This window comes from Lolium rigidum, chromosome 5 (genome assembly GCF_022539505.1).
Source record: "Lolium rigidum isolate FL_2022 chromosome 5, APGP_CSIRO_Lrig_0.1, whole genome shotgun sequence".
Taxonomy (NCBI): Eukaryota; Viridiplantae; Streptophyta; class Magnoliopsida; order Poales; family Poaceae; genus Lolium; species Lolium rigidum.
In genome coordinates this window covers 194,994,487-195,066,575 of record NC_061512.1, presented here as the reverse complement: position 1 = coordinate 195,066,575, position 72,089 = coordinate 194,994,487, and the positions used below count along the sequence as shown (strand labels likewise).

The window sequence follows — 72,089 nt, the reverse complement described above, 5'->3', positions numbered from 1 at the left end:
ATAGTCCAAGGATGAACTACTCACGCATCAGTCCGGAGGCGGGCATGGTGATGTAGAGCCCTCCGGTGATGATTCCCCTCTCCGGCAGGGTGCCGGAGGTGATCTTCAGAATCCCCCGAGATGGGATTGACGGCGGCGGCATCTCAGTAACTTTTCTCGTATCGTGGCTCTCGGTACTAGGGTTTTCGCGACGGAAGGAATAAATAGGCGAAGGGGCAGAGTCGGGGGGCGCCCGAGGGGCCCACCCCATATGGCGGCGCGGCCAGGGGTGGGGCCACGCCACCCTATGGTGTGGCCGCCTCGCGTCCCCTCTTCGTCTCCTCTTCGGTGTTCTGGAAGGCTCCGTGGAAAATAAGACCGTGGGCTTTTGTTTCGTCCAATTCCGAGAATATTTCCTTTCTGAAACCAAAAACAGCAGAAAACAGGAACTGGCGCTTCGGCATCTTGTTAATAGGTTAGTACCGGAAAATGCATCAAAATGATGTAAAGTGTATATAAAACATATGAGTATTGTCATAAAACTAGCATGGAAGATAAGAAATTATAGATACGTTTGAGACGTATCACCAGCCAACCAAGTGGGAGGGTGGAGTCCATGGTGGACTCCACCTCCTTGGCCGGCCAAGCAAAGGGGGAAAGGGAGAGTCCCTGTCCCTCTAGGTTTCGTCCATATGGAAGTTTTGAATTGGGGTCTTATTCGAACTTTTGGGCAAAGCCTTTAAAGAATGCTATGACATAAGTTATAATTATCCTTATGAAACTTGTCATAGTTATGATTGGATTGCCAAAAACAATTCTCTTAGTATGCAACTTGTTTACCATGTTCAAATTCTTGATAATGATCCTGCTCCAATTACTATTAATGAGAAGAATTCTTCTTATGTCAAAATTAATGATACTTTTATGCATATGAACCATGATAAGAATGTTTTAAGTGATGGTTATATTGTTGAGTTTATTCATGATGCTACTGAAAGTTATTATGAGAGAGGGAAACATGGTTATATGCATCTTAATAATATTAAGTTTCCCCTCTTTACGTTGAGAATCTTGAAGTTACACTTGTTTTGTCTTCCTATGCTATTCACTTTGTTCTTTATTGACTTGTTTATTTACAAGATTCCTTTTCATAGGAAGTGGGTTAGGCTTAAATTTGTTTCATACTTGCTTTTTGATGCTCTCTTTTTGCTTCAACTCTCATCCTTATGTGAGCATCATTAAAATTACCGAGCCCATCTTAAATGGCTATAAAGAAAGCACTTCTTGGGAGATAACCCATGTTTTTATTTTGCTACTATTTTGTTGTGTCTTGGAAGTTGTTACTACTGTAGCAACCTCTCCTTATCTTTACTTTATTGCATTGTTGTGCCAAGTAAAGTCTTTGATAGTAGGGTTGATACTAGATTTGGATTACTGCGCAGAAACAGATTTCTTACTGTCACGAAATTGAGCAGCCCTGTCTGTAGGTAACTCATAAAAATCTGCCAATTTACGTGCGTGATCCTCAGATATGTACGCAACCTTCATTCAATTTGAGCTTTTTCATCTGAGCAAGTTAAGTGCTCCTGAAAAATTCGTCTTTACGGACTGTTCTGTTTTAACAGATTCTGCCTTTTATTTCACATTGCCTCTTTTGCTATGTTGAATGGATTTCTTTGTTCCATTAACTTCCAGTAGCTTTGTGCAATGTCCAGAAGTGTTAAGAATGATTATGTCACCTCTGAACACTGTTCAAAAACTAGGCCGATTCAGCGATTACTAGGCCGATTAATCGCTAATAGGGGCCTGACCGTGTCGATTACCATTAATCTCTTGTATTAATCCTTTAGCCCGATTAATCATACCAAAAGTCCGATTACTAGGTATATTCCCGATTAACTACTGCACTTGGTAAAAAAAAGTTATAAACTTTTCAATGCATATAGCTAGTATAGGCGCTACCCCTATCCAATAAAGTAGGTTTTGCAAAGCTCCCGCTTGATTGCAGCCTCCAACAGCTCGAATTTCGATGTCGCCAACTAGTTCCTTGCCCAGACCAGTTACTCTTAGTTGCCTAGATACAGGAGCTCGACCACCTTGAGTAGCTCGTGCAGGAGCTCAAGGGTGCCTTCGATAGGTTAGGTGGTTGAGGTGTAAGAGGGGTCGTACCCTAGCTAGGTAGGTCGTGGGAGAAGATAAACTTCAGAGGTGAGAGGATAAGAAATGGAAGGAAGAAACGCGGCTTCGACTAGTTGATCATGATTCACTCGTGACCTTGAAGATTAGGTCACGGAGGAGAAACATACATGTTTTTTGGGGGTTTTAGGCTCTAGAGAAGTAGAGCCAGACATATAGAGCCTCATATACTATTATTTTTCCTATATAAACTATTTTTTATGTGCTAATTTGTGTAGGTTACACCGATTAATTGCCGACCGATTAAATCAGTTAATCGTCCGAATTTCGATTAATCGCTACTCCCAAGCCGACCGAGCAGTTAACGATTACCGATTTCCTTAACATTGCCTCTGAATATGTGAATTTTTGATTATGCACTAACCCTCTAATGAGTTTGTTTCGAGTTTGGTGTGGAGGAAGTTTTCAAGGGTCAAGAGAGGAGGATGATATTCTATGATCAAGAAGAGTGAAAAGTCTAAGCTTGGGGATGCCCCCGTGGTTCATCCCTGCATATTTCAAGAAGACTCAAGCATCTAAGCTTGGGGATGCCCAAGGCATCCCCTTCTTCATCGACAACTTATCAGGTCACCTCTAGTGAAACTATATTTTTATTCCGTCACATCTTATGTACTTTACTTGGAGCGTCTGTGTGATTTTATTTTCGTTTTGTTATTTTCATTCTCTGAATAAATTCATGCTTATGTGGGAGAGAGACACGCTCCGCTTTTTCATGTGAACACTAGTGTTCTTCGCTTTTACTTTCAATGTTCATGGCGCAGTTGAAAACCGCTTCGTTAATTGATATTTGGTTGGAAACAGAAAATGCTTCATGTGGTAAATGGTATATGGTCTTGAATAATTTGATACTTGGCAATTGTTTTGAGCTCTCATAGATCATGTTTAAGCTCTTGCATCATGTAGTTTAAACCTATTAATGAAGAACTACCGTAGAGGTTGTTGAAATTTGGTTTGCATGATTGGTCTCTCTAAGTCTAGATATTTTCTGGTGAAGTGTTTGAACAACAAGGAAGACAGTGTAGAGTCTTATAATGCTTGCAATATGTTCTTATGTAAGTTTTGCTGTACCGGTTCATACTTGTGTTTGCTTCAAACAACCTTGCTAGCCAAAGCCTTGTACTGAGAGGAAAAACTTCTCGTGCATCCAAAACCTTGAGCCAAAACCTATGTCATTTGTGTCCACCATACCTACCTACTATGTGGTATTTCTCTGCCATTCCAAAGTAAATTACTTGAGTGCTACCTTTAAAATTTCATTCCTTGTCTTTGCAATATATAGCTCATGGGAAAATAGCCTTAAAAACTATTGTGGTATTGAATATGTTGCTATGTATCTTATTTCTTATAAGTTGCTTGTTGAGCGGTAACCATGTTTCTGGGACGCCATCAACTTTTACACCTTTGTTGAATATCATGTGAGTTGCTATGCATGTTCGTCTTGTCTGAAGTAAGGGCGATTTATCATGATCAAATGGTTTGAGTATGCATATTGTTAGAGAAGAACATTGGGCCGCTAACTAAAGCCATGAATCATGGTGGAAGTTTCAGTTTGGACATTAATCCTCAATCTCTTATGAGAATATTATCCGTTGTTGAATGCTTATGCATTAAAGAGGAGTCCATTATCTGTTTTCTATGTTGTCCCGGTATGGATGTCCTTAGTTGAGATCTATCAAAAACGAGAAATCAAATGCGATCTATCTCCTTGGACCTTCGTACAGGCGGCATAGAGGTACCCCTTTGTGACACTTGGTTGAAACATATGTTATGCAATGATAATCCATGTAAATCCAAGCTAATTAGGACAAGGTGCGAGCACTATTGGTATTCTATGCATGAGGCTTGCAACTTATAGGATGTCTTATACATAACACATATGAATTATTACTACCGTTGACAAAATTGTTTCTATGTTTTCAAAATAAAAGCTCTAGCACAAAAATAGTAATCCATGCTTCCCTCTGCGAAGGGCCATTCTTTTACTTTATGTTGAGTTAGTTTACCTACTTCTTTCTATCTTAGGAGCAAACACTTGTGTCAACTGTGTGCATTGATTCCTACATACTTGCTTATTTGCATTCATCATATTACTTCGTGTTGACAATTATCCATGAGATATATCCATGAGATAAACATGTTGAAGTTGAAAGCAACTGCTGAAACTTATATCTTCCTTTGTGTTGCTTGAAATTGTGGAAAGATGCAAATGCAAGGAAAAGACGAATAACTTCAAGGCGAGCTACCGGCACAAAGGTATCCTCAAAATCCATACCTTCTACTTGGCCAAACCCTTGCGCCACTAACCTTCCTTTGTTCCTTACGACAGTGTCATTCTCATCTTGCTTGTTCTTGAATACCCATTTGGTCCCAATGACATTGATGCGATGATCCTTGGGTCTCTCAACTAGAGACCATACTTCATTGCGGGTGAAACATTCCATTTCTTCTTGCATGGGAATTACCCAATCCGGATCAACCAAGGCTTCATGTACCTTGAGTGGCTCAAAATTGGACACAAAAGCATGGTGTTGACAATAAGTGATAAGTAATGCATGATGTCTACGAGTTACCACTCCTCTTGAGATGCTACCAATGACTTGACCTACTTTCATGTCACTTAGCCTTGAAGCAGCCTTGATCTTCCGAATGGTTCCTTCATGATCAATAAATTCATCTTTAGCTAACTCTTGATCATGAGGGACAACTTTAGCTTGACCATGAGATGAGGGTGATTCTTGATCAGCATCATGGTCTTGCTCAAGGGAATGAGGGTTTTCTTCTTGTTCTTCGGAATGCGGTTCATCTTGAGTGGAAGATGAATATTATTGGGCTGCACTTGATGGTTCAGTTTGAGAGGAGCAAGGCTCCACTTGGGCCGAGCTTGAGACTTCTATTCCATCATCTTGACCATTATTATGGACCTCCGTAGGCCGGATGTGTCCAATGCCCATAAGCTTGATGGCATTAGAAGGATCATCATCACTTGCAGCACATGGAACAACTTGCTCCACTTGGGAGCCATTATCCTCCAAGAACACCACATCACAAGATACTTCAATAGTCCCACTGGACTTGTTGTAGTATCTATAGGTGTGGGTGTTCTCCGCATATCCAACACATGTTCCCTCTATAGTTCTAGTCTCAAATTTACCTAGCTTCACTTTATTGTTTTTAACAAGACATTTGCATCCAAAGACACGAATGTACAAGACATTAGGCTTGTTACCTGTGAGAAGATCGTATGGAGTTTTATTATGCAGGGGACGGAGAAAATGCATTAAGGATTTGAAAACCTTGAAAACCAAGATATGTTTGGTTTTGAAAATACTTTGAAACTAAAGGTATTTGGAAACCAACATTTTGGAAAAATAATTTTAAAAATCTTCAAAAAGTTTCAATTCCTTGTGAAATTTCAATCCAGTTCAAACAATCAAGCATTAAATTTATTTTTATTTTACACTACTCTAGTGATGTTATTAAAGTAGTCTATTCCTCCTTCATGATGTAAAGGTGACAGTGTGTGCATCATGTAGTTCTTGGCGTAGGTTATGATTGTAATCTCTTGTAGATTATGGAGTTAACTATTACTATGATAGTATTGATGTGATCTATTCCCCCTTTCATAGCTTAAAGGTGACAGTGTGTATGCTATGTTAGTACTCGGTCTAAATTGCAATGATCTATTATGCTCTAAAGGTTACTTAAATATGAATGCCGAATGTTGTGGAGCTTGTTAACTCCGGCTTGAGGGAGATCTTGTAGCCCTACACAATGAATGGTGTTTGTTATCCAACAAGAGAGTGTATGTAGCACAAGTGAGGAGAAGTTATTTATTTGTTATGTGATCAATGTTGAGAGTGTCCACTAGTGAAAGTATGATCCCTAGGCCTTGTTTCCAAATACTGCAAACATCGCTTGTTTACTCGTTTTATCGCATCTTTACTTCCTGCAATATTACCACCATCTATACCACCTGTGTTTTACTATCTCTTCGCCGAACTAGTGCACCTATACATCCGACAAGTGTATTAGGTGTGTTGGGGACACAAGAGACTTCTTGTATCGTAATTGCAGGGTTGCTTGAGAGGGATATCTTTGTCCTCTACCTCCCTGAGTTCGATAAACTTTGGGTGATTCACTTAAGGGAAACTTGCTGCTGTTCTACAAACCTCTGCTCTTGGAGGCCCAACACTGTCAACAGGAATAGAAGCGTGCGTAGACATCAGCAGGCATGGTGATGTAGAGCCCTCCGGTGATGATTCCCCTCTCCGGTAGGGTGCCGGAGGCGATCTCCTGAATCCCCCGAGATGGGATTGGCGGCGGCGGCGTCTCTGGAAGTATTTCCGTATCGTGGCTCTCGGTAATAGGGTTTTCGCGACGGAGAGTTTAAGTAGGCGGAAGGGCAGGGTCGGTGGAGGCACGAGGGCCCCACACCATAGGGCGGTGCGGGCCCCACCCAGGCCGCGCGGCCCTGTGGTCTGGGCGCCTCGTCGCCCCACCTTGTATGCTCTTCGGTCTTCTGGAAGCTCCGTGGAAAAATAAGACCCTGGGCGTTGATTTCGTCCAATTCCGAGAATATTTTCTTTGTAGGATTTCTGAGACCAAAAACAGCAGAAAACAAAGAATCGGCGCTTCGGCATCTCGTTAATAGGTTAGTGCCAGAAAATGCATATAAATGATGTAAAGTGTGTATAAAACATGTGAGTATTGTCATAAAACTAGCATGGAACATAAAAAATTATGGATACGTTTGAGACGTATCAGCCCCCTGGCCGGCGCCCCTAGCCACCCCCTCTCTCCCAAACCCTAGCCTCTCTCCTCCTCCATCTTCTCCCACAGCGCTTAGGCGAAGCTCTGCCGGAGATCTCCACCACCACCGACACCACGCCGTCGTGCTGTCGGGATTCCGAGGAGGATCTTCTACTTCTGCTGCCCGCTGGAACAGGGAGAAGGACGTCGTCATCAACACCGAACGTGTGACCGAGTACGGAGGTGCTGCCCGACTGTGGCACCGTCAAGATCTTCTACGCGCTTTCGAAAGCGGCAAGTGATCGACTACAGCAACAACGAGATCTAATCTCGTAGGCTTTGCAAATCTTCGAGGGTTAGTCTCATGATCTTCTCGTTGCTACCATCTTCTAGATTGGATCTTGGCTTGTTATTCGTTCTTGCGGTAGGAAATTTTTTGTTTTCTATGCTACGAATCCCTTCAGAAGGCCCTACACAACTTTCGACAGCGTCCACTCCACCATCCCTTAAACACCGTGTGACCAAGGAAAAACCCAAAGACGAACTTGGTGGGGAGGAAAAAGCCGTTGGGGCCCAAGGCCAACCAATAACCCTGACAACCCATCCTTGGTCGAGGTTGTATGCATGATCTAGGCATTCCACCGTCTATATGATACCAAGATGGCAGAAGTGAAGATCAATGTTGGCTAGGGAACCCGAGGAGGAGATAAGTACCAAAACGAGTCCAAGAGCCACTTCTTGACGATGGGATTGAGGGGGGGGGGGGGTATAATGGAAAAAGGCAGAGGAACTCAACAAACCGAGGTGAGTAGCTTAAATGTGATGCCCCCAAGGAGGAAAATGGTGCTTTTTGGCGTCGCCATTGCCGACAAAGACAAATCTTGCCAAGCCCCCGTTGAAGCCCACCCACACGAGAAGGATAGAAACAACATGGACGCCGAGAGAGGTCATGGAATATGTATACGTCATAGGGAGGGATCGATGATGTGGCCGAAACGCACGAAACTCTAGGTTGAGACGAGTAGGCAGGGGGATCCGCGAGCCCTAGCTCTAGCTCCGGCAACAAGGCAAAACTCAGTCAGATACCGTGATGCACAACCCCAACAACATATTTCCTCCCCAATTGAAGGATACATGCCCTCCCATGACTAACTGCTCAGCGACGAGCCACCACATGGAGAACACCATCCGTTTAGACACCGCCTTCACGAAAGGTTTTCAAAAAGAGCTTGACCACCGCAGAGAAGTGGCAACACGGTACCTAATGTGCCACCGGTGTCATAGAACCTACCGCACCACCCTCTGCAAGATGCCAGCCCCGACCAGGCCACCACCGGCAAGCCCCCAAACCCTAGAGACCACTCCAAATTCTGACCTAAGCGCCCGCCACCCGAGGGAAAGCACGGGCCACCAGAGCAACCAATCTAGCAGGGAGCGAGTCGCAGAGGAGCAACGGAAACTCACAGAGCAGATACCTCAATGGAGGTGGGTGAGCTGAGCCCTGCACCGACCTCCATGCCACTACAAGGGTCCCGAGCCAAAATTTCCGCTGCCCTAATCACCGCTGTCGCGCGGCCATGTACGGTGATGGCCTCAGGGAGATATGAGGATGCGTAGGAACGGCGGGAGGGGATATCGACGGAGGTGGGCTAGGGTTCGCCCCCTCTGTCGCCCACTATATATACCTCATTTATATAGTGTTTCACTAATTGACAATCAATCTTAAACACAAAATACGACGATATAAAACTAAGACATATGGGGTAAGATTGGAAAAGAAACTGGGCTGACAGGTGCATATAAACCCATTATATAAAAAACACATTTAAAAATATCAAAAAATAAGAAATAAATTCCGCATGGACATCTAGATATTATATGTCCAGTTTTCGGGGAAAGAATATTTTTGTGTCTCATGTAAAAAAGGAAAAAAGTTGATGCTCCAACGTTCCTATTCACATGACATTCTTTGTCTTCTTTCACGGGGCATGTAAATGTATTTCCCGAAAAAACTTACGTGAACATAGAATGTCTGGATATACACGTCAAAAATCAGTTTTTTGCACTTTTTCACATTTTTTTAGGTAATTTTCATAGTAGGTTCATATACACCTACGAGCGAAAGCATCATCTTCAAGGTAAGATCATATTCTTAGCCTAAGAAGCCATAAGTCCAGTAAAGGTGGTGCTTTGGCTCGTATTTATGAACCTATTATTAGAAATGCATAAAAATAAAATTTAAAAATGTCAAAAAATTGAAATAAACTTTTGCATGTACATTCTGACATTCTATGTTCGTACACAAGTTTTCGGAAAAAGGAACAATTTATGTGACAGTGTAAAATAGGCCCAAAAATGTTACGTGAATAGTCATGTTAGCATCAAAATTTGTCATTTTTACATGTGTCACAATAAGTGTTCTTTCTCCCCAAAACTTGTGCACAAACGTAGAATAATGTGTAGGTGTACATGCATAATTTTATATGTTATTGTTTGATATTTTAAAATATGTTTTCACACAACAGGTACATATGCACCCGAATTAGATTTATCGGAGTCCATAGAATTATGTAAGTTTATACAGTACGATTTAATATATTTACACCAGTGAAACCCTAAGTCCCTAACAAAAATGACAATACTCACTGATATATTTTCTCAATGTGCTTTCAAGGAAAATGTAGGGCGCGATTTGGAGCTCGGGCACGAGCGAGCCCTAAATTCAAAAGAATGATCTTTTTTTAAATAACTCCAAAAATAGAACATGTATATATAAATGTTGTTACATGCGTGCAAAACTATATTGACAAATACTTAGAAATCTGAACCACGTACATAAAAATGTAAATTTGTGAATATGTAATAGCGTGCATGTAGATTGCATGTGTCGTTTGTTATTTTCAGCCATTGTATTTACTAGTCTTATGTGTTTTCTAAGTTGGTCTTCTGGGTCTTTCCTCCGAGGTGACAAATATTTCTAGTGGCAACTACTTTTTTCCCCTTCCGGAACATACGTCAGTGAAAGATCAAGAAAGTACGGAGTATAACAGAAGATCCAAAGAAAAAGTTACATCATACCAGCTGTGAGAAATCCATTACAATAATCCTTGGATCACAAACTAACGTCCACATCAGTTAGGCTGATCATAGTGGGGAGTAACTTAGACTAGTAACATATGATACTACCTTCATAGTGGGTAGTAACTTATATGTGGTGTCATGCATTGTATTATTTATTATGTTGTAGACTAATCTTGCCTTGAGATATGTGATGTTATGGTAACATAGCTAGTTACCACCTCACGTGAAACTCAATTCGGCTCCCGGGTGCGTATGATCCCTCTACCATAAAAACATATTTTCAAGTGTTAAAAAATTTTGACAAAAAAATTTACATGTACATCTCCATAATATATGTGTATTCGTCAAGTTTCACGAAAAAATCATATTTTTTGTAGTCTAAGCGAAAAAGAGAAAATTTATCTTGTGACAAGTCTTTGTTTCAGCACTGAATTTTGGTCTTTTTTACACACGCCACATGACATGTCGATTTTCATGAAACGACTTTGTGAGCGCGTAGCACATGAAGATGTACGTGCGAAATTTTTGTTTCAAATTTTTTGACATTTTAAAATGTGTCTAACATATATTTCAAAATAAAGAGAGCATATGCTCCCATGTGCCAAAACATCACTCCCCCACCTCACTCTCTTTCTTCATTTATTAGCATGCCATGTCACCAAAATGCATTGAGATGTGTGATGTTACTAGCTATGTTACTCCCACTATGAGCAGTCTTACTGCAACAATTCTAATCACAACTCACAAGACACCGTGTCGTGTCTCGCCGCGGACGTTTGGAACCCGGACGCGCGCGAGGAGTAAATCTGAACCATTAATTCCTGCTTTGAGATATGTGGCTAATATAGAAACTAATCAATACGGTATGGATACATGTGAGATACATCTTGAATACTTCACACAGCGGCACAGTGTCATTTATTGCTATCAAATGCGCTCGTACAGATTGAAAACCGCGTTCTCCGGCACGGGCCGGCACCGCCGTCGTGGTGGTGGTGGGTCTCTCGGCTGAGGAAGATGGAGCCGACGCCGCCCCCACAGCGGCCTCTCGGAGCACGATGACGAGCGCGGCCGGGTTGGCGTCGGCGTCCTCGAGCACCGCCGGGTTGAACGCCCTTAGGGCTGCTATCCTTGGACGCTCGGAGTGCGACGACAAGCGTAGCCGGGTTGGCGTCGGCGGCGACCTCGAGCACCGCCGGGTTGGACGCCCTTAGCGCTACTATCCTTGGACGGCCGGAGCACGACGACGAGCGCGGCCGGGTCAGCGTCGTCGGAGAACTAGCCTGCAGCACCTTGGTTGGCATCACCGGCCAGGAGGCGCGCTGGAGCTCGACGGTGCGCGTGCCGGTGAGTATCTGGACGCGGGCCAAGCGCCAGATCGACCCACCGACCCTTCCCATACTCCCATGCCGTCGAGGTCGACGCGTTTCCTCGCCGCCGCGCCTTTTGGTCCAGGCCCCAGTGCTCCTGGTACTCCTCATGTGAGGAGGACGCCGGTGACCTCGTTGCACTCGGAGCTTGGCTGGAGGAACTCGTTGCACTTGGCGTCGCACGGAATAGCACGGCAGCCAGTGGAGGTCGCTGACATGGTGCTCCCTACGACCCTACCCAAGATCTGGGTCGAGGAGTACCGCTGCGAGAGGAACTCGCTATCTATGAGATTGAACGGAGGAGCACGGCGACCGGAGGAGCTCGGTGCCATGAGACTCGGTGCAGGAGCATGGCGAAGGGGACGACGCTGGCGAAGACGTCCGGCGCGCCGTTGCCGAGCGAGATGAGCGTGACCCCGGCCACGGCCGGCGAGAGGCGCAGCGCGGCGGAGAAGTACTCGGACGCGGTGTCACCAGAGCTCCTCTGGGCGAAGGTGGGCGCCGCCTCAACTCACCGTTGGCGGCCGCCGCGCCCCGCCAATAAGCCCCCCTCCGCTGCTCGAGCTAGCACCGCACCGCCGCTGTGGTGGGGCATGACGGATGGCCAGCAGATGCGCTAGAGCTCGAGGGCGCCCATATCGGTGAGCATTTGGACGGCCTGCTTGAAGGAGGAGGTGCGGCCGGCCTGGACGAAGGACGGCGAGGAGGAAGAGGTGGAGGAGCAGCAACTTCCATGGTTGTCTGGTTTGGGAAGGGAGAGCAGCGGGGAGGACAGGTTGGTGAGAGAGCTCGAGTTAATGTGAATGCATGTTGTCAGAATATGAGGAAATACGGCTCATATACTAATGAAAATACATATACAGTCAAACACGTGGTGCTGCCTTATTGGTGTGTTTTCGTCCTCGCGCGTTGTCAGGTTCCATTACCTATTTTCGTGTCTCGTACTCCATATACTAGCATATACTAGCAATTGCTGTCACACGTCCAAAATCATAATGCTAGAATGACCATGGATAAACCCACGAATCTCACTAAATTTATTTTTGAACAAACTTTGTGTAAATGTGAGCACAAGGATTTGAACCCTAGTATCCCCACGCCTCTACCACCTCACCAAGTGGTCTGTTACTTCTTTCTTCCACCGTTTTCTTTGTGTGTATTTGATTTTGATCTAGAACTTACCACTATGGGAAAAATTGCCGTTGCCTAGCAGTGTATCTTTGCCGTGTGTCCCCGCACGCGTGCGCACGTAGAAAAACGCACGGCAAAGATTTCTTTACCGTGCGCACGTACAAAAAAGCACAGCAAAGATTTTGGCCATGGTAAACACAGACACGAGCGCAGGGCAAAGATATGATTCACGGCAACGACGGAGGAGAGCGCACGGCAAAGAAAGTTGCATGGCAAAGGACCAACACAACGCACGGCAAAGATAGGCTGCACGGCAAAGGCCATCTACGCACGCCTTTGCCTAGTGTTTTTAACAAACACACGGCAAAGCAAGTCTTTGCCTAGTGTTTTTAACAAACGCATGGCAAAGCAAGTCTTTGCCTAGTGTAAGCGGACGGTAAAGATGTAAAAACTGGATTTCTTCTCAGCTCAAAAGGTGTGACGTGGTATAGTCATCAACAAACGAACACTTAGTCTAGTGGCAAGGTTGCACGCTTTCCCTACTTTGCATCCTCTGTTTGAATCTTAGACCATCCAGTTTGGATCTTTTTTTTTTAGATAAAACATGTTTGGCACACGGCAAAGAAGCGTCATTTTATCGTACGGTGTCCCACGGCAAAGCCTTTGCCGTGCAACATTAGCGAGGCGCAAGGCAAAGAAACATTTGCCGTCAATGGCATTGCCATGCGATCTTTGCCGTGCATATAGGCCCCTTTGCCGTGCAAATAGTTGCATGACAAAGACTTATTTTTCCGTAGTGTACAGTTTGCAGCCCATGCTCCACACGCAATGAACTGTGGAGGTGAATATCCTTTAAAAAAAACTGTAGAGATGAAGGTCAGAGAGATATCTTGCCAACATCAATTACACTCCTTTATTACATAACAATCATGTAGGCTTCAAGGACAGAGGCAGGAAAATTATATGAGGCCAAAGACTGTCCTTATTTCCAAGTCACCAACCACAATACAAATCTTCTGTCAACAATTGCAATACAATTCTAGTTTTCTCAAAACATTATGTTAAACCCAACATGTAATAAGTCTTGGTAGCACATATCAAGCTGAAGCATCAACAGAGTTGGTGAACCATGGTCGCTGGAGCGCGGTGGTCGGCGATAGCCTCTTGTCGATGTTGCATGAGAGGAGACCCTTGAGAACGTCGAACCCTTGTTTGGAGAGAAGGTCCTCCAGGAAGTGCGCTCGCAACTTGTTGCGGGGGATGACATGTGGCGGCTTTACTAGTTTCCTGGTAAGTAGCAAGGAGTCTTAGGCAGGCCAGGTCGTAAACAAGGGCACGCCAAGAACACGGAAGATGGCAAGCATCATATGAGCATCGTCATCTCCGTTGAACATGGGCTTGTCAGTGAGGAGCTCGGCCATGACGCAGCCGAGCAACCAGTGGCGTGGTAGTAGTGGCGCACCATGGAGCGCCACCGCTAACTAAAAGTGGTGTGCCACCGCTAGGCTTTTTTCTAGTAGTGCTCCGAGGCTCAATATATACCAGCCCCACCTCTCCTTTATATCCTTGTTTCCACAGCGTGTCGCTTCTGATCCATCTTGTTCACCTCTATCCAAGATGGAATCAAGAGCGCAACCTACCCCGAGGATGCCGACTTCACCATGAACGAGTGTCGCAGCACCCTAGAGCTGACGATATGCAAAAGTTCTTGACTTTGGAGCTCCAACGATTGCGAGGAGACATGTTTCCTTGTCCTAGGCGCGCACGGCAACGTCGTCAAGGCGCGCCTCCGCTGCACTGGCACAACCTTCTATGGTTCTACCTCAAGAAGCTGCTTCGCTGCAAGCACGAAGCCGGCCACATCAACTGTGCATGCAGCGACACCCACATGTAGTAAGTTTTAGTAGTGGCGCACCATTTGGTGAGCCACTCGTAACACCTGTACTAGTGATGCACCACCCGGTGCGCCACTGCTAGCACTTAGGGTGCGCCACTGGTAGTTCCTCGAAGTGCGCCACTGGTCAAAAAAGTTGGTGCACCACTAGTAAAGTTTTGAAATCTAGACCTGGATCTAGCACCATTTTTTCCTCATTTTTATTTTCCGAATTAGATGGGCCGTGGGAGAGGTTGGAGGAGACTAGGCCAGAGAGGATGGATAAGAGAGGGAGGAGAGGACCGCCAAAGAGGAGGGACGGGCACCGGAGTGCTTGGAGGAGAGGAGGCCGAAGAGGAGGGAGGGGTGCCGGAGTGGTTGGAGGAGAGGAGGAGGAGAAGAGGATGGAGGAGAGGAATGTGTGGAGGAATAGGGAGAGAAGGTGGATAAGAGGGTAGTTGGGTAGGTGCCAGCCGATTCAAAATTCAAAGGCGGGAAGGTTAGCAGGTGGCGCGCCATGCCACCAAGACATGGTGCGCCATTGCTAAAATATAAATTCTTGAAATTTTTCATCGAAATATAAAACCTGAAAAAACTCCTATTTTTTTATAATTTTGATCGTAGGTGGTTGAAATGGAATGGTCAAAATTTTCATATATAAAATTTCATATAAAAAACTTTTTCATCGGAGGAATTATACAACCAAAAAAGTCGTTTTATCAAAAAATGGTGTCATTTTGCAAAAAGGAAAATCAAAATTCATGTTCATTAATTTTCCTAAAACCTAGAACACATAACACATGAACATCTCAAAAGATTTTATTTTCTAAATTTTTTTATCATTTTCTTTATTTTTTTCGAAACTAGCAACTAAGGGTATCTAAAATCCCCAGCCCCCAAGACATACTAGTGACGCACCATAGCTAGGTGTGCCACTACTGTGCTAGCAATAACTTACCTGCGTGTGATGCATATAGCAGTGGCATACCATTATTACCGTGCACCACTGCTAGCGATATTGCCGCTAACTATTTTCCTAATAGTGGAGGCTCAGCAAGACGAGCTATAGTTGGACTCGGATTGGAAGTCAGAGCAAGGGTTGCTTTCTTTGAGAGCTGCTGCAATGGGAGGCACGTTCAGACTAGTAATGTAAGAGGGAGTGGAAAACTAGCACACTTCGGTTCGAATTGCTAGTTGCATTGCACCGTCTCTTAGGGCGCGTTTGATAGTCTGTGAGCCCTTTGGCGTGCATCGGGCTAACAATTTTCGGTCCGTTTGGTTGCTTGGGCTGAGTGGCGTTCTTGCATAGCACGGGTCTCAAAGCACCCCTGGGACAGGCCCTGAAGAAACGCTGGAATGACAGCTTCCCCAGGGCTAGGCCCGTTCTCGCGCCACTTTGACTCCACTGATGCAACCGTTGCACGAGCTTACGCTCATTCTCCCTTACACTACTCCACACACCCTCTCTCAAATCAACACAAACATAGTACGAATTGAAATAAGATGTACACGGAAAAGATGTGTTTCGTTGATACGAACCAATTCCCACAATAGGTTTCGAGTTTCGGTAAATCGTCAATTTCGTGTATGAAGTTTTAAGCAAATTTTGTCAAATTCGTCGCACACGTTCAACTGTTTGAGATGTCCTTTCAGGAGTAGGTTCACCTCACCATTCCGCATGACTTGCATGTTGACAGGATTTTGTTTCGGTGTACATACGCTGATAGATAAATGACTCACAAATATGTGTACTCTGTACGTATGTGTGACTAATGTTTGGAGTTTTTTTTGCTCAACTTCTGGCGCGCCATATTCACGGACGGCGACGCGGTGATGATAGGTAAAAAGTGAGAGGTGATAATCCATGGTGGTGGAGTCATGGTGGTGTTCATCTTCGTGGTCGGCGACGTACTATGATCGACGTGACTGACGGTGTCATGGAGATGTTCGTCTTCGTGGTCGGCAAGGTGCCCATACTTGTGACCGGCATGACCGATGGTGTACTAGTGGTGTTCGTCTTCGTGGTCGGCGACATGGTGATGTTTGTGACCGGTGTCACCGATGATGTCATGGTGGTGCTCGTCTTCGTGGTCGGTGATGTGTCCATGCTTGTGACCGGCGTCACCGACGGTGTCATGGTGGTGTTCGTCTTCGTGGTCGGTGACGTGTTGTGACCGACGTGACCGACGGTGTCATGGTGATGTTCGTCTTCGTGGTCGGTGATGTACCCATACTTGTGACCAGCGTGACCGGCGGTGTACTGGTGGTGTACTGGTGGTGTTCGTCTTCGTGGTCGGCGACATGGTGATGCTTGTGACCGGTGTCACCGACGGTGTCATGGTGGTGTTCGTCTTCGTGGTCAGTGACGTGTCCATGCTTGTGACCAGCGTCACCGACGGTGTCATGGTGGTTTTCGTCTTCGTGGTCGGTGACGTGCCCGACCGGTGTGACCTGCGGTGTCCTGGTGGTGTTCGTCTTCGTGGTCGGCGACATGGTGATGCTTGTGACCGGCGTGAACGATGATGCTAGGGTGGTCTTCATCTTCGTGGTCCGCGATGTGCCCATGCTTCTGACTGGCGTGACCGACGGTGTCATGGTCCTCTTCGTCTTCGTGGTCGGCGACGTGGTGACGGTTTTGACCGGCGTGATCGGTAGTGCCATGGTGGTGTCTGCCTTCGTGATAGCCGACGTGCCGAAGCTTGTGAACGGCGGTGTGAGGCTTTGTGATAGGTGAGGAGGTGGTAATGTCACCATGTGGATAAGTGGTGAGGCTATTACTGACTCGTATGAAACCAAACAGACTGAGCCCTGGCCAAAAAGTTCTGCACAGCCTGCCAAACAACAGCCCAAAGTTGCACCGTGGTCCGTCCAAAACGAGATGAGGCTTCCGTCTCACTGCGCCAGTAATGCAGAAATTCGACTCAGGTAACCAAAGGCGTCCCTGCTCTGCTCTTCGTCTCATATCCTCTTCTACTTGTTGTGTTAGAATTTATGCCTAGGAGATGCAGAGCAGACCAGTCAAGAATGCCCGCGCTCGACATGACAACGTGCGATTTGCGTGTGTTCGAACTCATGAATCAGCCCTCTGAAATTGCAGATCAGGCGGACACATTGCGACAGAGAACTGCCCAGAGTTTCTACACCGGTGTCGGCAAAAACCAAAATCCTGTTACACAATACACGTAACTAGCTCCGGCTTGGCTGCAATACCAATGGCTCTAGCTGTCAGAAGACACTCTCTTGTAACAAAACTGTGATTTTTGCTCGTGTTCGAGCTCTGAACCCAGTGGTGAATCTGACGATACAACTGCTTGCGCCGCCCCTCTGGAATCGCAGATCAAGCGGACACAATGTGACATACTTGTACTACAAGACAATGCAGAGTTCTTTTACATTGGCATCGGCAACTCAGGCTTGGCTAATCTGGCAAGTGGCCATGGCATCACGGCAATGACTCACTTGCAGAAGAGCAATCTGGTAAAAATGGGAACTTGTGGCCTCAATCGTTGGTCTTCCAGTCGTTATAGCAAGGGCACTCCTCCCTGTGGCCGTAGAAGCCCGACGGCACGCACAAGCAGGTGTTGCATTACTTGTTGGAGAAGAAGAGTCAAGGCTTCTTGTATTTGGTGTCGCTGCACCGGTACTCGCACTAGGGCTTGCACTCTGCACGCACCCAACACACATCCAACACACATCCAACACAGATTAATCATATTTCGGGCGAATCCAGCAGTTTGTGTGTACATGTGCTTTGTTTTCTGCACTCTGAAGTTTTAAATCTACTACTATGTCTCTATCAGAACTTATTTGCTGCAAAGCCTGCCTACAAGGTGTTATATATGTGGATCTTGCTGGGACAGAGATTTGGTGCACATAGGTGCCAGTGATCTCGTTTTTTCAATACATTAAAAATCATATATTTGAATACCAAAAAATTCTGAAAAAATCTGCATATAGACAATAATGTATCCCACAAACGTGTAAAATGTCAATTTCAAATACTTTATATTTTAAGCTACACAAAAATGACAAAAGTGCAAATCTGAGTAGTCATTTTTCAAATCTCCAAAAAACATGTCAGATTTTGTTATTTTTGTCTAGTAAAAAAGAATTTTGGGTTGAGATTTTGCATGATTGTCAGATATATCACTAACAATCTCCAGAATTTTTTTTTCATATTTTTTGATAACTTATAAACATTTTTTTAATAGCGAGAGCGCTAGAGCTCAGGAGCCAAAAGCACTTTTCAGATATTACTGGTTCTAGCCTGATCTGGATCTCCATGTACAGTAAACGGACTACTGTTCCTATGGGTGCCATTGTTTGGCATCCAGGCTGATACTGTACCCTAGTTCCCTTTCCAAGATAACTAGCATAGTGGCCCTCGCAAAATGCGAGGGCGATCTTTACTCCACTAAATGTTTTTTTATAAATTTAAGTTTTTATATATCTTCATGCTACTGGATGGAACATCAGCACTTTAATTATATAGACCTTATATTTAATACATTTAATATAATATTATAACCATGGAAACATAAATTTGTGGATTTATAAAATAAACTTATGCTCCCTCTTTTTCAAGTGTCGTAGATTTTTATAGATTCTTATGCATCTACCTGACACTTATTTTGGAATGGATGGAGTATATTAATGACTTATTTCATTATCATTAGCTCATGGTATGAATAACTAAAAAAACATAAAATCCCTGAGTTAGCTAGTCTATAAATGGCATTTGACCTATACACAAATATGAAGTTAGAATTAGCGTCAATATCATCATGGCGCAGTGAAATAAAATATCTGCTGAAGCAATTGCCATATGTATTTACGTAAAACCATGAAGATCAACCATCCACGGTTAATTAAGTATAAGGTTGCTACATGTATGTGATTAATGTATGTGGTTTGTTTTATCATTGAATTTTGTAGCCTCATTTTCTCTTTTTTATTTTAATATAGAGTGTGCTTAGTGTGTTATAAACAAATATGAGGATAGAAGTTCGGATGAAAATATCTATATAACAAATATGAGGAAAAAGTTCGGATGAAATATCTTGAAATTTCTGATAAGGGTGACCCTCGCGAATACGATGGCATTATCCTTATTGTGTCAATAATTATATGAAATCAGCGCATAGTTTCAAAGATATTCACATTACATTATATATGGTTCTATAGTACACCTAAACACAAAGATAGATATTCTATTACGATTTCCATTCTAAGATTGTAAATTAGTTGGTCATCATCCTTATTGTGTAAAAAGTACCATGAAATCAACTCATAGTTTCGAAGATATTCACCTTACCTTATATATAATTCATTAGGCAACCTAAATACAAATATAGATGTGTTATTATGATTTCTATTTCTATTCGGAGATTGTAAATTATTTGTTTGGTCGTCTTTTGTTTGAAGCATAATTAAGTAGCAACATTAAATGAAGTTAAAATCAAAAAGAAAAATGGTATGCCGACGACCACCCTTGAAATACCCCTATGCCAAGGGCCTCTAACCTGACCATGGAGATACACCTACCGCCATCACGCTTCCGTCGATGGCAAAACCGTGGGGCCACATGGCAGGAATATAGGACGATAGCTATGACTTGTCGATGGGCAGCCTTGACATAATGGCATGTATGCGGATGACCATATTTTGCCGACGGTCTTTCCCGAAAAAACCGTGCATACCCACATGCATGTTGACGGTGTGGCTGCCGACATACGCCTACCGCCGTCACCCTTTCGTCGGTGGAAAAAGTGAGGGGCCATGTGGCAGGAATCTAGGCCGTCACCCTTTCGTCGGTGGAAAAAGTGCGGGGCCATGTGGCAGGAATCTAGGCGACGGCAGCTATGATTTTGCCGATGGGTAGTCTCGACATATAATGGCAAAACCCTGTATACCCACATGTATGCCGACAGCCAGGTGTTGCTGATCTCCATTTTGGAGTGTTCGTCATGTCAGTCTATATGTCGATGGCCCGTATGTTGCGTGACTTGTTTGTGTTTTAAACATAGCCCAAGTTCATTTTTATGGAAATATCTAAATAGAGATACTCTTTATTTTTGGTACCGCTAAATTACTGCCATATCACTTGTTTTAAAAGTTTCCTTCCATATGTAATAATTGTGACGTGATTGTGAGCTACTTATATTTTTCCTTTCCATGAATAATGTACAATACATGTGATAGTTTTTGGCGCGTGGGGAACACGTGATTCTACTTGTACGTTTAAGCACTCTAGACTAATCCTTTTATTTTTATTTCCCATGAGAGGTGGCACGTGACATATAGTGTATGTCCATAAAAATATGTTTTTGTATGTTACGTAAAATCTTTAAATCTTGTCCATCAAAATTATAGATCTAAGCGTTAAAATAATTCTGATGATGTGGATCAACGTAGTGTCTCTATTTTTGACCTCTGTATTGTGCTTTTAGTATATAATAGATGTATGTTGCACAACAGCACAAGTAAATCGTAACTGAGGAAAATCGGTGAAATACAAAAAGGGTGATGAACCGAAAGGGTGACTCACCGTATATCCTGAGACTGCCCTGATCTCCCTGAGGGAATAATACAGAAGAAGAAAAAAGCACGTATTAGCAACAGATCTGTCTGCAAGATATCTCAAAGATGTTCAACTGAAGCCGAAAAGACAGAGAGCTTTCTCACTTGGTACACATTATTCTTGCGCTGCTCTTCAGTTCGTGAAGCAAACGCCTGATTACAAAATATGCAGTGCAGTGGGCGATGTTTACTGAAGCAGCGCAGCCGGACTAGGTAGAGCGGGAGTGATTTGAGCACGTATTTATAGCACCAGCAGACAAACCCAAAAAATACCAGGAGGGACAAAAAAAAAAAAAACAGCAATGCTACACTTACGCGATGTAAGTTAGGGGATGAGAGTTACGGGATGAGGTGGAATCAGCCGGTTAGTGCAAAATTGAGGAGGTGGGCCACGTTTTTTTTTCTCTTGGCTTCAAGTCAAGCCACGTACAGCCGTAAGTTTATCCCGTAAGTCAATTCCATAAGTGTAGCATTTTTGAAAAAAAAAAACACCCCGCTCTCTTCAATGTGGGTTTCTTCCTTAGGCCATGGGTTCAACCTGTCGTTAGATAAGTGTCAGGTTGTGTCTTTAGGGGTGGTGGTTGGGCTATAGGGCGAAAGGTATACAAGGCCTCGGCCGGTATAGGTGATGACGACGCCCTTGGGCGCCGCTCTCCTCCTTGGAGGCGTCTCCATCTAGTCCCCATCGTTTAGTATCTTGAGGCTGAAAGATTGCTATACTAGTCAACTCAATCAAAAATCCAAACTGATGGAAAAATACGTATTTATATTTAACACTCCCCTCACATCTATTTTAGTCCTTAGCGTGGGTTCAGTGCAGACTACAGAATCTTTTTTTTCCTTTGTTTTTAATACTGCGCGAGAAGGTCTTGAACTTGAGACTTCTTGGCTCTGATACCATGAAAAAGTATTGCACTAGCCAATTCAACCAAAAGTCTGAACGGATGGAAAGAGATTAGGTAGTGTATTTATATTTAGCAGAGGCATGAAGATAAGTACACTTTGCCGGTCATGGGTGCGCTCTGCTTTGGCATGGGAGGTCTGTTGAATCGGGTTAGCTTCGGCGTCGTTCCCTTAAAACAGAGGATTGCGCCTCCATCGACGAGCTCATGCTCTCTGCCTAGTGTAGCTAGTGTAGTGTAGCTTTGCTTTTCTTCTTCTCCGTTGCTTCCTGTGCTACCCTATAAGCTGGTACCCCAGGAGCTCGTTGTATTTTTCTTTATTTTTGTTGGTGCTATCGTTGTAGTCCTTGCCGGTTGATGGCTTTGTTGATTCAAAGTCGGAATTTCGAGCCTTATGTTTAAAAAACCCAAAATAGCCGTCTAACCAAATCGGCCAGCTAGAGAGGCCAAGATGCCCTACATCATAGAAGTCAACACTTGTGATGTCAAGCATGACGCACGACTTGCTGATGGGACCGTGCAACCCGTTGTTTGGGCACGTCCCTAGGCATCCTAGCGCGGCTTGACCCGTTGCTAGGTCACATCCCGACCCTTTGACCGCGGAGTCATCCCTAAGGGCACAGAAGTTCATGATGACCTTAGCTACAGTAAAGCGTCTCCTGATGGCCTAACGATAAGAAGACCGAGTAGCGGCCAAGGAGCTCCCCAACACCATGTCAGTCGACCACGGCGATAACCTCTTGGCCATGCCCCAATGCCGATGGCCGAGGGTATAAAAGGAGCAGCCCATGAAGAAAGAAGGCATTCTCAAACTCACTCTTAATCTCACTCTAAAAAGTCATTCTTAATATCAGACAACCAATCCAAGACGACACTCTCAGAAGCTCGTCCATCCACCAAGCATCAGAAAGCTCACGGGGTGATGCCAACTGCTTATTTATTCAGTGTAGGTACTATCTAGCATGTACTGAGTTTAAATCCTAGCTCAACTGATTGAGGAGTGGATGAGCACCTGAATTCAAATCCTCACAAACGTAAATTTTGGTTTATGTTTATACTTCATGCAAATTATTTGAGTACTCTGCTTTAGATGAAAAGGGCCCCGCCCCGGCTCCATTGCATGAAACCACAATACAACATTCAGGTTTTTAAAGGAAACTCACACACAGGTGGGATTCGTATTGTAGTTCCTAAGAAGGCATACACTTGACAAAACATCAACGCTCTTTCTTACACCTTAGACCAGCACCCTTGTGACCATCATGAGACTTCTACAGAGAGCTATCGGTGACAGGAAACCTACTTCTTTTCTACGACGTTGAAGCACTCTCCATCACCAACTAGCATCAAAGCATTGGCCGCCAGTGTACTCGATAGATCAGTAGTTGTAATCTTGATACCCCCGTTCCCAGAACGGCCTTGGTTCATCATCTCCACTTCAGTAGACGTCATCATATACTTTACCGGAATTAGCCAGGATCCAACAATAATAGCGGTGGTGGAGCATGGGCTAAAGCCTCCAAGGAACTCACCCTCATCTTCATACTTTCTTTTTCTGCCCCCTGAAGCTCCATTGAGCAAGCACGTAAGCCATCTTGCCCCAAATTATGGAGCAAGCATGTAAGCCGTCTTGCCCCAAATTATGGAGCAAGCATGTAAGCCGTCTTGCGCCAAATTACCTGTAAACCAAACCATGGAGTACGATTGAAGCACAAGTCATTCCTAGTGAGCCACACAACCCATAACTCAACATCATAAATCATACTCCCTCCGTACCAAAATATAAGGTGTCTAAGGATTATTCAAAAGTCAATGATTTTAAAGTTTGACTAAGTTTATACACAAAAATAAGAACATTTACAATACTAAATCAGTATTAGTGATTCACCATGAAGTAAATTTTCTTAATATGTCCATTTGATATTGTAGATCTAAATATTTTTTTTCTAAATATTTGGTCAAAATTCATAAGGTTTGATTTTTGACCATTCCTTAGATGTCTTACATTTTGGAACGAAGGGAGTATTAAACACTTTATGAGTTTTATTGTGCGCCTATAAACCTGGGACGATCCTAACCCAGTCAAATGCATAATCTCCTGCCAAAAGGACTATGCTTTAATTTTAACTAATACTAGAAATCAGAAATCATGGTTAACATATGTGTGCATTTTTAGTTGGTGCTGAGGTCCGAAAGTAAATTCTCCCCATTTTAAGGAGCGGAGCCCTCGGCCCACGGCGATCGGTGGCAAGGCTGCCACTGCGCAACGCCGTCGTCGTCTAACGCTGGTGCCGGAGGGCCTCTCTGCTTGGTTGCCTCCGGTCCTCTCCGATCCTTCCTCGTCCAGTGGATCTCGTTACTCTTGTCTGGAGGTGGAGGATGAGGGATCGAACGGAAATTCGTGTTCGTCTGAGGTGCTTTTTGAGGCTGCTCTCGATGTTCTGTGATTTGCGTGTGTTCGAACACGGTGAATCCAGCGGTGAATCCTGCGATACAAATGTGTGCGCCTCCCTCTGGAATCGCAGATCAGACGTAGAACTATCTAAAAGTTTTTACACCGGCGTCGGCAAAAGCCAAAACTCTATTACACAGTAGACAATACACGTAAGAGCATGTCTAACAGATCCCTTAAAAGGAACCCGTATAATAACCGTCAAAATAAGGGGTTGGACGCTATCCGGCCGTCTAGCAGACCCATAAAACAGGCCCCGCGTCGATTTTTTACAGTTTTGGCTACGGGGTGGCTCTTCGCCCCTTACTTGTACGGGGCGGGAGGCTGAATACAGGGCCAACCCCTCATCCCATTTCACTAGGGCGAGCGGATATTTCAGAATTCCCAACCGTTTTCCCCGCGCCGCCGCCATAGCCACCCGCGCGCCGCCGCTGAAAACAGAATATTCCGTAGGATTCTGTTTTACGGGGTGGGGATACAGGGTCTGCTAGCTCGGACGAGTTTTCGGCCAGCGAAAAGTGAATACAGGGCCCTCTACTCGTATTTTAAGGGTAGAAAAATAAGGGGTCTGTTAGACATGCTCTAACTAGCTCCGGCTTGGCTGATGCAACAATGTCAATGACTCTAGCTGTCAGAATACACTCTCTTGTAACAAACTGTGATTTTCGCGTGTGTTCGAACTCTGAAACAAATGGTGAATCCGACGATACAACTCTGCGTGCGCCGCCCCCTGGAATCGCAGATCAGGCGTGCAGATCGCACCACATACTCCTACAAACAATACAGCCCACTGACGCCAGCAAAAGCTAAACCCGTTACACATAAACTAACCAGCTCAGGCTTGGCTGATACAGCTATGGCACTGGTTGTAGGTGTCAGAAGAAGACGCCACCTCTTGTAATCAAGGGCACTTGTGCTCTCCCTCCTTGGTCTTCCAGTCATTGTAGCAGGCGCACTCCTCCCTGTTGCCGTAGAAGCCTGATGGCACACACAGGCAGGTCCTGCAGCACTTGTTGCAGAAGAAGAGGCACGGCTTCCTGTACTTGGTGTCGCTGCACCTGTAATCGCACTTCGGCTTGCACTCTGCACGCAACCAACACCCAGATTAGTAACGTTTCAGGCGAATCCTATCAGGTCGGGTGTGCATGTGCTCCGTTTCGTGCACTCTGAAGTTTTAAATCTACTATGTTTGTATCAGATTTTATTTGCTGCAAAGCCTGCCTCCAAGGTGCTATACATTTGGATCTCGCTGGTTCTGGTTCTAGCCTAATCTGGATCTCCAAGTACAGCAAACAAATTACTGTTCAAGGAAATCATAACAGAGGAAAACTGGTGAAACACAAAAAGGGTGATGAACCGGAAGGGTGACTCACCGTATATCTTGAGACTACCGTGACCTCCCTGTGGAAATAATTCAGAAGAAGAACAAGAAAAAAAAACACGTATCAGCAATAGATGTGCCTGCAAGATATCCCAAAGATGTTCAACTGACGCCGAGAAGACAGAGCCCTTGCTCACCTGGTGCTCATTATCCTGGCGCTGCTCTTCAGTTCGTGAAGCAGACGCCTGATGACAAAATATGCAACTGAGTGTGTAAGTATCTGAAGGAAACAGATGGGCTGCCTGCTACGGGTGCCCTCCGGGTGGATCCGCCGGAGCTCACCTTGTGCTCGGCGATGGAGACGGCGAAGAGAACGACGGCGAGCAGGACGAGCAGCCTACCAGCTAGTGCCATATCTCTGAAGCTACTCAGGTTGCCAGAAGAGAAGACACCGGCTTGGCTAGTACTAGTGCAGTGGGTGGTGTTTACTGAAGAAGCGCAGCTCGACTGGGTAGAGTGAGGTGGATTTGAGGACGTATTTATAGAACATTAGACCAAACATGTGGATTCCAACGAGCTTTTAGAGTTCTTTACCACGAAAATGGTCGAGCTAAAGCTGGATGGAATAGCGAATCATAGCACAAGTGCAGAGCACAACATGCATCAAAAGTATTGCATTGACTGATGCTAGATACTCATGCCATGTTCATCCCATCTAAACCTTTTCGGTTGCACAGTGCAGAGGCCAGATTCGATCTTGCTTAATCTCATCTCTCTCTTCCCTCACCTCCATGGTGCATTACTAATCCGACATTATTATTCTGAAGTGTAGGATTAGACTAGGACCTTAGCTAGCACAACACACGCGATCCGATGCGTTTGGACTTCCCCAAAATTAATTGGGATTTCTATTTTCGTGCCCTCAGTTCCTTAGTTGTACTCAGTTTTCCCCAGCTCCTTAGTTTTTCCTCAGTTTTACCCCCAAACGTTTGTCTGAAACCCGCAGAAGCAACTCAGACGGCAGGATTCCCGTTTAGTTGACCGTTCTGTCACGTGTGGGGCCGCGTCGTGTGGGGCCGCGTCGTGTGGGCCAGCGTCGCGTGGGGCTGGTAGAAAGGGACCGCGTGGGACAGGACGAGAAGCGTTTGGTTGCACGTGAGCAGGAGCTGGGTTCGTCTCTCTCGGCCCCAAATTGGCATTATTTAGTGCACCTTTTTCCCTCTTTCTCTCTGTCCTTTTCACCAAATTAGTATAAAATCTAGAGAAGCTTGCATTTCGACTTTCTTCAATTATTTGTGCCTTTTGGCCCTCGTTGTTTGCCCAATATGGCAGCAAATCTAGTACTCCCTCTCGGTCCATATGTATGTAGTTAAATCTAGAAGCAAATCTCCAGGATAATGTACGATAAATTCACGGTCATAGTAAATCAAGAAAACTAAGTACGGCCAACAAAATATAGTAGACTAGGGATAGATAATCCCTAGATAATATGGATAGATAATAGGCTGCATACACAGCAGCCAACATAGTAACGAGGTTCTTCACGGCACCATCATATTAACATAACAACAAGGGATCCCTAGCTAACAACAAAGGGATCCCAACAACAAACTAGGAGGCGGCAGCAGCGGCAGCACACGTCCGGGGACTCCGCCTACCCCATCCGGCTCTGCCTCCACTTGTTGCTCTTGCTCCCCTTGGGAGCCTTGGGCTTGAGCGGAGGCATGCGGCGGCGGAGATCTCCACCCGGCGCAAGCTGCGGAGGTGCATGCCGAGCGCCACGTGCTTGGCGCGGAAGGAGTGGACGTTCACCGTCGTGCCGACGTTGGGGAAGGTGTTGCCGATGTTCTCGGCATGCGTGACGAGGCGGTTGAAGTCCGTGGCGCCGAGTCTCCTGGTGCGGAAGGGGCACCTGTACACCTCCTTGGCGAAGTAGGAGATGTATCGGCCGACCTGCGGCCTCCGCGGGACTCGGCGAGTCTTGACGTCCTCCTCCTCTTCGTCGCTGCCGACGTCGGCGCTGGACATCCGATCCATATCAAACGAAACTAGTGAATGAGTTGCAACGATGACTAACGTACATGATAACAAAGTTAAGAAAAACAGAGTCAGCCTCGGTTAGAGTGGACATGATTATATATCTACGGGGAAGGTGTTAGCGAACTAAAGCTCATGCACAACAGATTTGTACACAGCAATGGTTCGCTGAACCCTCCTGTAAAAATTTGTGCCCAACCATTCATCATAGGCAAAGAAACAGATTCTAGATCTGAACTAGATCTAAACTTGAACACATTCGAGATTATTTGCAAAATTAAACGGTTGATATCTTTTGATTAGTGCATAAAATAACTGATTGAGATCCCATGATTACTTGCATAAATTAACCGATTGAGATCCAATATTACTTGCATAAATTAACCGAACAGCCGAACCCCAAATCTTAAACGAAATCAAGAAGTGATCAAAACAAAATGGAATAAAATCGGCGCAAATATTAGCCCAATACTCATCCATCTACAGATCCATCTACACCAGCAAAAATAGGGTTCAAAAAGGAATGGGGAACAAAAAGGAAGCAAACCGTAGTTACCTCGTTCCATGGGTCCTCCGGGGAGGTGTCGTAGGGGTTCGGGGCGGGACGTACGGCACGGGGTCGTAGGGGTCGACCCATCCCGCCGGGATCCGACTGCCACCGGCGGCAGCAGCGTCCGATGCACCGGCGGCGGCGGCGGCGGCGGAGGCGTCGTCGTCCGTATAGGGACGGCGCCGAAGATGGAGGCGTCGCGCTTTGCGCCCACCTCGACGATGGGATTGGCATTCTCCTTGTCCATCTCTACGGCGGAGGAAGAGGAAGAGGGAGAGGGAGAGGGTTTTTTGCTTTGGAGAAGATGATGGGACGTGAGAGAGTTGGCGATGCGTGAGCGAGTGAGAGTGACAGAGAGAGTGCGAGGAGGCGTTTATAAAGGCGAGGGTGGTTAATGCGACCCGCGTCCTACGCGTGCACCGGTGCACGTCCGCACGTCTTGGACTTCGCAACGCGACACGCGTCCACGATTGCACGTCTCGACTTCTCCACCGCGACCCGCGTCTACGCGTCAACAATTGCACGTGTCCTCGAGTCTAACCCCGGAAATTTAGATATACTCAGGTATACCCTCGAGTCTTATACTAGCATTTTTTGTGTGCTCAATTTTCCCCTCGAGTGCTAATGCTGGCTAGTGCAATATACTCAGTTTTACCCTCAAGTGGCTGGTCAACAGAGAGTCAACAAATGGGATTAACTAGTTAAATGAGTCATTTAATGTGCAAAAAAATCCTAAAAAGAGTGGCACTTACTCATGGAGTCTTTACCACAAATTGCCACTTCTCAAATCATAGATAAATCATAGATAAATCAAGTTTTACCACAAATTGCCACTTCTCAAATCACCTAGTAGCTATGAAGGTGCATGGTTTTCCACAACAAGCCCTTCCCAAAACAGCTTCCCCAAATCATACTTTGTCTAAATGAGGCCACAATTCTCACACTCGATGTATATTGGTATTGCAAATAGTTTGAGGTAGGCCAAGATGGGTTTCATTGTACAAAACACACATTTTCCATTTTTCAAATCTCAAATTTGAATCCCTTAGTCCGTTTACTACTCGGGTGCCCTTGGTTTCTTGATAGTACTCAGTTTTGCCCTCTCTCTTCACAAATTCTCGCAGACGTGCATCATCGCCCTGATTGGTCTAGCCCATGTCACGCGGATCGTGCCCGCCGACCGTTGATCGTATGATATAGGGAACGGGCGGGATAACCCCTCTCTCTCTCGTTGGCGGTTAATTAGCTTCCACCCTCTAAGTATGCTTGAAGGGCGGTTTTACGTATTATTTTTCACGCGCTAAAAATTATAAACTATTTTAGGCGTTACTTTTCACGCAAAAAAATGATAAACCATCAACAATTTGTTGTAGCCATTACTTTTCACGCAAAAAAATGATAAACCATCACCGATTTGTTGTTGCCATTACTTTTCACGCAAAAAATGATAAACCATCAACAATTTGTTGTAGCCATTACTTTTCACGCAAAAAAAATGATAAACCATCACCGATTTGTTGTTGCCATTACTTTTCACGCAAAAAAAATGATAAACCATCACCGATTTGTTGTTGCCATTACTTTTCACGCAAAAAAATGATAAACCATCAACAATTTGTTGTAGCCATTACTTTTCACGCAAAAAAATGATAAACCATCACCGATTTGTTGTTGCCATTACTTTTCACGCAAAAAAATGATAAACCATCAACAATTTGTTGTAGCCATTACTTTTCACGCAAAAAAATGATAAACCATCACCGATTTGTTGTTGCCATTACTTTTCACGCAAAAAAAATGATAAACCATCACCTAATTTGTTACAAAAGCTGGTTTCGAGTGAGACCTAACCAAGTTTGGCATACATGATGGCATACCTATAACAACAAGGAATATCTAAAAGGGAAAGTTTCAGAAAATTTGAAATTTAGGGTGAAATGATGCCATACATGATGCTGTTTTTCGAGGTTTTGACCTGAAAATCAATTGGGTATTATAAAGGGAAATAAAAAGTTCGAAAAATGTAAAAACGAAACAATCTATCTATCTATGTATAGAAGATCAGCTGTATGAAATTTGAGGTTATTTAGAGAAGGTAGAAAAAATCACCTTGTTAGAAAAGCTGGTTTCAGCGAGACGAAACGGCATGCGCTTAAGCAAAGTGATTTTTTCGAACATCTCCAAATGACCACAAATTTTCCATACATGATGCCATACGTGTAACAACAAGGAACCCTATCTAAAAAGTGTCAAAAAAGTTTGCCCAACCGTATAGCTCTATCAAAAAGAACCTCACCATGGCGCTAGTATAATTTTGGGATAGTTACAAACTTTCGTTACCTAACCTTCAACATGAAACTTGTTTCAAATTCATTTTGGCCTACGAGAAACAAATCCCAACTTGATTCGAGCACCACGGACTCCAAACGATGCCGATGCCGATATCGGCATGGTCGAACGGCTATGCTCGCCGCCACTGCTAGGTCAACGTCGGGATGCACCCTCAATCCCGTCCCCTCATTCGATCACCGACACACCGGAGATACCGCCGAGGCCAATGCCGAACGTACATGCTGATGCCAATGCCGAACATGCATGCACGCCGCCGTAGGCACGGCCACGCCGACTCCGCTATGCTCGGACGCCACGGACCGCCGCGAGGTCTTTCCCTTCGCCACCACACTCTCCTAGCACCCACCTATACACGCCGGAAAGGAGAGACACTAGTTTTCTCTACATTGCTCGTGTTCGTGTCCGACACGGTCAGTCAAAGTTTTGACGTAGTCTTCGATGTCGTCGACCATTTCTTCTCTTCTTTGCATGGTTAAACGCGTCTAGTTCATATCTATCTAATGCGTCCGGTCTCGCCTCATGCGGTTCATTGTGGACGTCGATCTCATCTCGGCACCCCGCATGCCACCTCCTCCGTGCCATCGCTGTAGAGCTCCATTTAAAAATCTAATCCTACCCGTGTATTGCCCCTTGTATCGGCGTCATGGCCCCACTTGTCATTCGATATACCGAAGCCCCACTCGTTCGCGTTTTGGTCGGGGATACGGCGATGCTTACGGTCAAACAAAGATGGATGGTCCGACGTGTCTTTGCGGGCTCTACGTGGCCCCACTAGTCGAAGATAACGGTCAACCGTCGGGCAACTGGCCGTTACATCACGTGTGATGGTTTCAGACAAAAGTTTGGGTAAAACTGAGGAAAAACTAAGGAGCTGGGGAAAACTGAGTACAACTAAGGAACCGAGGGCACGAAAATAGAAATCCCAAATTAATTTGATGACCGGTCCCGGCCACAGATCCGGGCGTACCGTGACCCCAAGTTTTTTATGATTTTCACTGCTCAGATCGGCGCAGATCTAGCTAATCAGGATTACCGCCCATACGAGGGCGGTGCTGAAATGCCAGGGCTTTAGGGCGCGTTTTGTAGCCTGGGTCCAGCTCAGTTGTTGCAGGAACCGGTTTTCAAAACAGCGTCCGGTCAGGTTTTAGAGGAACTTCCGATTCGGCAGTTTTCAGCGGCAGGCAAATCTCCACGGCGGCTGATGCAAAGAGAATCTTCGGCGCACGCGCCGAGACGAGAATGGAGATGATGGGAACTGCGGCGCGCATCGGCGAAAAGCGAAAAGGGGGGCGGGAAGGATTCGGTCACCTCCCGTCGCGCCCCATGGCCTATTTCTACCCCTCCTCCACTCTCCCCAAAATTTCGAGCTCCTCCTCCCGTCGGCAAGCAGGTGAGAGGTGCACGGTTGCAGCGGTGGCGAGTACATCTGGGCTGCTTCATCTACTTCCTGGTGCAGCGCATCTTCACCTCCGGCGATGACTGTAAGACATCCCTTATCCCGGTACCGCAATAATGTTTAGATCTAGGTTAGTAGTAGTCAGATCTTGTCCAGGGTTTGGTCTTGTAGCAGGGGTAGTTCGGATTGTGGTGAACTATCATGATCTTGCTAGGGTTCAACATTTCCGGTTGCTTGTTTGTCCCAAATGTGCTCACCTACCATGATCTTGCAAAGGTTTATGCTATTCACAATTGCAATGAACTACTTGTCTGATTTAGGATGATTGTTGGTATGGTTTGTGCTATTCACAAGTCTTTGCTACCAAGTAGATTCACGTTATATGTACTACGATGTGTGTAGAACTCCTTCCGTGATGACTTTAGCCAGGCGCTTGTCTGTGTTGGGGACTCTCAGATCCCTTCGCAAGTTAGCAGGCTATGTGTGCTCCACTCAGGTGTACAACCACCTGAGGAAGTGGAGGTAGATGTGGCTCACCATTAGCAGCCTTCGCGATCTAAGCGGGGCTCAGTGATGCGAGGATACCAAATGCATCATCCTTGAGGGTGAGCAGTACTGCGGGCACGTCGCTGTGAGCACTTCACTAACTCAGTCCACCTCACTAACTCTTTTGATCAGCCACTAGGAGAACTAACATCATTGTCTCTTCGTATCGTAGGATCACCCAAAGAACGCGGAGTTCCTGAATGTTCCCATTGACAACTACAACGAGATGCATACCATCTTCTCTTTCGGCCTCGCCACCGGCAAGTACGCCATGGGATCCAGTGAGCCCCTAGCCTCGGCTGCAGCAAATCCTGCACCTGAGGATGCTGAAACCCAGGAGTCCAACACGGTCAACCTCGATGGGGCACCTGAGAAGGCTGGCGACGCGCCTGAGAAGGTGACCGCCAACAAGAGGAAGAGAGGCGCCTTCGCCGACGACGAGCTGGTGGCCTTCACCAACACGACTGTTGCTGTGAAGGACGTCGCACAGGCCATCAGGGATAACAAGCCCACAGACATGCACCCTGACTTGTACAATGCGGTCATGGACATGCTTGGCTTCGCCGAGAATGATCTCATGGCCGCCCTGAGCCACCTCGTCGACCACAAGGCCCAGGGTTCCAGCTTCGTCGGCAGGATCGAGCCACATAGCGTCCTCTGGCCGAGGAACTACCTTGGCAAGTACGACTCAAAGGTGTAGTGGTGCCCTTGAGGGGGTGGTTCAGGGATGCATGCATGGAGCTGGTGATGATGATGATGATGCAAATTCTGGCAGTAGCTAGGGATGAAAAACATTTGATGGCCCCTTTTGTAACTATGATGAGGTGGTATATACTAACCCCTTAGGTGATGGTGAACTTGCGGTGTTAGGATGATACCCACTTTTGTTATGGTGGTAGGATGACACCATGGTAATGTAGGATGAACTTGTGATCCACTTTTGGAATGATCATGCATGCCCCTAATAGTTTATCATTTGTTGTCAACACTTGTGTTGTTTGTTCTATTGCTCTTTTCTGAATTGCTTCATGGTTGTGATCGATTACTTGTTCTTCTTATGCCGTGCTAGTGGTATGTGGTGTTCCGTGGACGGGTTCGAGGAATCTACAGCTCATGAAAGGTGTGTCAAGACCAGGTCAGTGGCTACTCCAACAACAGCTACCGAGGGTATGAAACATTGGAGGAGGCACATCAAGAGTACCTCACCTTCCTGGAAGAGGAGCTACTGGAAGATCAGGCCATCGATGAGGTAGTGTCATTAGCACAGCTGCCGTCGGAGGAAGTACATACTCTACAAGGAGCACCGCCGGAGGTACGTCCCAGTCGGGTGAAAGATTACATCATCGCCTTTCTCATCGTGGTGATCGTGAGGATCTTGTCCTTCTGAGTGGTGTCTGATCGTATGTAACATGCTATCGCATGGTAATCTCATCCTATTTAAATTGTGGTAAGGATATGGAACTGTGATTTAACCAAACAGCTGATTCATGTTTTTCTGCGTGCAAGTTAGGCTGGAAACGGGCAACCAAACGGTGTAGCTTGGCTTCCTTCTCTGACGCGCAAAAGGCCGCACATGCCGATGGCCAGTTCGCAACGTGCAGGAAGGACCATTTCACTGATACATTGGTGCAAGAATCCCAAGCAGCCTACCAAACGCGCTCTTAGAGGCGTCGCCTAGTTGCATCAGGGCGTGCACGGTGCACGGTGCACGTTACACAGCTATCGCGCATGTGCCCCTTCACGTGGGACGCCCGATGGGGAGTACTTCCAACTTGCAAGTGAGTTGGTGTCTCCAATGCTTTCTTTTTGCGGGCGTTTCCAATGCTTAATCCCCACCCAATCCATAAGATGGGTCCTATATTCCCATGTTAGAAACAAGTTTTCTCAAGATTTGTCTTGAGCTGTTCGTCGGAGTTAAATGAGGATCAATACGTTGAAATTGACAAGACTGTGCCCGGATGCTCCTATACCATCATGTAGATCCTATGGCTCAAAACGCTAATTACTTTATTTCCGTTATTACTGCTTTTAACCGCTCTTACTCTCTTACTCTCTTAGTGAGCTAATCCCATAAGACAGAACTTTAATCATTGCATCGATGTAAACATGACCAACTACCATTCGATATAAATTAATTGTGTGGGTGGCTAGGAGACTATGGTATCACAAAACCCTTTCTATTTCCCCAATCTTGTTGTCTTCTTTTAACTGTCATGCTCTTTTATCCTTGTGATTCGTTGGTCACTCCGATTGTGCATAACCGAAGCGAAACCAAAAACCGAACCAAGAAAAACCTAGCCGTAACCAAATTATGTTTTTTTAGTTTTAAGTTAGGTTACAGTTAGCAAAATAATTAACCATATGCCAAACAGTTAATTCGGTTAAACCGAATAGCCCAGGTAGCGAGTAATTTTTTTTTATCTCGTGGGCGAGATAAACTTCGCAGACTACATTTATATACGCTCTGAATTTCAGTATAAACACAGAGGACAACCTAGCGTGATGGGGCTTGGGTATTCCTGCTAGTTTGTACACTCGTCGTGCGTTCAAGTCCCAACCTAGGCTACATTTTTTTTTACTTTGGCCTCACTTTTTGTATTTGTGTCTTGCAGAACATTCCGTTCCATCATAAAAATAAATATATATGAAATATATGTCTATAAAATTTATGTGCTATTCAAAATTTGCGACAACTTTAGTTAGTTTGGTTATTACCGAAACCGAACTGATATTTTATGGTTATTACTGAAACCGCACCGTATTTTTATACAAAATCGTATTTACCAAAGTATTGAAACCGTATTTACTAGAAAAGTATTAACCGAACTGAATTAACCAAATTAACCGAATGTGCAGCCGGATTGATCACCAGTGCCATTCCAACTCCGAGATCCTCATAAACTGCAGTTAGAGCACTCTTTTTTGGCCATCTACATCTCTCTTCGTTCCTTGTTTCCTCCGGTGACACAACCAACGTGAGGTTAGTAGGTCACCTCTGATCGAACCCGGGAAAAAGTAAATAATTATATTTTTCTACTAATATTTCATACTTTTTAGAAAAACTTTATAATAGTACAATATTAATCAGCAAAAGTCTTCTATTATTTACTTAATATAGCTAAACATATAGAAATGTTGCTAAATGTTAGTTGTAATCATTGGTTTAGTTAAATAGCGGTATGATTAAATGTAATCCATGTATAATTACCCCACTATAGCTGATGTGGAGGATTTCCCCTATTTTCTATAGTCGGTTAATCATTGGTTGCAATATTCCTTGTTATACATGTAAAGAATCATTTAAAATAAACTTGCCTGTGCTCAATTCAATTGTATTTTATAACCAACGTTCTTTCTTGAATTATTTTCTAAAATTGCAAAAATGATGTTGTATATACATATTTGTAAAAATCTATAAAGAGAACAACTTACCAAATATCTTTATAGTGGTCTCTAGTATGTTTCTAGGTGACCATATTACTGAAAATTCAGGAAAATAAATTAAACATCCGTATGATTCTTTACTATTATTTTCTGGGTATAACGTGTCTTACAGGCTCATTAATAAGTCAAGAATCTGGTAGTGCCAGTTTTATTTAAACAACATTGCTTCTAGATCAGCGAACATAAATTAGCATGGATTCTACTACATTGTAGACCTATAGTTTAATTCTTTATATTCTCGCATGCACTGCTGAACATGGAAATCTAGTTCCTTACTACAGCACTACACTACTGGATTCTACTACATTGTTGTCTGTCGCTCTACTTTGTAAGCACTAGCCTTTTTTTTAGATGTCACTGGTTATGATTTTCGAATTTAAAAATCCAATATTTTCCATCTAATTATATTCTGGGGTTTGAGTATTTACAAAAGCAGACATTTCATACGGATATAAATTCAAGAGATACGCCAGAAGTACTCAACTGTTTATGCCTCTGTTGTTTCAGGAACCAAAGCCTTATTGGACTCCATGAATCCAAGAGGAGGATGCTCCACAGCTAGTAGTTTCTAGTCTCTTGTTTTCTGAGATCGTAAACGGGTGAATCTGCCATCTCTGCTTCCAAAGTTGAGCACACCAGGTGTCATGTTAATGTATTGTATTTAGTTGATACTGAATTCAGGTTCTTTGGTCACCAGTGATTGAATTGATTCTGTCATTTCTATATTACTTCTGAGCAGTTGATGAACAGAATGGTATAACGTTTGTTTTCTATTACTTCACAATGTAACATGTCATTTGCTTCCAAGTTGTGTTAAATTGCAATCAGATTAATCCACATTTGCCAAACGATGGGATTGGCTGGTGTAGAGCGTATTTGGTGGGAGAAAGGAAATTGGGTGATGGAATATTCCCCCAAAACATGTTTTACGCCGTCCCTCCGATCTAAAAAAAAGAAGATGCTCATTTTTTCTAGATACAGATGTATGTACACACTAAAAATATGTCTAGATACATCCATATCTATACAAACTTGAGCTTTTTTCTGTTGAAAATGGAGGGAATCTTCTATTCCTAAATAGGAGCACCCCACTACAAGAATTCTCTCAGCATGCAAACCGTCCACCTAAGCAATATGCCACCTCAGGAAAAACTGTCCACCTGCCATTAAGTACATTTCCACGTCACCTTTTGTTTACTTTTTCTACGTGTCTTTTTTCTTCCAAAAAAACATCGCCTTATTCATTCAGTTCAAGGGCTATTGGCTTCATCGAGTGTATAGATGGTGGACCAATACTGTTGTTTTCATCTTCTCATGTGCGATTTCTCACCTTCCTCACAATAAACAAACTTACATTTATCTTTTTCTACAACAGAGGATGCAAAGTCTGCTTCTCTTCCACGAGGCTAGCTTTAGGCTAATGATAGTCATATTTCATCCAGTTATTCAGCTTCCTATTCCAGCTTTGCCATTCTTCATTCATTATCCACTAGCAACCCTTTGATATCCATCGTTTCTCCTTGTGTCGGCCACACCCCCGTTACTTATATATATGCCCACTCTCCCTTGCCTATGTGTTCTCTATATTTCCCAATGATCCCGAGTGACCTTTCGGAAGCAACCTTCATTCTGTTTCCGTGTAGGATCTCTTATTGAGTCGAACATTCAGCTTCACTACAGCAAGAATTGCCACGATATAGCGACGGCGACAATCGCGCGGTATCCTGCTGGGTTGTGACACCACATGTCGCATTGTAACATTTTTGGTGATGATTTCTCAACCGACGCCACAACCATGACTCCGCTTAGCCGCTCAAGTCTCCGGCAACAGGTCTTGGCTCCAAAACCTCTTTCCCCCTTGGCAGCTGCACTCGCGCACTTTCTCTGGTAAATCTCTCCAAAATTATGTTTGTTTAGCTCTTCCAGCTCAAGCGTTTGCTAATTTGCTCCTTTTGCAGATTTTCTCCTTCCCTAGAACACATGCTGCTCATATCCTTACTCTGATTGGTTCACTAATTATTCACATTATATGAGGACACGACAACGTAAGAGCACTCTGATGATCTCTTACTTTTTAAATCGTCTATCTTTGCATTTATGTTATCTCTTATGTAGTCAAGTTTTTTTAGATAAGCTTTAGTAGTTTTAAAATACTCAATCTATTTAGTGAATTTTGCATTAACAACCTATACGGATGATTCAATTATTTGCACCAATGTGGTGGCAACATATTGATGCCAAGAATCCCTATAAGATGTTGTATTTTATTCAATCTACAAGGTAACTCTTATGTTTTTCGGAGATGCAAGAATGTGCCGAAAGCATCAGCTCTGAGTTGAAAGTCGTCTGAAGACCCTACGTTGCAAAAGTGATGGGAGAGTTGAGCTCTGAGCTCTAAAGAGTTGAGCTCTAGCTATGTGCCGAAAGCATCAACTCTTATGCTTGCTGCCCATAGCCAATATATAAATGTGGGATATCTTATTCCTGATTTCACTTCCTTTACCCGAGGTCTAATCTATTAAACTATATGAAACATTGGATCAAGATTCTTACCATATACTGTAAGCCTGTAAGTGTATCCTTATGATAGTTTTTTCTCGGTCATCATCACCAGCTACAGGCCATAGTGCTGCAAGACAAGCCACTTTCAATTTCATTGTATATTGTCATAGTATTTTGCATATTTGGAACAATAATTATATTATCAAAATTCTTAGTGTAATATATTCTCTTTTATTGACCACAGATCGTTAAGATATATTGTGTAATTTATGTTTGTACCGTTATACCCGCAGCAACGCGCGGGGCACCAACTAGTATTATATAATACAGAACACTTGAATCCACTGTTTTCAAACAAGGCCTTAGAGATGGTCTCACGAGGCACGGCGGAGGGAGATCCTGCCCCTCATGGCAAAGGAAAGAAGAACACAGCCGCGACCTCCTCCCCTGGCCCGTGGGTCTACGTCTCCACGTACGACGTTGTGGGGAAATGGAATGGGAGCTTTGCCGAAGCTAGGCAGGGAGAGCGCAGGACGGAGTGAACTGCATGCACGCACGGTACCCTACCCTGTGAAAAGATAGTAAACCGTAGGGGCGCACCATTGGCGATCTGGGCTTACGATTACCAGCTGCAGGCACGCACGGTAGCCTCGAAAGATACCACTAAATCCACATTCCTCCATGCTCATAATTAAATTACCCCAGCTGTAAGTAGTGTTCGTACGCAAGGAATGCACTGCAAGGCTGCAGTAGGCGTCTGCTAACTGCTATGCTGTGTGTCCTGCCCCTGGCCCCCGGGCCGGTCCTCGCAATCAAGGAGGCTACAACTCGAGACAAAAAAAACTATCTGAAGAACAACTCGCAATCCGGAGATCCAGATGGGGATGGGCCGGGGCTGCCTGCGTGTTTCACTCCGGCACAGGCATTCCCCAGGTCGCTCCCAGTTCCAGTCCAGAGTTGAGACCCTGAGCCGTCGGGCCCTACTGAAACGACACGCCCGTCGTGGCCGTCATGTGCTGCAGCGCCCGGCACGGCACGGCGGTCCCCATGCATAGCCAGGGCCCCAGGCGAGGCGACCAACAACCGTCACTGTCGCAATCCCACTCTCACCAGCGTCCGATTTGCGTGCGCCCGCCCCGAAAATGCGAAAATGCGTCTGGGACACATTTCAGCGGGGCGACACATCGTGACCAGGCCGTCCGTAACGACGTCGTGGTGGACGCTGCGCGGACGCCCCAAGTGACCGCTCGCCTTTTCATTGGGCTCGCCTGGCAGCGTGCCCGTATCGAGAGAATTGCTTCCGCGGCCATCGCTTCCGCGGTCAGCGCTTCTGCGTCTGCGCCGCAGCCTTCACCATCAGTGTCGCAACTGCCTCTGCGCGTGCACTGGCGGGCGGCGGCTGGAATTCTGCGCCGCCTTCAATAGCATCGTTTCCCGCGCGGCCGTCCTTAAAAGTTGATTGGCATAGTTCCTGCCATCGCCCACACCTCCACTCCCACCTCCACCGCCGCGCGCCGCCGCAGCACCATGTGGAAGAAGAAGAACGACTTTGAGGCGTCCGACAGCGGCACCAAGAAGGAGGAGCGGCGGCAGAGGGTGTCGCTGCCTGTCCACATGGCGCGGCTGATGCACGCGAACTGGACGCCGTGCGATGGCTGGGGAGGACATGCACATGTCTGGCTGCTGGCGGCTGAGCTACCTCCGGGTACCCGTCCCGCCCGTGCCTACGCGCGAGCCATAAAGGAGCACCGAGATCCGGCGCAGGTGGCGGTACCTACCATCGGACCTCCGCGCCGATCCCACCTACGCCATCGACTCCGACAGCTGGAGCACCTATCGCGAGACCGAGAAGGATCCGAGGAGGAGGGCGAGCTTCCTGGGTGACATGGACTTCCCCTTTGACCGTGCACCGGCGCCTCGTCGTCGAACACGGCATGCGCCAGTGCCTGCACAGGACGACGGGTGACGAGGCGGTTCCTCGGCAATGCCCACCATGAGGGGCTTGGGTTTTAGAGAAAGGCGACGACGGAAGTTCCGGGAGCGAGGCGCGACGTACCCAGGTTCATGTCCCCACGGTGGAGGATCGCTACGTCCTGCTAGCAATCCACTATATGAATATATGTGTACAGGGGGCCACCATAGACGGAGTTGTTGGATCTAGTCTAGTTCTAATCTGTGGGTTGTGATATTCAGGCGTGTCGCCTCTATGTTCTATGTTTCTGAATATGCGTAGTCCCTAAGGGGTGCCCCTGCCTGGCTTTATATATCAGCCAAGCTACGGTTTACAAGAGTCCTAGTAGGATTCATATTGGAGTCTTCTTTCCTTGTAGTCCAAGTTGAGGCGCGTGCAGGTCCAGCTTGTTGAGTCCTTGTGCTGGTCCAGCTTCATAGTTTGCATCGGGTATGGCAATGTCGAGTACCCGAAGGGTTATGCCCACGTCAGTAGCCCCCGAGTGTCTGGCCGAAGTGAAGCTTCGGGCAGGGACTAAAGTTGTCTTCGCTGAATGTCTTGATCATCTGTTGAATCTTGTGCTTTATGTATAGTCGAAGTTGCTTTCTTTCGGGTGCGCGAAGCGCTCCCGATGGGAGTAGCCCCCGAGTCTATGGGCGGGTGCTTGCAGCCACGCATAGACTCAAGTTGTACTACTCGAAGATCTTGATTGTTGATGCCGACGTCTTCAACTTTATTCTTCTTTGTTAGCGAGGTTGCCATATTTTTTCGGGTGCGCGACCAGCGCTCCCGATGGGAGTAGCCCCCGAGCCTGTAAATGAATATGAAATAGTTATGTACAGGGTGTAAAAAATGCTGAGTCAAATACCGTACATGTCCTCGAGTTCCGAGAACATGATGTCGATGACTCTGATGATGTCATTGATAGAGGAGTTGACGATTTGGATGATATCCCAGAGGAACCGATGATTTGGATGATGGCCCAGAGGAGCCGATGATTTGGATGATGGCCCAGAGGAGCCGATGATTTGGATGATGGCCCAGAAGGAGCCGATGATTTGGATGATGGCCCAGAGGAGCCGATGATTTGGATAATGGCCCAGAGGAGCCGATGATTGGGGTGATGGCCCAGAGGAGCCGATAATTCAGATGATACCCAGGAGGAGCCGATGATTTTATCGGGTGCGCGTCCAGCGCTCCCAATGAAAGTAGCCCCCGAGTCATTGACACATTGTTGTTTATTTCAAGGGGCAATTCTTAATGCACCTTGAGCATCGTTGATGTCATTGTTTGTAAGTTTATCGGCAGCAAATTATTTGAGTGATCAGCTCGTGTTGCAGGTCTTGCTAAACCCGTTGTATGTGCAACTTTGCTTTCAACCGATGCATGACTTGACGACGAGCTCCCGAATAGATCGGTGGCACTAGATCTGCCGATGACTCCGTCGCTCTTTGATACTTCTGTAATGTAAAGTATCGAGCGTGGGTCGTTTTCGTATGTGTTTCATGATCCTTGCTATCTGCGGCACTCTCTGAGACATCTATAGCAAAGGAAAAGAGTAAGGTTCCCGTTGTTTCATGATCCTTGCTATCTGCGGCACTCTTTGAGGCATCTATAGCAAAGGAAAAGAGCAAGGTTTCCGTTGTTCCTGCTATCTGCGGCACTCTTTGAGGCATCTATAGCAAAGGAAAAGAGTAAGGTTCCCGTTGTTTCATGATCCTTGCTATCTGCGGCACTCTTTGAGGCATCTATAGCAAAAGAAAAGAGTAAGGTCCCCGTTGTTTACCATCCATTGCAGCACTCATATTTTCAGAGGCTTTTAGATGATAACTTCAGGTATAAAGAGTCTTCAAATCTTGCTTGAATTCCAGCGAACCAGTGCACCGGCGATCTTCAAAGAGTCCCCAAGTAATTCCAGCACACCGGCGCTCCCGATGGGAGTAATAATTCCAGCACACCGGCGCTCCCGATGGGAGTAATAGTGTACGGAGTCTTCATATTTCTTTGAATTCCAGCGCTCAATAATTCAAAGATAATCCAGGCGGCGGGCGCAGCCGAAATAGTTGCGCCACCAAAGATAGTCCATGCGGCGGACGCAGCCGAAATAATTGCGCCATCCAAGATAATTCATGCGGCGGGCGCATCCGAAATAGTTGCGCCATCCAAGATAATTCATGCGGCGGGCGCAGCCGAAATAATTGCGCCATCCAAGATAATTCACGCGGCGGGCGCAGCCGAAATAATTGCGCCATCCAAGATAATTCACGCGGCGGGTGCAACCGAAATAATTACCCGGCCAAAAATAGTTGATATAGCCGCGCGGCGCCTGGCCGGCATGGCCGATGAAGAAGACGTAGTTGATATGTCTAATCCGCCACGGGCGAGCATTCGAATATATCGAGTCCGCAATATCGGGTCCGCGGTAGGCGAGCCCCCGAATATGTCGAGTGCGTGACGGTAGGCGCGGTCGTCCGAGCAGAATAGTCGAAGCTTAGCCCGATCTGCAGTTATATTACGGCGCAAAAAACTGCGGGCAAATAATAGTACGAGCCAAAAAAATATTTGACGAAATAAGTATTGCAGTAATTAATTAGAAATATAGCACCTGGTATTTTTTGTATCGGATGGTGGTCGCCGATGAACTTGGAGAACTTGATCCATGTAGGGGAGTCGATCCGTATTTTTGCTTCTTTCTTTGCAATAACGCATCATACTGGGTCTTTTTAGAACTTGAACTTGATCTCAGAGAATAAATTCCTTTTTCTTTGTACGTGCTTCCATGAAGAATCATCAATAACAGCCCATGAGAGTTGCTCCGATCCGCACACGTCTCGACTATTTTCCTTGGTTGCTACTATGTACTAATCCATCAGCCCAAGTCGCACGATGATGATTGACGTCAGCTTTTCGGCAAGCTGATTTTTCTTCCCACATCTGGATGTCTCCTTGCTATGATTATTCTAACCGATGAACACGGGCACATGTACAGCTTTGTCCGTTGCACGCGCAGCGTCCATGCAATGCTTCCTAGATCAGCACTCGATGAATTTTAAGCCGCAACTGACGTGGGCATTACCCTTCGGGTAACCAATGTTGCTCTACCCTATACGGTCCAGCTGGAGGCCCATGAAGGTACTCGATGGCAAGATGGGCCACTAGGACGGTGCGGCGGAAGGTTCCTTGAAGTACAAGACGCGGAAGGAGCCGAACAAGAAAAGTTTAGAGATAGAACTACTGTAAACCTAGTCGTACTCGGTTAGACCTCTCGAGACCTGGCCTCCTATATAAAGGCCAGGAGAGGGGCTATCGAAAAAACAATCAACCTTAGCGATCTTAGGCAACAGAAGTTTAGACCTAGGTTACCCTAGCACTTAGCTATCTCGACGAGATCTCAGCCGAACTATTCGGCACCCCATTGTAACCCATTATCATCATGATCAAGAACAGACAGGCAGGACGTAAGGGTTTTACCTCATCGAGGGCCCCGAACCTGGGTAAATCGCTCTCCCCGCTTGTCTGTGAACCGATGTCTCGTGTCAGCTTGCAGGATTCCATCAACCCTAAGCCCCTATCGGAGAGCATTGCCGAGGAGCACCCTCGACAATTGGCGCCGTCTGTGGGAACCCTGTCGGCACAAGATCGGTCATCGGCAGATCTAATCATGACACCAGCGGCTTCACCAGCAACTTCATCAGCAACTTCGTCGACACCATCGTCGCCAATCCTGGGAAGCCCGATTCGATTCGGCTCCTACGAATTTACTCCGCACAGCGATTCCTCCCGTTCAAACTTCTCAGATCTACAAGGAAACATGGAGATGACCTTCGGTAGCGTCCACTACAACGTCAACGCGGAAGGAATCCTTCGATTATTGGAATCGCCCACCTCCGGATCGACGAGTCCAAGCGCGTCAACATCACTCGATCTATCAGCTGGTCTGACAGGATCGACGTGTTCACCCCTGCCTTCGACTCCACGCTCCGTGTCTTCCATGTCGGTAGGATCCGACGATCCCACGTCTTCGGAGTTAACTTCGTATTACTGCCTGAACTGCGACACCAGGCACGGGCTGGGATCAAGCGACACACCGTTCATCTGCAATGCCCAGTATTCATCGGGAGAGGACAGTATCGACAGCATCGTGCAGGGAACCACCCGAAGAACGGCACACCATCAGGTTTATGTCGCCAATAACACGGGAAACACAAGGCGCAAAGGAGATGGGGACCATACTCCCTGTTCAAGTAGAAGGGCAAGTTTTGAAAACAGTGCCAGCAACCACGATAGCGACTACACCATCGCGGACGAGGAGTGGGCAGCAGCCAGGGCAGCAGTACTCAACAACACACAGCTCCCCGCAGGAACCTCGGTTGGAACCCTCAATGCTTATCGCTCTATACTAGAGAAAAACCGGGAGCACCTGTCGAAAGAGCAAGCCACCCTCGAGAGACGCCTATCTGCGGCAGATCGATCCAGTGAACGACGAAGGGGATCACAAGGGAGTGCCTCCCGAAACACTCAGGGAGCAGGCAAGCACCGGTCGAGACTATCCAGGCTTTCGGAAGATGACGCTAGAGAGATAACGTCGAACCTGACTAAATCCTTTATGACTACGGATACCGCGGGCATGCCACGGCCGAAAACCGTTGCAGAAGCAACGGCCAACCTCGCCGCATACCTCATCAACCAGCGCCCCGAAGGTTCCATGGCTCAAGCTCATCGAGGTGCCCTGGAGAGTCTCGCGATATTGGGGAACAACCTAGTCCCGCAAAAGGGAAAGACCACGGTGCAGGTTAGTGGTTTAAAACATCATGCGAGAGATGCTCGGGATGAAATCACCCAGAGCAGGATCGACAAAGCAAGACGACGACGAGGCGCTAGAAAGGACAACGATAGCGACTCTTCGGATGAGGATCAGGAGTACGACGGCGAACTCAGGGGAGCCGACTGTTTAAGTTACAAAATCCGCGAGACGATGCCGCCCAAAAAGTTCAAGCCTACCCCTACCGACGCTGCAAAATACGATGGGCAGCAGGAACCAAGATCTTGGATAGACGACTACCTGCAGACTGTGATCCTGCACAAGGGAAACCAGATAGCAGCAATGCAATGCTTGCAGCTCTACTTGAAGGATTCAGCGCGAACCTGGCTATGGGGGCTACCGAAAGGTTCCATTAAATCATGGGACGACCTAGTAGATGCCTTCGTCGCCAACTTCCAAGCAACATACAAGAAACCCGTCGGGATTGAAGAGCTACGGAATTGCCAGCAAAAGCAGAAGGAGTCGATGCGCTCATACATCGGGAGATTCACCAAACTCCTGAACGCTGCTGAAGACGTATCTGTCGATAGAGCAATCGACGCTTTCAGCGATGGCGTCCGGCGTGAGAGCTACATAGAAGAACTCGGGCGCAAAAAGCCAAAAACCATAACCAAGTTAATGGAAATCGCCAACAGTTGGGCTGATTGTGAGGACAATGTACGAAGGCCACGACAGCGCAGTGACGATGAAGACGATGACCAGCCGAAGCACGACTCGGGTGGCCGAAGGGATCGTCACAAGAGAAGAAAGAACCACAACTATGATGATAACAGCCTGGTAGCCGTAGGGTATTCCGATCGGCAGGACGATCGATACGACGAGAGAAGGGACGATCGACAGGACGGTAATCGGAACAATTCTGGGAACTGTGGCAACTATAAACCATGGCAGCAGAGGACTCCCGAATTACCCTACGCCGAGCAGATCAACGCCCCCTGTTACCTGCACTCGTATGTCGATTCCAAGGACGGCAAAACAAAGTCGAGTCACCTGCTCAGGGACTGTCGGCAGTTCCTCGACATGCACAAACTCATCCAGCTGTCAGGTCAGCAACAGCTACCACCGCCACCCCCACCTCCACCGCAGCATCAAGTCTAGCAGGCTCAGCCTCATCAACCCAACGAGGCGTTTCCACCACCACGTGGGCAGATGAGCATGATCCATAGGACAGGTGTCTCGAGAAGAGAGATGAAGAAGCTCACCCGAGAGATCAACTTGGCAGAAAGCATCATGGCAAACATCCCCGAGTATGTCGAGTGGTCCTCTCAGAACATTACGTTCAGTCGCGCAGATCACCCGATGACCATACCAAAACCAGGACACGCTGCCTTAGTGGTCGAAGCACAAATTGGGGGGTTCAAGATGAGCAAAGTCTTCATGGATGGTGGAAGCGGGTTAAACCTGATATTCGTCGACACAATCAGAAGTATGGGGATCACAATGAGGATGCTAGAAGAAACAGACACTTGCTTCCATGGGATCCTTCCAACTGCACCGGGCTACTCTCTTGGCAAAGTTTACCTGAATGTCGTCTTCGGCAAAGCCGATAATTTTAGGAAGGAAAAGATCGAGTTTAAAGTAGTGAACTGGGAGTCACAGTATCACGCTATACTCGGGAGACCAGCTTATGCCAAGTTCATGGCTGTACCGCACTATGCATACCTCAAGCTGAAAATGCCTGGGAACAACGGGACAAACATTACAGTCTATGGAAGTTTTTCACGCTCGGACAATTGTGATCGCGACTTTCAGAGGATTGCTGCAGGTTCGGGTCACAGCAAGAAATTGTTGACCCTCTACCCAAGCTGTCATTACGTGAAATCAAGGAGGAAAAAGATGTCAGGGAAACCAAGAAGAAGCCAGCTGTTCCTGTCCTAAAAGCTCTGACAGCCGAAGCTTCGGCAGCAGAAGCCTCGGCAGCAAAAGGTTCGGCAGTTGATGGCGCAGAAGGCATAGGAGACAGCAAGACGCTGGCAACCACTGCCCAAATCCCTGGTGAAACCAACAACGCTGCAGCAACCACTAACGTGGTGAAGAAGCCAGAAGAAGAGAAGAACCCCTTCCTTGCTTAAACAATTTATCAGCATTTAATTTTGCCCTTTTATTCTAAACAGGGCCTTCCTTTTTTCGCCCTCTAGTCTCATGCTTACCTTATCAATAAGATTTCAAGCTTCGATTCTTTGTTAAAGCTTTGCAGTAATTCAAAACGACTAAGCCGCATCACTATGCAAACATAGTACAAGGCAGAAGATCGTGCTCCAAAAGAAAAGCCTCTACGAGTGCTACAAAACATTAACCTTTCCCTTTGCTATAGATGCCTCTACGAGTGCCGTAAATAGCAAGAGTCCGGAAATACATATAAATACAACCCACGTTCGATATTTTACTTATGGAAATATCAATGGACAACGGGCTCATCGGCAGCATCATTACACCCGAAATATTCGGGAGTGACTGCCGAAACATACATCGGTTGAAAGCAAAGTTGCGCATACAACAGGTTTAGCAAAACCTGCAACACGAGCTGATCACTCAAATGATTTGCTAACCAACCAATATACATACATTTAAAACGAACAACTCAGATTCGCTCAGTCAAAACTTGCCAACGGCATTAGCACGGTAAAAGTACATATGCATGTATCTACCGAACAAAAGGGCCTCATTACATAGTCCAAGCACTTGGATGAAGTAGCCAAATTATCTATTTCAAAAACAAAACTTAATTCCTGAAATCACCCTTGCGGAGTTCCTCTTTCCTCAGGTGCCTTTGAGTCCTCCTCAAGTCTGTCGACAATTATATTGGCGGGCAACAATACCTTCGGATACAGTGCCTCCAAGTCTCCAGTTGCGTTGGCAATCGACGAGCAAACCTCGTCGAGGGATAACGGGCAAGCACAAGGGCAAGTGTAAACCTGGCCCCTGCAAAAACTTGCGCACGCACCAAGTCTCGGATCTTCTTGGCATTACCAAACTCAGACATCAAAGCTAGGAGCGTGGGGGGAACCGCGTTCAAAGGGAACATCGTTTTCCAAACCACCTTCATAGCCTTGTAGCACTTGTCGAAGAAGTGGTGGACCTGCTGAACCCGATCCTGAAATTGCACGACAGCCGAAGCCTTCGAGTGCTCTCGCCAGAAAATCTCTTCGGCTGAGGATAGCTGGGTTAACGCATGCACACGCTCGTGAATCCGTTTGTTCTCTTCCGCACGGTTCAGAGCTATGACTGGTAAAGAAATAAATGAAAGATCAGATGAGGCGCTGTCGACAAAAGGGCGCAGGGATCAAGAAACTCACAGTTCAAACTCTCGGTAGCTTTATGCAGCTCAGTAAGAGCGTACCGCTCCACGTCGACTGCAATCTCGCTCTTCTTATTGACAATAGCAGCTAAGGCATAAGTGCTGCGCAGGTGCTTTTCCATCTGGGTGATCCGATCCTTCATTCGCTGGATCCGATCACCTTCAGGAAGAACACCCGATGAGTCGTCGACGAATGAGGGCACCGGGAAAACCTGCAGGAAACAACGTTAAAAAGGATGTCGGATACGGCCAAATTGGACACCCAACGTAACTCCCATCGGGAGAAGTGCAAGTGAAAATATTATGATAAAGGTGTGCCAGCAACATTGCCAGCACGGAGTTCATTACAAGCATAAAGTTTTGCAACAGGAACAATGTTTCGCATCAGCTCGAAGATAAGTTTGTTACAAAAATCAAGGGGCCTGGGTCTGATTCGACAAACTAGGTCCAGCCGATGTCCTCCCTGACGAGACTAGTTCAAGGAGCTGACGAGCACAAGTGAGGGTAGACGTTTTAAAGGCGCTTAAGTCAACAAATCGCCCATCTTGCTCTTTCGGCAGCTCCTTAGTCATTCCTTCAATGTCAGCCTTAAAGCCGTAACCCATCATAAGTTGGAAGGCAAGGAGGGCACCATAGGTACGCGAAGTGCGCTTGAATACCTCGATAACCTCCTTGGTGTCAACCGCGAAGGCATCAATCAGCTGCCTCAGAGTCTTCTCCTGTTTGATCTTGGGGAAAATCATCGAGTGCATCGACGCCAGGGCACCCTTCCCCTTTTCAAGAAGCTCCCGGGTAAGCTGGTGGGAAGTGAGAACCATCGACACACCATTCGCCGGAGAGTTGTTCGGGACTTTGTCCAAGGCAGCAGCGGGGATGCTGGCGGCTTCTGCAAGAAATCGAATTGGAAAAGATCATTAATGAACAAACGAATCTATGAGAAGTAATAATCAACAGAGATGTATGAAAGAGCTTACCAAGTAGAGCCAAAGCAGATTGACGAAGGAGCTCATCCTTTTCAGCTGCCCGAGATTCCTCCTCCTTCAGCCTCTCTTTCAGCTTGCTCAGCTCCTCTTTTAGGGAGTTGACCTCCTGGCGAGCTATGGCAGCCTTTTTAATGGCGCCGTCCAACTTTGAAGAGGAAGACTTAACTTCCTCCTGCAGTCTAACGTTGTCCGCCTCCAGAGAGGTAAACTGAGAGGCAAAGGCCTCTAAAGAGGATATCACACCTCGCAGGTCCTTAAGGGAAAAAGGATGTTTTACAAAGAATCATTAGGCAAGGCATATTCCAAGAGATTCGTGTTGTATTCAAGAAGGGCTTACTGAAGGAGGAATCATGGTGGCGGCAGGAATGTCTTTCCCCTTGGAAAGGGAAGAAGCAGTCGATGCCTGGGCCGCGGGAGTTGCCTTAGGAGCCGAAGCTTCGGAAGCTGCAACGGCCGGCGGAACAACATCAGACCTGGCTTTCTTAGACGGAGGCTCAATAAAACCTTCGTCACTACAAAAAGGAAACGGTCGACAGAAGTTATGCAGAGAATGCGAGGAACAAGAGGACAGAATAAAGTAAAAAAGAAGAAGGTATTTACATATCGAGAAGATCGTCTTCGTCAGCAAAGCCGCCGATCGAACTCTTCACGGGCGAAGCCCTGGTCTCCTCCACGACTCGCATTAACAAAGGCATCATGATCAGCGTCATCATCACGCACTGATCCCTCTGTGTAGCAAGCATCATCGGCTGAAGGGGGAAGATTGGTGTGAACAGTTTCTAAATCTATCGGATCATCACAATCGCTTTCTGGGCTGAGGAACCCCTCCCCTCAGAAATGTCGTTCGGCGAGTCGTGCAGGTTCCCATAGGCTATGGCGGTCTGTCGAAGAAAAAATATATGAGGACAATAGTACTTATGTTGACTAGGAAGATGTCAATGGGAATTTGAAAGGAGAAGTTACCTCTGGCGGTGGATGTTCGGCATCGAAAGGAGTGTAAGAAGATGTCAATGGGATCGAGTCCTCTTGACTAAAGGACGTAAGGCGACGGACCTCATCGAGCAGTTCCTTTTCCGACAGTTCGGCCGCATTAATCCTAGTCTCATCCTTAGGACCTGAATACAACCACATCGGGCAAACTCTGGCCATGATTGGTTGGACTCGATGTTTCAGGAACACTGTCGCCACCTCTGTGCCGACCATGGTTTGGCCATCAACTTCCTTGATCCGAAGAAATTTGGCAAATAATTCATCGGCTGCTACTTTTTCGTCGGGAGAGAGAATATTCTTCCAGGAATTCTTCGGCTTGGCTTCAAGGACATCGACAAAGCAAGGAAGCTCGGGATTCGGGTGACAAGGAATCCTTGACGTAAAACCACTTCAATCTCCACCCTTGCACGGATTCTCTCATTGGGAAATTGAAGTAGTTGACATCCGAACGAGCTACAAATCCCACTCCTCCGGTGACAAAGGATCCATTACTACTGCTGTATCTCTTCATATAGAAGATCTTTTTCCACAACCCAAAATGAGGCTCAATGCCCAGAAACGCCTCGCAAAGGGTGATAAACACAACAACGTGGAGGATGGAGTTGGGAGTAAGTTGCCATAATTGGATCTCGTAAGTCCGCAAAAGATGGAGGAGGAATTCATGAGCGGGAAGCGAAAGACCCCGGTATAAGAACGACAAGAACATCACGGTAAAGCCAGCGGGGGGATTAGGCCGAGAAATCGCACCTGGAAAGATCACATTCCCCTCATCGGAGGAGATCAATCCCAGGCTTCGGGATCTCTTCTCGTCACGCTTGGTGACGGTTGATGCTATCCAATCTCCAGGCCTAGCTACTGAGCTTGGTGGCGCCGGCGGCGCCGGAGCTGGGGGAGGAGCGCTTGGGGCACCCTCCTTCGGAGGAATCGAGGAAGATTTGGCGGCGGCACCACCGCTCGTGGAACTGGCGGCGGCGCTAGGGTTCTTCTTCTTCACCATCGTGAGATCTGGGAGAAAACTGGAAAGCGGTGGTGGCGGCGCGGCAGTTGCGAAAGGGAGAAGAGGAAGAACGATGAAGGGATGTTATGACGAATGAAGGAGAAGATTGGGGATTTTCATCCTTTGGAAAATTTAAGGAAGGCCCCGTACTGCTAGTGGACCTTTTCTTCAGTTAATGGTTGCAGAAATCGAGGAGGTGCCTCGGTAACTGTGTAAAAGGAGCAGGAATTGCTCGAAAAAAGGGCCGACGGGTCGCGTCTTATCAGTCAGAATCGAGGTGTCAGAAAAAAGTCATTAATGACGTCATGAGGAATGATTGCATACGAAGAAATAAAAAGCTATCGGATGGTCAATTCGAGTCTATGCACAGATTGCAAAGCATCAGCATTTAGACTCGGGGGCTATTCCCATCGGGAGCACTGGACGCGCACCCGACAGAATGAGGACTCGAAGGAAAAATTCAACTCGAGTCTGCACCCGGACGCAAGCGCCCGTGCTCAGACTCGGGGGCTACTCCCATCGGGAGCGCTGGACGCGTACCCGACAGAACTTTTTTACACTCCAGGATAATGCCCGGGGACTTGATTCTGTGTAGGGTAACGTTGTTTTGCACCTCGGCAGTTAACCAACAAAAGTTGGGCACGTTATTCATTATCCCTTGCATAAGGAAAATATATCGGATGACCTACGAAGACTTGCAGGAAAAATTTCGGCAGAGGAAAATGTTCGAGTGGTACAACTTGAGTCTACGCACGGATTGCAAGCATCCGTACCTAGACTCGGGGGCTACTCCCATCGGGAGCGCTGACGCGCACCCGATAGAAGAAAATGGTGCAGACAGAAGGAAAGCAAAGAATGATCAAGGAGAAGGACGTCGGAAGAAGACATGCTTCAGTCTCTACCCGAACTATGTTCGGCTAGATACTCGGGGCCACTGCGACGTGGGCATTACCCTTCGGGTAACCAATGTTTCTCTACCCTATACGGTCCAGTGGAGGCCCATGAAGGTACTCGATGGCAAGATGGGCCACTAGGACGGTGCGGCGGAAGGTTCCTTGAAGTACAAGACGCGGAAGGAGCCGAACAAGGAAAGTTTAGAGATAGAACTACGTAAACCTAGTCGTACTCGGTTAGACCTCTCGAGACCTGGCCTCCTATATAAAGGCCAGGAGAGGGGCTATCGAAAAAACAATCAACCTTAGCGATCTTAGCCAACAGAAGTTTAGACCTAGGTTACCCTAGCACTTAGCTATCTCGACGAGATCTCAGCCGAACTATTCGGCACCCCATTGTAACCCATTATCATCATAATCAAGAACAGACAGGCAGGACGTAAGGGTTTTACCTCATCGAGGGACCCGAACCTGGGTAAATTGCTCTCCCCGCTTGTCTGTGAACCGATGTCTCGTGTCAGCTTGCAGGATTCCATCAACCCTAAGCCCCTATCGGAGGGCATTGCCGAGGAGCACCCTCGACAGCAACGGAATCAGACTAATTGCAGCCGAATCTTTGACTAGAAGCAGCGTCGCGGTGAAGCTCACGCCTTAAGGCGATCTTTTCCATGAACGCTCGAATTTTCCGATCTCTCGACGATGATGCTTGATGAACTTGGAATTCTTAAAAGGTTGTTGATGACGATGGATCCCACCCGGATAACGAAATCCAACCGCCGCGATTCCCACAGACGGCGCCAATTGATGAGGCGGTTCCTCGGCAATGCCCACCATGAGGGGCTTGGGTTTTAGAGAAAGGAGACGACGAGGACTACAGTGAGGCGCTAGCGTACCACAAGAGGAGGCCAATGACGACAGCGATGACTACGTCGTGTGCATTTTCCAGGAATGGCAGTTGGCCATGGCGGAGGGCCGGAAGATTGAGTACCCAGACAACATGACGAACGACGAGATTGCGAGGCTCGGCGTCCTCGTCTCGGTGGACCGACCGGTGCAGCCGCCGCTGCCCCGGTACGCCACCGGCATCATGCCGCCGGGCCTCACGGAGGAAGAAGCCCTACGACCGGCGCTACACAAGACTCGACCACGCCACCGGTTCAACCGCCGCCTCCACCTCCGCCGTACAACCCGTGGGAGCCTCCACCTCCGGCCTGGGCTCCTCCACCTCCGCCACAGGCATGGGCTCCTCCACCTCCACCACATGCCTGGGCTCCTCCACCTCTACCACCGCTGGCGCGCCCGGCGTATGTTCCGCCACTTCCCAACTGGCCGTGGGTGGTACCGGAGCTCGTCGTGATCGATAGCAACGACGAGAACCAGTAGGCGCAGGCGTTCTTAGGGTTTTTATTTTTTACTACGTAAATTATGTTTTCATGTTATAAAAAATAGAAAATCGAGAAAAAAATGCGCGTGCCGACTCAAACGAACGCGTGGTTGATTTCGACCATTTAGACTGACGCAAACGGACGAAGCATGCGGACATTTTCGAACGCCGAAATGCGTTTGTCCCGTTAGAAATGCCGTCAGCATGAACTGGTGAGTGAGCAACGGCCAGGACGCACTGCCGTACTATTCATATCTTTTTTTTAGCGGACCGTACTATTCACATCTAGTCCGTCCGTTCCGCTTCGTTCCAAGCTCTCGATAACTTTAAGGTTGGGTTTGTAATCAGCCCATTTCTCTATTAGGGTGAGGCTCACCTTACTCATCGTAGGCCTTTTTATTTTTTTTCCCGTTTTCTGTTGCTGACATATGGGCTGGGCTAAAACTTAGAGTGACACCGTCTATAAATACTTCCTCTGAGACACTGGCTAGGGTTGTTCGTTTCTTTAGAAAACCCACGACATTGTAGTAAACAACTTACATATAGTAAAGTTTTACTCGGGAGCTAAAGGGATTTTTCAGTTTTGATCCCCTTATCATGTCAAACTTATTAATCGCATCATGACATTCAAACTAGTGTTTACCGGGGCTTGTCGAGGGAGGGAAAGATCAAGGCTTGCTTCGAGCATAAAGATTTTGGGCCAAACTTAGCTGTTTTAAAAAGATCGTTTAGTTCTATGATACAGTTGCTCTTTTATACATGCTTGACGATAAATTCATTTTGTTTCGACCCGCCATTTGTTGGGTTTCCACTATTGGGAAAAACCCGCACCACCTCCTTTGTTCCTCATCATTTATGTTGTTCCACAATAATTTATTCATGATCCAACCTCGTTCATTTACTTGATAACACTTTGCACCGATTTTCATTACTATCACTCTCCACGCCACACGTCGATTTGTGGCTACAACATTTCCACTCTCTCCACTCTAACAACATTAATTCTTCTCGTAATATCCTTCGTCTATTGAATATGAAGGCCTATCCTAGATGTCTGTTAGCAACAATGTTTATTAGCCCTAATGTATTAAACCATTTTGCCTCTCGGTAAAAGCGTGTATACGTATCCATTCACGAGGGCATGGATGCATCTTTGAGCCGGATATGGAAGCAACGATGACGTTCCCTTTTGATTTTTATTATATATGGTTTGATATAACAGACACATTGTCACGATCATTTAGCGATGATCTAGCATGTTCCACTTCCACGCATAGGCAGTGGTGCTGGTACTTTTTTGTTTGTTTGTTCGGAAAACAGATTCATGAAGTACGTAGCTTCGAGTAATTTCAACCCGACGTGTACTATTCCTTCCATTCTGCTTCCTTCCACGCTATCGGTAACTTGAAGGATGGGCTAGTTGTGTTCCGTTGTAATCAGAATTTCACATAAAGTTGGCTAATTTCTGATAATCGCGCAAGGTTTCTCGCTAGGAGGCTTGGCCCGAGTGAAGCAGAATCTGAAGTTGGCCCATATCACCGTGCCTTATAGAACCGCCTGGGGTGGGTTAGTGTCGGATCCAACACATTTCTATAGCATGAGGCTGACCTTACTTGTGCTGGGCTTTTTTGTTTTTCCTTTTCTATAGTTGACATATGGATTGGGCTGAATCTTAGGGTGGCTACTACCCCACTCCCCCTTGCAGTACTGGTCTTCAACACCGTGTATTAATACTTCCTCTAAGACAGCTTCTTTCAAAAACCCACCACATTGTGTAAACAACTTAGATATAGTAAAGTTTTACTCGGGAGCTAAAGGGGCTTTTTAGTTTGATCCCCTTATCATGTCAAAGTTATTACTCGCATCATGACAATCAAACTAGTGTTTACCGGTTTGATATAACACAAACATCGTCATGATCATTTAGTGATGATCTAGGCTCTTCCGCTTCCATGACTGTTGACTGCCATTATTATTTCTCTCAATGCCACCAATTAATTTGTCGCTTCTACCGTGCATCCCCCTCCCCCACCCCGCCGCACACGCGTATATCTTTATAATACCTCCCCCCCCCCCCCCCCCCGCTGCCCCACCCACCAAGCCGCACATGTGTTCCCCTTCTTATAATACCCTTCATTGCCGGTTTCTCCAACGTTGCCCACTGCATTTCCTCTAACCACAAACATCATGCATCGTCGCTCCCATAGGGATAGATGCAATCCTTCATCCATCAATCGAATATAAAATCATGGCCAGGCGAACGCGGAACACCCTCAAGCGGGAGATATTCTAAGGTAATATTAGACAACCGGGGAAGAGGGAGAGATGAGGACGCCACATGGAGTAACTGGAATGGCGAAGATCGTCACCTAGTCGGCATGTTCTTCCTTTCGCCCATCCTCACGGTTAGTTTCCTACGCCATTTATATCATGTAAGATAAAAGCTACGGCCACTTACAGGTTGTTGTTCTATGTATATTTTTTATGGTAAGAATCTTCTAGCGCGATACTTATTTTGGTGTTCTACATGATTTCTTCAAGAAATCGACGTTCACATGTTTTTTTAGTACATGGAACTAATGATATTCCTAGATTGCATTCTTGATTCCGGCTTTTGGGCTTGAAGCCACAAATATTCGTGCATAGAGAGAATGAGATTTTATCCATTTTTCTTCTGCCTTTGGACTACATTCATAGAGTGCCTAGTTTGGAGAATACATGCACCATTCATATGTGGCCCCCGTTGAATCCAGCTTTTGGGCTTGAAGCCACAAATATTCGTGCATAGACAAAATGAGGTTTTATCAATTTTTCTTCTGCCTTTGAACTACATTCATAGAGTTTCGAGTTTGGACAATACATTCACCGTTCATCTGGGCCCCTGCTCATGCCTTTCCACTGCACCACGCTGTGAGTACTCACTCGTATCATGCGGATCACTACACTGCATCAATGGATTGAGCTTCAGTGACTTTGTCAGCCCACAAAGTCACTGACTTTGTGTCACTTACAAGTAGGGTCAGGTGGAACCCTTCATTATATGGGCTCCACGTGACCCCACTTGTAAGTGACACAAAGTCAGTGACTTTGTAGTCTGACAAAGTCACTGAAGCCGAGTTCTGCATCAATACCTAGCTAAACCAATCATCAAGGCCTATTCCAATACGGGCTTAAAATTCCATTTACGTCGTCCACTTTTCATTATGTCACACCCGCGCATCGATCCATGAGTACCAGGATCGGATGGTGTGGAGTTGGGTATCGGGATCAGCGGTGCATTTCGGCCATATCTCCTCCCCCCAACCACCCTAGCATCATATTAGTAATGGCTCCCCCATGATTTATTACTACGATCCACCCCTCCATTAGCTTGTTTCATGTTATCAACTTCTATCCTTTGGCCGCTACAGGCCACAGCGAGGCTGCATGTATCTGTCCTTACCTAAACTAAACCCAGAGCCTACGAACCGCTGCAACCATGTCATTGCCACCAAGCAAAACGTGGCCATGCTTAGCTTGGCCGTTGTACACTTGTACCACCGTGTATATCTCTCTATCTCCATTTGCATTAGTTGCATCACTGCTGATGATACTATTTTCGTATCCTAGGAAACTAATGTGCTCCAACCTCCCCGCTATGGCATCATATCACGCCGCTGTGAGTGCGGATTTTGTATATATATATCGAGAAACTAATGTGCAGCCCCTATGGCATTGGCACCATCCAAAACGTGTCCATGCCGATGTACACTTGTACCATTGTGTATATCTCTCTATCTTCACTTGCATCACTGCTGATGCTTACGGTTTTGTATCTTGAGAAACTAATATGCTCTACCTGCCCCTCGTATAGCCGCTGAAGAATGCGGATTTTGTATATATCTCGAGAAATTAATGTGCTCCACCTGTCCTTGTATCACCGCTCATAAATGCGGATTTTGTATATATCTCGAGAAATCAATGTGTTTTCTTGTATATATCTTGATAAACTAATGTGTTGTAGCTAAAAGATGCCAACCGTATTAATAGATTAGAGGGGTAATGGCGTGTCGTAATATATCTGAAGGGTGCGGCCATGGCGTGCCTTGGTTCGTAGCGTTCTAGCGGTGCATCTGGACGCAGTGACATGTACAGCCGCGGCGTGTTCGAGGCGGTTCGTCATCACCGTCCCTCTATCTCCTCGGCGTCTTGTTTTGCTAGGGGAGCGTTGGGTTCTCGTCATCTACTGTCTCTAAGCGGAGGTTTTTGAAAAACAGTTCCCTCCCGCTCACCAACTACAGTACATGGCCCATCAAAAAAAGGCTACAGTGTACATGTTTAATTATTCGCAAAAAAAACTGCATGGTTAATTATATTACTATAGCACAAATGGATTCAGGTGGGGTGTCGTCAGTCCTGTATTCGAGCGGTGCGGTGTGGAGTGGCTTTAGTTTCTAGAAGCACGTTAACTATGCTCTTCGTATGGCTTTGAGATTTTGGTTTAGTCATGGCAGCAAAATATTTGCTTCTCTTTAGTTTTCAGAGCTATCCCCTAGCTCTGTTTGTAAATTAAACTTTTTATATATATAATAAGAGTGAATTCCACTTTTTACCCTCTAGTTCTGCATTTGTGACAATAATTACCCCGTTGAATAAAAATTATCTAGATTACGCATTTTAGAATATTTGGACCTTTGATTTTTGGTGCGTATTCATTGGGCAAGGTGTGAGGTGATTACCGACTTTCAAAAATACCAGTACGAGGAGGAGGAATGGAACAATTTGATAAGAGATGGCTAGACATAATCGTAGATAATTGGACTCCGATATTTACACATTTTGTCGCACCACATCGATGAAATATGCCGGTCCTATCTAACACGAACAAACAAAATGCTAAATTGGGGTAAAACCGTGTTTAACTCCTAGATGAGGGAATTTTATAAAAGTTGCACTAAATGGGGTAATATGTGTCGCAAATGCGTAACTATAGGGTAAAAAATAGAATTCACTCATATAATAAAAAAAACCACAGTGAGGAAACCTATAGTCCGGCTTTAAAAAAACAGCAGCAAGATAAGAGACGGTTAAGATTAAAAATACAACGGTTGGCTATTCGATTAAAGATAGGACGGTTAAGATTCAGAGTTCTGCATTCTGTTTATAAAATACATAGTACATGCATTGTGTTTACAATTTATACTAAGAGTTTCGCTCTGTATGCCACAAAGAATGGAGTTTCGATCTAGAGCTACAGGAAACAACATTACATCGTGTCACGGCATTGAGGTTTTCTTTACTTGGTTAAATTTGATAATAATAATAATAATAATGACGCGACCCGAATTATGGTATGTTCACAGCTGGTGACATAGGACAAGTATATGTTTTACATGTTTCTTGACTTCATACATGACCATGCATGGATATCATGTCTATAGAAATTATCTTTATTTTTATGTTATTGGGATTTGATATAGCTTGTGTCAAATAAGTTATATGATTGATATTTGCTATAGTTGGTGAAAATTGATATCGATCTAATGAGGGGTATACGTAAATAATGATGCCATGGTTGCAAGACTGCCAACAGTCAGATTTAGCGTTGTTGCTTTGAGGTTGCTATTAGCTGGTAATTTCCACAAAATGATTTACACATTTTATGAAAATCTAAAGACACCAATGACATCTAGCTAAAATCTAAAGCATTGCTCTATACTTTTCTTGGCTATCTAATTACACCGATGGAAACTAAACTATAGGTAATGATATGCATTTTCTTGATTTTCAATTAAATCCATGAAAGGTCATATGCATCGTGCTTAAATCGTTTCTTGGAAGTCTAATAATACCCATGAAAGCGCATATTCATGGTCAATCAAAAATGCATGCTTCTTGCAAGTTGCATTCTTCATTATCAAATATATTGTTGTTGGCACCGCCCTAGGAGACAAAAAGACCCCTAAATCTGTCTCCTAGCCGCTACCACCGTTGGAGCCGCCGATGCTGAAAGTGCCATGCTTCCAAGGTGGAGGGAGAGGAGAGCGTGCCCCTTAACCCACTCTACACACATAGAGGTGACGACATAGTAGATTGTGCGGCAGCGTTGAGGAAAACATCTGGTTGGCGAGGCGTGGTGGTGCCATACCAGCGAGGCACTGTGGCTAGACTACCAGTGGCGGTTGTGGTTGTGTGGATGGCGACTGCACAAGATGGGCTAGATCTGGGCCTCGCGGTCCAAATCTAGGCCATGCGGTCACAATTTGGGCGGAGGGGGCCACTATCGTAGCGCACAGATGAGACAGCCATGTGCTACTTCCAGCAGCCTAGCCGTCGGTGACGTGGTTTAGTTGCTTCCTTGTGTTTCCATCAGGGCCAGTGTGGCGTGCCGTGTTGGTAGGTGTAGCACCAAACAGAAAAGTGTGGTTGATTGTGGCAGAAGCAACGGGTACCTAGGGAGTGTGTGTTGCGCATATTGTGACATGGTTCGAGGCATGGTGGATGTCTGGTTTTCATGTGGTTTGGGCATGAGGCTGTCGGTGAAAACACGTTGCACTTATGTTGGATTCGTCGACGGTGGCGCCTACATGCATCATTCCCAATGGAGGCGTCGATGGAGCATCCCTCACATTCTTTCCTAGTGCTCTCCAGTGGAAATTGTAGATTTGGTCTTCCAAATCGTCAATGGTGGCGGTAGGATGTGCTAGGTGTCTTGTTCCCTCTTCGGGTACTATTTTTTGGAGATGGAACTGGTCAGAGGGACCCAGGTCCATGGAGGTGGGCGGCGATGGTGGGCAGATAGAGCACTCTCCACATGTAAGGAGCGTCGGGTAAGCCACTCCGGTCTTGATTGTGGGTTCAGAGAGGCACATGCCCCCCCCCCCCCCCCTATTTTGGATATGTCTTCCCTTTCTGGAGTCTGAGATTGGCATAAAGGCCCATTGCAGTTCAGGTCGTTGCAACGTTTTTCGGTGAGCACTTTTCGAGCGATGTGTCGCTCGAGTATCACGGATGTGTGTCTCATGTGTTGCACCTTCTAGCATTTTGTATGTCTTGTGGTGCTTTAGGCGTGTCTTGCCACTTCAGCTACCGCCCAGTTTTCCTATAGTAAACCGATCATTGCGAGTTCTCCCTCTAACAATCCAAAATTGCTGCTTCTTTATGGTAGTAAGATTGACTATAACCAACAAAAAAATATGGTATTGTATGTTTGTGTTCTCAAAGTTGATATTCGTTGTGCTAGTTTCTTAAAATGGTTTAGATGTTTTCTTGCTTTATTTGTTCATCATATAGCTCAAATAGAGTGCTACTAAAAACTGTATTATGTCACTTAGATTTTCTATAGCTTAAATGGTTTCATACTTTCATATATGAATTTAGTTTGGGGTTATAATCAAAAAAATTCAACATGTTTGAATTTTTCAATAGTTTTATTCAATGCATTATTTATGTGCTATGACTCTGATATTTCCGGTATAGTTGTTAACACTCAGTAATAATGGTTTGCATGATTTCTTGATTTTGATCACATATATGGAAAGCTAAACTCCCTACTTCAAAGATCACCCCACAGAGATGGATCCCCCTTGATATGAGTCCCCTAGCTTCTTACACCATGCATTTAAACCTTCGTGATCGAGAGCTTGCTTATAGAAAGTGAGAACTACTTTATAGATTTTTTGTTTATCGTATAAAAATAATAATCCATCTTTGAAAACATTTTCATTACAAATAATAAGAGCAAGATCAACATAATACAAAGGATATTCCATATCAGACGTCGAGGAAGAGTTGATCAATGCAAGCCTAAAAGTACGAGATGTCGCCTAGAGGGGGGGGGGGGGTGAACATGCGTTTTAATAGAATTGGCTTGTAAGAATGCAGAATTAAACCCATGTTTATTTTATAAGCACAAAACCTAAATAATTTAGGCTCAAGTAAGTGCAAAAATAACAAGTCAGGCTAAGAAAGATTGGCACAAGATATATGTAACAAGTGATAGCAAGATATAAGTACTTCAAGCTCAATGGCTATCACAAGAAAAGTAAAATCAGAGATAACCTAGACACGCAGAAACGAAGATGTATTCTCGTGTTCCCTCACACGAAGTGTGGTATGTCACATTAAAGAGATTCGGGCTACCACGAAGGTCTCTCGAACGCCACAAAGGCTCACCTTATTGTCCAAGCCAATACCACGAAGGACAAAGGCTCTTTCCTTATGACTAGCTTTTCCTCCACTCCGGAGATGGAAAGCTCCACAACCAGTGGCGAAGCTAGAGCACATTGTTATTGGGTTCATCTCTATTTAATATGGTATAATCTCTCACTAAAATTCAATCACAGTACTAATTTAATGAAGATTTGGCAAAAATCAATGGGTTCATTTGCACCCAATAGTTCTACACCAGCTCCGCCACTGTCCACAACCACTTCACAAACTCCACGACGGAGAAGCTCGAGCCTCTTCACAATATTCCATGAAGAGGTCACCGGAACACCAACCACCAAACCAACTAGCAGGTCACCCTCCAAGAGTAAAAATCATGGTCTTTCACTCGATGTAATCGTAATGGAGAACTTAACACTTATGGAAGGATGAAAAAGCAAGAAAACCAAGGGTGTTCAAATCTTTCACACTCAAATCCAACCAAAGCAACAAATGCGACGGAGGAACTAGAGAGGAAAGAACAAAGGAGGAAATCAACAAATGATTCCAAGATCTTGATCCCAAGAGTTCCCCTCACTTAGAGGAGGAATTAATTGATGGAGATTGGTGATCTAGATCTCCTCTTTCAAATCCCTCAAGAAGATGCAATGATCATAGGAGTGAATGAAAAGAAAAAAAATATTTTGAGGTTCAACAATGGACTAATATATATATATATATATATATATATATATATATATATATATATAGAGAGAGAGAGAGAGAGAGAGAGAGCAAATGAAATGGTTGACCTTACCTCATGAAGGAGGAAGAAGGGCTTTATAGTCCAAGGGGAACTAGCCATTTGGAGAGTTAATTTGCTACGAGTCAGTCCAACAGAAATTCCGATAGCGCTGGAGCTCTCGCCGACCCAACCGGAGCCTAGACCAATGGGACGATCGTGCAGCTGAAATGGTTGACCGAAGTGCTGGGGAGCCCGCGAAACCAGACTGGTGACACAACCGGTGTGCCAGTATGTGCGCCAATCCATTCAGGCTGGCCGGGGCTACACCGAAAGGGAAGCGAGTATAGTGGTTCAGCGAGCAATGGCGTGGCGCCCGGCCGGTTATTCCTACGGTTTAACCGGCGCTACCGATTCAACCACCGGTTTCGTAGAGAAACCCTTAAACAACAGTTTTTTTCAAAGAACTAAACTTTGAGAGAGTTTCCCAACAATTTTGTTGGAAAGATAACGACGAATAGAACCCCAAATTTTTTAGGAATCATCAAAGGATATTTTTACACAATTTATAAGTGAAACCTCTCCAACCTAAGAACAGGTAAAAGCATCTTAAACTCAAAAATACAATACAAGATGCATACAAACTCTATTTTCGAAGAACTAGGGCTTATTGTAATCTAGCAACAAGATCAAGAACTTCACATAGAGAAACACCAAGAATCAACACGAATAGGGGATGAAAAGTATGAAAAGGGATTGAGCTACCTATGATGACGTGACCAAGTTACTGAAACGAAATCCCCTCTTGATAGTGGGCCTAGCTATCTATCCTACAACCCGGTCTCCCAACAAACACCTTGAGACCGGTAAAAGAAAAACCTAGCAAAGAAATACCTTTCCCTTGAGTATTCTAGTTGGTCATTATGAGAACGCTTTAAGCCCTATTCTAGCCAGAATGCTTCACTTGATCATTGTTGCTTCATGAAGACTCACAATTGCTCCCACATACACCATTATTGGATAGCTTCATTGAAGCACGTCTTCACATGGCCATTATCATCGAATGGACGACAAGCTTCAAGCATAAGATATTCTCGAGATACCTAACCCTAATACACAACACAAACACACATATATGATGGATTAGTTCACAAAGAATAGCTGAAAAAGTTTACCCTACCACAAGATCACATGATCAAAAGTGGTACAATCTTTATGCTTCATGTGTTGACCAATTTGAATTTAATCTTCACTCTTAGTCTTGGTCAAGATTGTATCTCCTCATGCTCTATCATAATATCTTGAGGCACATAAATAACTTTCCATTTGATTGCATCCTCTAAGCCTTAGTCAACCATAGAAACTCACGAGACTGAAATATCGTGAATTCATCTCTTGAAATCAAACTCTCGAGATTTTGATCATATAATATTCTTCTCTTGAAATTGATGATCTTGATGTCAATGCCAAGATATATATTTATCGTTACGGCATCCACACTTGAATCCAACATATGGATACCTACGAAATATTCCTCATATGAACTCAAAGAAAACATTAATTCATAGTGATTATCATTAATTACCAAAAACATACATAGGGGCAATGTTCCCTTAGAAAATCCCTTTCCTTTGAATACCAACATTATCCTTTCTTTTCCTCTGGCTAGAAAGATGTTTTTGTTCGCTAGGTTGTCTCTTGCCTCCTCATCATGATAAAGGCATTATAGTTTGTAGATTTGTTGTAGTAGGTGATAATTTTTTATATATATGTATTATATGGTTGGTGACAATCGATAAATTTGTATAAGCTTAGTAATTTCTCCCTAATTGACACGTCCATGGCAATTGAAATTGAGGATCAATAAAAAGGTTAGTACTATTACTTCATTGTATTGATTGATATATATGCACGAAAAATATACAACAATTGTTTACACATAGCATAGAGTAGGTGATGATTTATACATTTCTTGATTAAATAATAACAACACGAATAACTCAAATCTAGGTATACAATTTCGATGTTTCTTGACTCCATACCTAAAACTAGGGATTTCCTTTGACCTAAAAAATCTCTTCAATAGATGGTGTTGATAAGTGAGTTTCTTGGCTATCTCATTACAAAAAAGACATCCAATTTTTTTTTAATTACTTACACATTTCTTCAATGTGTACTTACGCCAATGGCAACTCAAATATGTGGTCAACCAAACTGGACGTTTCTTTATTGTACTGAAGCTTTCTTTAGCCGGTGATAAATGTGTTATGCTTGTTCTCAAAGTGGTTATGGGTGGTGATATTTGCTTAAAATGATGTGCTTGAGAATTACATAGTTGGTGACAATTGATACAAGGGAAATAGTGGGCTAGCCATGGGGATAGTTGGGCACGTCCTTCCTACCGCGTGATATGCACACTGTATGATATAGAGAGCAAGCTTTCTAGGAGCACACGGCCAACAAAATCCACACATTACTATTGCATCAGATTTTCATATGTATGTTTGTTGGTCAAACTTTTTGCATGATGATTTTGGTATGGACTTGCATGATGATATTCACCGAAGAAGTTATGTAGTTATGATTCGCATGGATGTGACTTTTTATTAAATGATTATTTTGGCATGGACTTGCTTCATGATTTTCAAATCTATATCCACCCGTTTGGATGATGTAATTCCCTCCACAATGTAGTTATAATTCATATGGATGTGGCTTTTTATTGCATGATGATTCGGTATGAACTTGCATGATGATTTTCAAATCTATATGCCCCCGTTTTGGCGTTGTAATTCCCTCCACAATGTAGTTATGATTTGTATGAATGTGGATTTTAATTGCATGATGAATTTGGTATGGACTTGCATGATGATTTTTAAATCCTTATGCACCCGTTTGGACGTTGTAATTCCCCTTCACTTGGGACAGTTCAATAATTTGCAGTGTCACCTCCTCCCTGCATAACGATGCAAACCACCATGCGCACTATATCCAACAGCAGGCACCCTATACATAACTATCCACATGGCTTGCAAATCCACGTCCATTGATATAAATAAATCATCCGTAACTTGCGTTTATACCATCTCTATGAGATCTCTATGAGGGTAGGCCTACATTGGTCGGTAACTTTTGATAAAATTGGTTTACATATTTCCTTTTCTGAGCACAGCATACACGTATGAAAAGTGTGAACTGCATTATGGTTTCGAGATTTGTTGTATTGTCGGTGACAGTCGGTAATTAGCAGTATACTCCATATGCGTGACAGCTCAAATTGTGGATCAATCAAAAACGATTTACTGTTATGTCATGTTATTGATTCTGTAGTGGTTTAAACGTGTTGTGTCATCTATCTGATGATGTAAATGACATCTCGAAATGTGGGGGTCAAAAAAAAAAAGGCCGCCCATCTCAAAGAAAAAAAAAGGCCGCCGATCCGGGGCGTCTGTGTTTGATTCTTGATCAGCGGTCCGTGTTTACTCCTCTAGACGTACGTGAATCACACTCTTATGCGTCGTCATTGATCTCTCTATGTATCTCCAAGATCTCGCAGAAAATTTCTCGTCTATACACTCACTAATTACATGGGATAACAATGAGTTATTTCGCTTGTCTGCGAGCGTCACCGTCTCTCCGGCGACGGCCTTTTAAAGCTCTTACCTCCTCGCCTTCGCTTCACATCCTTACCTGTAGTTCTCCTCGTTCCCTTGACCCTTCCCTTCCTGTGTGTCGTGCCTAAGCCCAGGCTTAGGCACTTGTGATCTTTGTCAAGCTAGTGAGAGGCACCTCTCAGGCGGCATGGAGGCCATGGACGTCAACTACACTCCGGCTACGTTCCCCAACGGCTCCGTCCAGAGGGTGAGGCATGCGTCGGTCGGAGTGGCGGTGGTGTCCAGATACCAGGAGTGCACCAGAAACCACGCGGCATTAATTGGCGGGCACGCCGTCGACGGCTGCGGGAGGTACTTGCCGTCGCTGCAGTTCAACCCCGCCGACCTGGCTTCGTTCAAGTGCGTCGCCTGCGGCTGCCACCGCAACTTCCACCGCCAAGTGATGGTGGAGGAGGAGTGGCCGGCGCAGCCCCAGGTGGCGCTGCTGCCGGCGCAGCCCCAGGTGGCGCTGCTGCCGGCGCCACCCATGGTGGCCAGCGTGCTGCAAGGCCCGCCGCAGCGCGGGGAGGAGACGCCCGAGGACCGGCTGCCCGCGGTCGACGGTGGTGACCCTAAGTCCGACTCCGACGGCTTAGATTACGACGACGAGGGGTTCGTCTCCCCGCCGCAGCTGCTGCAGGCTCCACCAACGCACCTCACGGCGCCGGTGGCGCAGCAGCCTCCAGCGTACTTCTCCCCGTCGGCGCAGCCGCCCATGTTGCTCTGTCTGAACTCCAGCGCGCCGCCCCCCGGGGCGGCGCAGGGCCAGAGGCTCCCCGTCCAGGTCTCGCCCGTGACGGCACCGCCGGCCTACGTGGGGGCCGCACCGGCGAAGAAGCGGTTGCGCACCAAGCTCAGCGTGGAGGAGAAGAAGCGGATGCAGGAGCTGTCGGAGCTGCTCGAGTGGCGCCTGCAGAAGCACGGCCAGGCCATCGTGGACGAATGGTGCCGCGACAACGGGATGAGCAAGGGCGTCTTCAAGGTGTGGATGCAGAAGCACAACAAGAAGCACAACTACATGGGCGGCCACAGCGCCTCCGCCGCCACCACCCCGACCGCCCCCGCCCCCGGCGCACAGCCACAGCCATCAGCACCATTCATCCCCTCCGTCACCCACAGCTCCCCCGCTGTCACCGACACCGCCACCGACTTCAACATTGACGGTACCGCCATCCTCCGCTGTCACCGCTAAACCCACCTACACGGCTACACCGCCGTCCACCAAGTGAACTGAACATCGTCGCCGCAGTCCACCTAATAAACTAGAGACTAGAGGGAGAAAAATAAATGATAAGAGGGAGAGAAAGAAAAAAACAAGTAGCTTCCAGCGATCATTCCATTTCGTTTCTTTATTAGTATTTCGATCCATCTATGCAAGAAAATAAGTACTTCCTCGGTCCATTAAAAAAGACGGAGATGACCAAATTCCGACATAAATTATTTGGCTTTCCTGACGTGAATTCTTGATATGTTCAAGTTATAGCATTTTCTTTTTTTTTTTCTCGTCAAGATGACATTTTATCTACTATAAGCCTGAAGTGACCAATCCACCGTAGATCTGCCTAACAACAAAGGTGGTTAGAGACCCACCTTGAGATCAAAGTTACCATGGACCCGTCTAATGATTGAGATATCCATTGACCAGACTGGTCCATCTAGTTTCTTCAGCTTCAACAGTTTTGTTTTTCTTTGGTCAACAGGTGGCCCAAAATGGGTGCGAATATATGTCCCTTGTTTTCTGGCAGAGCTTGCGTACCAGAAAATAACTTACCAACTTGGCCTAAGATGATGTTAACAGTCCATCGGCTATGAACGTTTAGAGCAATAAATCTATCTCGGCATGAAGTCTTTACCTCAAAGGGCATGTGGTCAATCCACTAGAAAGTAGCCGAAACTTGGAATAGCGGCAACATGGTCAGCTAACCATCGGTACTGTTATTTGATCTTACCCTCCTAGAGTGTTGAATCCATGGATCAAAATAAGCCCACAGAGGGTATCCGATCATATCTAGTGGCAAGCTCCACGACATAGGAATAACTAGCATAGCTAAGTGATATGGACGATGCTTAGGCCGAAGTCTTTTATGATGTGATAGATAATGCCGGCTTGATTGTTTTCAGGCTCCAGTCTCCTCTTCCTTTCTTGTTTCTCTTCTAATACAGGAGCTTTCACATCCTTTCCGCCTTGAGGCACTTTCTTAGAAACCCACGCCATCTTTTTTTTCTTCACCTCTTTCGCCCTAAGCCGTTTAAGCTTTTTCTCTTGCCAATATGATAAGCCGAGTGGGCATCCCGGTTGCGATTTGATTTCACCCAATGGAAAGTTTTTTCTTGATCTTGGGGGCATCCGACTTGGCTTGTTGATATCCGACAACTAGGTATTTGAAAGTTACTCGCTTCACTTCCTTGTCCTTAGTATCCAACACCGACTTAGATGGATTTTTATTTTTTATTGCCGGATCTGAAATAAAGATCTTGCAGACATCTCTCTTCAATATGTAAACTTTCTTGGCTTCCTCCTTCTTGCTCGAGCTCCAGACCGATTCACTGAATCGGTTTTTGACGTGCAATTGTTGAGTTGGATTTACAAAAGTTTGACGAGATGGCTTAGCACGAGATGGATGGTGTGCCCTTGGATCATACCTTCCCCATGATGCATATGGATAGAAGTTGGTGTAGAGAGGTATCCAAGACAGCGGCATTGGTGGACCAAAGGAATGATGTGGATCTGACTTGTTAAACTTCTCCTTTTGTCAATCCCGGTCTTCCAATTTCCGCCTTGCTAGTGGTCATTTTGAAGTTTTTATTAGTTGGTCGACAAGAATTTTTCTCATCACTTATCTTCCGATATTTCCCCAAGAGCTGCTCAAAAGTACTTTTGGCCTCTTTCCCTTGTGCTTATCATAACATTTTTCTTTGTTGGTCTTGCATGCATCAGTCTTCAGATTTCCTCCTTGCCCCCCACCCTCCATCAGATGACTTTGGTGTAGCCTCGATGGAATTTCCATCTTCAACATTGTCATTGATTTGAATATTTTTCTTGCTTGAATACTTGGCCCCATCATATCCAGTGTGTACCGTTCCGCCTTGTGGTGATCCGGCTTGATGTAGCCGAACTGACACTAGGTCGCCATTGAGACCAAACCTAGCCGGATGGCTGCTTTCTTGTGTGTCAACCCACTTAAATCATCCTTTGTTAGCCGATTGTTTGGTTCGACGAAACACATTGCAGTTCATTTGCTTTGGTTCTGATGGCTCATCATGGTGATCAACGAATATGAGATTATTCGGTGATGCTCTAACAAGGTGATCACTCATGGTTCGACTGAAAGTACACAGTTCATCGTTCATGCGATATTGAGGTTCCGGGTTTGGAATTAAACAACCGAGTGGCTCCAGCTTAACGCCACCCAACTCGTCTATGCACCACCTTACGTGCTCCTCGGCAATGCCCACCTTTTGGGGCTTAGGGCTGACGGAATCCTGCAGGCTGACACGAGACATCAGATACCAAACAGTCAGGGAGAGAGATTTACCCAGGTTCGGGACCCTCGATGAGGTAAAACCCTTACTTCATGCTTGTCTGATCTTGATTATCAAATAAATTGGGTAACAATGGGGTAGCCGAACGCTATGACTAAGATCTCGTCGAGAGGCTAAGATTTCTAATGACCTAGCTCTAAACTTGCGGTGAATTTGGCTGTGGTGATTGTGTGTCCCTCGGCAGATCCTCTCCTTGCCCTTATATTGCAGGCCAGGTCCCGAGAATTCTGTCCGGGTTCGACTAGTTTACAAAGAGTTCTATGCCTAAACTTTCCTTGTTCTTCGTCTTCTTGCCTTGTCCATCAAGAATCTTTCTTCGGAACCGACATATCGGCCCACCTTGGTCGGTGGACGATCTTCATGGGCCCCTGGTTGGGCCGTAAGAGGTAGCATAACATTGGTTACCCGAAGGGTAATGCCCACATTAGTAGCCCCAGAGTGACTGGCCAAAGTAAAGCTTCGGGCAGGGACTAAAATTGTCTTCTGTCAAATAGCCATAATTGCCGGAAGGTCTTGATCTCTTGGAATCAAAAGCTCATCTTTATCGGATGCGCGTCCAGCGCTCCCCATAGGAGTAGCCCCCGAGTCTAGGCACGGATGCTTGCAACCGTGTGTAGACTCAAGTTGTACTACTCAAATGTTTTTGGTTGTCGATGTTTTTCGCAAGCTGTCGTAATCATCCGATATCTTTTTTATATCGGGTCCTCCATAACTTCGAATAAAGTCATGCCAATTGATAGTAGGTAAGGGATTGGAGTTATGTGCCCAGCTTTACTCGATTAGTCGATACTGGTTAACTGTTGATGGCAAATCAACGTTACTCTACTCAGAATCAAGTCCCCGAGCATGACCCTGGATCTTATGAAATCTTCGAGTCCATATTTTTCTATCTTCAGTGATTTTTATCGGGTGCGCATCCAGCGCTCCCGATGGGAGTAGCCCCCGGGTCTAGGGACGGATGCTTGCAACCGTGCGTAAACTCAAGTCGAGCAACCCAATGTTATAGTTTCCTTTGGATGCTTCATGAGGAGTCGATACTTTTGGAGACATCATCAATGACGTGGCCACTGCGGCGGCTTGATTGACAGGACGCGACCTGACAGGCCCACCCTACTTATGCGCGGTCAGTTAGGAAATGACTAGTCCTCGCATACTGACCGAGGCGCCTCCTCGATTTCCGCGTGTGGTGGGAGAAAATGTCCGATGTTAAGATGAATGCAATGACACGTGGTGTCCTAATCATAGATCTCTTGGTAACTCCCCTTTTATAAAGGAGAAAAAAGATTTTACTCCCCTTGTTCTTCTCTTTCCATCACTCCTCCTCCTTCTTCGTTCTTCCTCCTCATAGCTACCACACCGCCGCCGCCATTCTTCAATCCAATTTCGTATTCCCAAACGCAACCTGAGATGGTGAAGAAGAAGGGCTCCGCCACCGCCGCCGGTGCTACTTCGAACAGTGCCGCTGCCAAGGTTACATATGATGTATCGAAGAGAGGCGCGCCGGAGGTTTCCGCCGCGGCGCCTGCACCCGGTGACTGGCCTACCTCAACGATGATGAAGCGCGATGAGAAGAAGGCTCATAGCCATGGTTTGATTTCTTCTGACGAGGGGAACGTCATTCGGTGATGCTCTAACAAGGTGATTGATGCGTGCAGTTAACACACGTCCGTTGGGAACCCCAAGAGGAAGGTGTGTTGCGTACAGTAGCAAGTTTTCCCTCAGTAAGAAACCAAGGTTTATCGAACCAGTAGGAGTCAAGGATCACGTGAAGGTCGTTGGTGACGGAGTGTAGTGCGGCGCAACACCAGAGATTCCGGCGCCAACGTGGAACCTGCACAACACAATCAAAGTACTTTGCCCCAACGTAACAGTGAGGTTGTCAATCTCACCGGCTTGCTGTAAACAAAGGATTAACCGTATAGTGTGGATGATGATGTTTGTTTGCGAAGAACAGTAAAGAACAATTGCAGTAGATTGTATTTCAGATGTAAAGAATGGACCGGGGTCCACAGTTCACTAGTGGTGTCTCTCCCATAAGATAAATAGCATGTTGGGTGAACGAATTACCGTTGGGCAATTGACAAATAAAGAAGGCATAACAATGCACATACATATATCATGATGAGTACTATGAGATTTAATCGGGGCATTACGACAAAGTACATAGACCGCTATCCCAGCATGCATCTATGCCTAAAAAGTCCACTTCCAGGTTATCATCCGAACCCCTTCCGGTATTAAGTTGC

At 45.8% G+C, this 72,089-nt stretch overlaps 1 protein-coding gene and 1 pseudogene across 1 annotated transcript; one reads left to right on the top strand and one right to left on the bottom strand.

The window, feature by feature from the left end:
• Nucleotides 1-25,015: 25,015 nt before the first annotated feature.
• On the bottom strand, nucleotides 25,016-26,112 carry LOC124657970 (protein RSI-1-like). The gene is made up of 4 exons (XM_047196425.1): nucleotides 25,976-26,112; nucleotides 25,831-25,878; nucleotides 25,686-25,713; nucleotides 25,016-25,395 (listed from the first exon to the last, which is right to left on the bottom strand). Exons 1-4 carry the CDS (start codon nucleotides 26,045-26,047, stop codon nucleotides 25,214-25,216), a joined length of 330 nt encoding a protein of 109 aa, XP_047052381.1. The 5' UTR covers nucleotides 26,048-26,112; the 3' UTR covers nucleotides 25,016-25,213.
• Nucleotides 26,113-66,448: 40,336 nt separating this feature from the next.
• On the top strand, nucleotides 66,449-67,529 carry LOC124656904 (annotated as a pseudogene).
• The last annotated feature ends 4,560 nt before the right edge of the window (nucleotides 67,530-72,089 follow it).

Coding starts and splice junctions, on each gene's coding strand:
- LOC124657970 (XM_047196425.1), bottom strand. CDS start 26,047: ATGGCACTAGCTGGTAGGCTGCTCGTCCTGCTCGCCGTCGTTCTCTTC. Junction 25,714..25,830: donor GCCAGGATAATGAGCACCAG/GTGAGCAAGGGC, acceptor TTATTTCCACAG/GGAGGTCACGGTAGTCTCAA. Junction 25,396..25,685: donor CGGTAGTCTCAAGATATACG/GTGAGTCACCCT, acceptor GGTTGCGTGCAG/AGTGCAAGCCGAAGTGCGAT.